The 72,089-nt window shown below is 38.2% G+C and overlaps 1 protein-coding gene across 1 annotated transcript; it reads left to right on the forward strand.

Annotated features, from left to right (window-relative positions):
• The first annotated feature begins 8,903 nt into the window (after positions 1 to 8,903).
• CRISPLD1 (cysteine rich secretory protein LCCL domain containing 1) lies at positions 8,904 to 59,608 on the forward strand. The gene is made up of 15 exons (XM_070802730.1): positions 8,904 to 9,350; positions 10,284 to 10,603; positions 37,477 to 37,595; positions 37,940 to 38,072; positions 39,209 to 39,324; positions 40,105 to 40,205; positions 41,933 to 42,073; positions 42,246 to 42,306; positions 42,415 to 42,481; positions 42,665 to 42,795; positions 45,673 to 45,716; positions 45,812 to 45,884; positions 49,639 to 49,714; positions 55,080 to 55,210; positions 58,501 to 59,608. The coding sequence occupies exons 2-15, from the start codon at positions 10,346 to 10,348 to the stop codon at positions 58,550 to 58,552; spliced, it is 1,503 nt and encodes a 500-aa protein (XP_070658831.1). The 5' UTR covers positions 8,904 to 9,350; positions 10,284 to 10,345; the 3' UTR covers positions 58,553 to 59,608.
• Positions 59,609 to 72,089: the final 12,481 nt, after the last annotated feature.

The following is a 72,089-nucleotide window of genomic DNA, read 5'->3' on the forward strand; positions in this document are numbered from 1 at the left end:
GTCCACAAGTTTGTACATCTGGGCACACGGGTGCACTTTTCTGGGCAATATGGAATATTCCAGAAGTCCAAATTCAGTTGTTCATTTAACATATATTATCATATGTCATATGTATATATATATATATATGTATATGTTAGTATAAGTAACACAAAAGTCACATAAACATGATCTCTTTTCTCAAGGAGCTTTTAGCATTGTTGGAGAGATAAGGAAATATATGAATAGTTATAATTTATATAACTGAAATTGATAAGATTCAGAGGAAAATAGAAGAGAGAAAATGATTGACTGCATCAGTGAGAAAGTCTTTGTGGAGAAGAATGGTTAGAGTACGAATATGCAGAAAAGACTTTAACCAGTAAGAACTATGCCAAGAAAGGTACGAAAGCATATACAGAAGTTACGAACATTTTTTTTTTCAAATGCATAGAGGTAGTATTGGTGGTAGTAGATAACTTAAAAATGAATCACTGCATTTGGTGATTGCAGAGCAAACTTTAAATGGATGACAAAAAAATAGATCCTCTGCAAATCTAAAAAGAAGCTTAAAATAATTACTTTCCTGACATCAGGAGACAGATTAAGGACTTTTCAGGTTATGGCATCAACATGGATCTCAGCATTTACATTTCTAAATAATCTGATTAAAGCATCATAACTCTGGATTAAAGAACAAAGACATTTATCTATCTCTTAATTCTGAAATTTATATTCTTTCCAGAACAAATTCATAGAGTTTTACAGTGATGCTTATAAGATATGCAGGCTTTTAATTTAATCACTCAAATATTTCTTTAAAATTCAATTACTTCCTGGTCATAACATAAAAGTCCATTCCAGATGGATCAAAGACCTGATTGTAAAATGTGAAATAATAAAGCTAGAAGATAACATAGAAGATTTTTCTTTATCACTTTGAGATAAGCAAATATTTATCCTATAGGTCACACATATCACTAACCATAAAGGAAAAGATTGAAAATTTGGACTTCATTAAAATTCGGACATTCTACTCATCAAGTTCTACTCTGAGCTATACAGCCAAAAAAAAAAGTGTGAATATGTGTTCAAAAGGCATGTACAGGAATGTCTTTAGCAGAATTATTTTAAAAGCCTAAACTGGACTATTAACATTCAGCAACAGAATGGGTTTTAAAAAATGTAGAATCAAAATGCTTATCAAAAAAAAAAAAAAAAGAACAAAGTGTTGCTACATACAACAAAATGGATAAATCTTGCAGACATACTGAATAAAAGAAAAAGGACACAAAAGAAGCCAGACAATAAAATTGTCTACTACATGATTCCATGCATGTAAAGATGCAAAAAACAGGCAAAACTAATTTTGAATGAGAGATTAGACTATTACTTACCTTTGGGGAGAATGCACCAGGAAAAGGCACCAAGAAAGCTTTTGGGAGATGGCTATATTCTTCATCTAGATCTGAGTGGTTTTCATGTTGTGTGTTCAGTTCAGTTCAGTCGCTCAGTTGTGTCCGACTCTTTGCGACCCCATGAAATGCAGTGCGCCAGGCCTCCCTGTCCATCACCAACTCCCGGAGTCCACCCAAACCCAAGTACATTGAGTCGGTGAGGCCGTCATACCATCTCATCCTCTGTCATCCCCTTCTCCTCCTGCCCTCAATCTTTCCCAGTATCAGGGTCTTTTCAAATGAGTCTCTGTAAAATTTCCTTGAGCTGTACACTTAAGATTTTTTACACTTCAATGCATGTATGTTACATTTAAAAAATAAGGTTTAAATAATTAATTTCACATTTGTAGTTAGAGTAGAAAGACATATATGTAACTATCTTGAGATGGAGACAAGTTGCTACTTTGGATAAAAATGGGAACTGTGTCCTACCATAAACAGAACAGGATCCTTTATAACTTGTGAGAGGAAAATCCATGAGCATTGCCAGAGACACTACAGATAGTTTTCATCATGTTTATGACCAGTTATTTCAATCTTCTACTTAAAAATTAATCTCCTACATGGCACAGTACTTTGATTAAAGCCCAATGAGTTTATAAAATAGCAACTATAAATCCTCTACTTTAGTTCTTATAATAACAATAATATTTATCTTTTATTGAGCACTCTCTATGCATCTGTTTCAAGTGCTTCCATGTATTAATTCATTTTAATACACAAAGTGACAAAGTGAGATAGCTACCGTTATTTCTTCTCTTAAAGGGAAAAGGATCCAAGGCTGGTAGAGGCCAAGTAGCATAAACAAGTTCCAAGGACCCAGTGACACTTCATGAAACTAACTCAGGTATCTTAATTTAAAATTGTGTGTGTGTGTATGCGTGTGTTCGGGGAAGGCAATGGCACCCCACCCCAGTACTCTTGCCTGGAAAATCCCACGGACAGAGGAGCCTGGGAGGCTCCAGTCCATGGGGTCGCTAAGAGTCGGACACGGCTAAGCGACTTCACTTTGACTTTTCACTTTCATGCATTGGAGAAGGAAATGGCAACCCACTCCAGTATTCTTGCCTGGAGAATCCCAGGGACAGAGGAGCCTAGTGGGCTGCTGTCTATGAGATCGCACAGAGTTGGACACGACTGAAGCGACTTAGCAGCAGCATGTGTGTGTTACTCGCTCAGTCGTGTCTAACTCTTTGCGACCCCATGGACGTTAGCCTGCCAGGCTCTTCGGTCCATGGAATTCTCCAGGCAAGAATACTGGAGTAGGTAGCCATTTCCTTCTCCAGGGGATCTTCCCGACCCAGGGATTAAACCTGAGTCTCCTGCACTGCAGGCAGATTCTTTACCATCTGAGCCACTAGGGAAGCCAAATTTAAAACTACATGTTTTAAAACATTGACTACATTGATTCCATCTCCCAAAACACACCACAAATTCTATTCCATCTCCTCAGAGGAGGATGGACTTACTAACAATATGGTGATGAAACAGCCAGTGTGCCTGTTTGAGGTTGAGGTTTGGGGCCATGAAACTATGCAGTGGGTTAAATACCTAGAGATGAACATATACCCAATTTTGAAACATGGGGATAGAAAAGCCATATAAGAATACACTTAAGATAATTCCTAAGTATGCAGGTGAGCAGAACATAGCAGCAGCACAGAGAAAATACAACATTGTCAAAGGAAGGATCCTCTTTGTAGAAATATATTTGCTAGAATGCTCTGAGCTGCAAGTAACTGAATTCCTAAATCGGTGTGGCTTAAACAATACATTTCCTGTCTTGCAGGGTTAGTAAAACAGAGGCTAGGTATTCAGTGACTTCTCAGTGGCAGGGAGACTCAAGCACTGTCTGTCTTTCTGCTCAGCCAAGATGATAAGCCTGTCTTTAGGCTTGTCCCTCTTTGTATGATCAGATCAGATCAGATCAGATCAGTTGCTCAGTCGTGTCCAACTCTTTGCGACCCCATGAGTTGCAGCACGCCAGGCCTCCCTGTCCATCACCAACTCCCGGAGTTCACTCAGACTCACGTCCATCGAGTCAGTGATGCCATCCAGCCGTCTCATCCTCTGTCATCCCCTTCTCCTCCTGCCCCCAATCCCTCCCAGCATCAGAGTCTTTTCCAATGAGTCAACTCTTTGCATGAGGTGGCCAAAGTACTGGAGTTTCAGCTTTAGCATCATTCCTTCCAAAGAAATCCCAGGGATGATCTCCTTCAGAATGGACTGTTTGGATCTCCTTGCAGTCCAAGGGACTCTCAAGAGCCTTCTCCAACACCACAGTTCAAAAGCATCAATTCTTCGGCGCTCAGCCTTCTTCACAGTCCAACTCTCACATCTATACATGACCACAGGAAAAACCATAGCCTTGACTAGACAGACCTTTGTTGTCAAAGTAATGTCTCTGCTTTTGAATATGCTATCTAGGTTGGTCATAACTTTCCTTCCAAGGAGTAAGCGTCTTTTAATTTCATGGCTGCAGTCACCATCTGTAGTGATTTTGGAGCCCAGAAAAATAAAGTCTGACACTGTTTCCACTGTTTCCCCATCTATTTCCCATAAAGTGGTGGGACCAGATGCCATGATCTTCATTTTCTCAATGTTGAGCTTTAAGCCAACTTTTTCACTCTCCTTTTTCACTTTCATCAAGAGGCTTTTTAGTTCCTCTTCACTTTCTGCCCTATGGGTGGTGTCATCTGCATATCTGAGGTTATTGATATTTCTCCTGGCAATCCTGATTCCAGCTTGTGTTTCTTCCAGTCCAGCATTTCTCATGATGTACTCTGCATAGAAGTTAAATAAACAGGGTGACAATATACAGCCTTGACGTACTCCTTTTCCTATTTGGAACCAGTCTGTTGTTCCATGTCCAGTTCTAACTGTTGCTTCCTGACCTGCATACAAATTTCTCAAGAGGCAGATCAGGTGGTCTGGTATTCCCATCTCTTTCAGAATTTTCCACAGTTTATTGTGATCCACACAGTCAAAGGCTTTGGCATAGTCAATAAAGCTGAAATAGATGCTTTCTGGAACTCTCTTGCTTTTTCCATGATCCAGCAGATGTTGGCAATTTGATACCTGGTTCCTCTGCTTTTTCTAAAACCAGCTTGAACATCAGGAAGTTCACGGTTCATGTATTGCTGAAGCCTGGCTTGGAGAATTTTGAGCATTACTTTACTAGCGTGTGAGATGAGTGCAATTGTGCAGTAGTTTGAGCATTCTTTGGCATTGCCTTTCTTTGGGATTGGAATGAAAACTGACCTTTTCCAGTCCTGTGGCCACTGCTGAGTTTCCCAAATTTTCTGGCATATTGAGTGCAACACTTTCACAGTATCATCTTTCAGGATTTGGAATAGCTCAACTGGAATTCCATCACCTCCACTAGCTTTGTTCCTAGTGATGCTTTCTAAGGCCTGCTGGACTTCACATTCCAGGATGTCTGGCTCTAGGTCAGTGATCACACCATCGTGATTATCTGGGTCGTGAAGATCTTTTTTGTACAGTTCTTCTGTGTATTCTTGCCATCTCTTCTTAGTATCTCTGCTTCTGTTAGGTCCATACCATTTCTGTCCTTTATTGAGCCCATCTTTGCATGAAATGTTCCTTTGGTATCTGATTTTCTTGAAGAGATCCCTAGTCTTTCCCATTCTGTTGTTTTCCTCTATTTCTTTGCATTGATTGCTGAGGAAGGCTTTCTTATCTCTTCTTGCTATTTTTGGAACTCTGAATTCAGATGTTTATATCTTTTCTTTTCTCCTTTGCTTTTCGCTTCTCTTCTTTTCACAGCTATTTGTAAGGCCTCCCCAGACAGCTATTTTGCTTTTTTGCATTTCTTTTCTATGGGAATGGTCTTGATCCCTGTCTCCTGTACAATGTCACGAACCTCATTCCATAGTTCATCAGGCACTCTATCTATCAGATCTAGGCCCTTAAATCTACTTCTCACTTCCACTGTATAATCATAAGGGATTTGATTTAGGTCATACCTGAATGGTCTAGTGGTTTTCCCTACTTTCTTCAATTTAAGTCTGAATTTGGCAATAAGGAGTTCATGGTCTGAGCCACAGTCAGCTCCTGGTCTTGTTTTTGCTGACTATATAGAGCTTCTCCATCTTTGGCTGCAAAGAATATAATCAATCTGATTTCAGTGTTGACCATCTGGTGATGTCCATGTATAGCTTCTCTTGTGTTGTTGGAAGAGGGTGTTTGTTATGACCAGGGCATTTTCTTGGCAAAACTCTATTAGTCTTTGCCCTGCTTCATTCCGTATTCCAAGGCCAAATTTGCCTGTTACTCTAGGTGTTTCTTGACTTCCTACTTTTGCATTCCAGTCCCCTATAATGAAAAGGACACCTTTTTTGGGTATTACTTCTAAAAGGTCTTGTAGGTCTTCATAGAACCATTCAACTTCAGCTTCTTCAGTGTTACTGGTTGGGGCATAGACTTGGATTACTGTGATATTGAATGGTTTGCCTTGGAAACGAACAGAGATCATTCTGTTGTTTTTGAGATTGCATCCAAGTACTGCATTTCGGACTCTTTTGTTGACCATGATGGCCACTCCATTTCTTCTCAGGGATTCCTGCCCGCAGTAGTAGATATAATGGTCATCTGAGTTAAATTTACCCATTCCAGTCCATTTCAGTTCGCTGATTCCTAGAATGTCGATTTCACTCTTGCCATCTCTTGTTTGACCACTTTGTATGATAACAGGTGCATATTTAAATTTCACAAACTTATATATTAGCACCTGAGGGACATTTTCTCTTTTTGCATCTCCTTTTATTACAAAATAAAACCCTTGCCCACCTTTGTCTTCACCCAAGCAGATATCTTCCTTCCTTTTAGGATCCAGGGTTCCAAGTCATATACAGGCTAAGTCAATTACTGGTAGTTAAATCAAGTACTGATAGAGTGTGAAGATTGCCTTTCACTAGTCAACATTCATCTCCTGAGGATAGTTTGACAGAATGTGAGCTAGTGAACACCCCCAGTAAATTGGCAGCTATGGGCTTGGAAGAAAAGGGGTGGAAGGCTGGTTTTAGGTTAGGCGACCAAAGTGTCTGCTACAAGAAAGTAGCAATGCTAAAAACAACCGTGGCTTTACAAGTATCAGTCTCAGCCACAAACCAAAGTGCACCTTATACATGAATTCTGGGACATTTTCTTTAGTCTCCACATAGATTTCCCAACAAAAAATTAGAAAGTGAACAGTATCATTTTAGAGTATTCCAGAACATTGTGTTTGATTATTCTTTAAAATGACATTCCCAGCATATATATTAAATCAGATATGACATATTATCAAAGTGTTAATGCTTAATATTGCTAATGTTTAAATCATTGCCTTTATATAAAAATATGACCTGCAGAAGCAGATTGGAAGCCAATAGAAACACTAAGACAAGGAATACAAACTTTTATTTTTTTTTGCCTGGAGAAAGTTTGGGAATTAAAATCTTAAAACCAAAATTAATTTTCTTTAATGTAAGCCTTTAGGTGTGTGATCTGTGTATTTTGTGGAAAGTTTTATGATGGAAACATTCAAGAGTCAATGCATTTAACTTCATTTTTAGCATCTTAATTTGGTTTTTCCCAACTTAAATTCTCTTTGAAAATGTTTCAAGTAATGTTATTACTCTTAACTGTTTTTTATTTGATAGTATATTTTTCAACAGGGCTTCCCAGGTGGCTCAAGTGGTAAAGAATCTGTCTGCCAATGCAGGAGACACAGGAGACACAGGTTTGATCCCTGTGTAGGGAAGATCCCCTGGAGGAGGAAATGGCAACCTGCTTCAGTGTTCTTGTCTGGAAAATTCAATGGAGAGAGGAGCCTGGTGGGCTGCAATCCATGGGGTCGCAAGACTCAAACACTACTGAGCGACTGGGGCACACATACATATAATTTCCAGTACACTAAAATTGCAGTATATAAAAGTGTTCTTCATTTAATATGACAAATGAAAATTCTTGTATCACAGACTTTGGGGTTTTTCATCAGTTTCCAAGAGGGAAAACCAATGCAAAAAGTTATAAATATTTGAAAAGTGCAAGTGTTATAAGTTGCTAAATATGACACCTTCTATGAAACTGGTTATGTGCATCAAGCTTTTCACCTTCTGTGTTCCTCTGCTAGGCCATGTTTCCCTTTTGTTTCTTTTCTATATTTGAGAGGAAGCAAGGTCTCATGTTCACCAGAGGCATAGATTTGAATTTTTTTGGTTTGATAAAGTAATTGGGTGGTGGAATTTGGGAATTACTTTCCGAGTTTTACTTTATTTGATCATATGCTATAGACTGTAGCTTCCCTGGTGGCTCAGGTGGTAAAGAATCTGCCCACAACGCAGGAGTGAAGTTGCTCAGTCGTCGGAATCTTTGCGACCCCATAGGCTGTAGCCCACCAGGTTCCTCTGGCCATGGCATTCTCCACGCAAGAATAATGGAATAGGTTGCCATTTCATTCTTTAGAGGATCTTCCCAATCCAGGGATTTAACCTGAGTCTCTGGACTTACAGGAAGATTCTTTACCATCTGAGCCACAAGGAAAGCCCACAGAGGGAAAGTAAAGGTAAATAAATAAATGCTTAATAAAATAATGTACCTGTAGCACCATATTAATTATGGTGAGCCTTTATGAACTTAAAATTAGTAATTTTCCTACTTGGAATTTTAGCATGAACATCTAGGAGACTGACTCTCATTTCACTATCACTTCTAGGTTTGGGTATTGAATTCCTGTCAAGGTAGCTCTGATAAATTGAGGCTACTCTTTGTATCAACTCCATAAATGTCTACATCATTAGAAAGAAAAAACGTGCTGCTGTCACTTTAGGAAGCGAATGCAACATATTTTAAGGATGAAGTGGGGCTCTCAACTGTCAGGCAACCCTGAGTCACAGATCATCCATCACTCTATGAAATCCTTGTCCCGTTTGTTCATCATCATCATCAATGTTCTAACGCAGCAAAAAAGAACAACTTTCTAATTCTAGACAGCCGGTCTTGGTAATGGAAGTGATTCCCTGGAGAAAATAAAAGGACGACTTCCGTTCCCCTACCCTACGCTCCCCTGCCCCAGTTACCTTTCCCAGTTTCCAAAGTGTTAACCCCACTCCACCGGCTACGCGCGCTCTCTGGGACAGCTCCTTGTTTAGCATCGAATCAGGAAGGAACTAGGAGACGGCTCTCGGAAAGTTGGCGGAACTGCGAGGGGGCGTTGGGAGTTTGATCCTCCTTGCACACGGCCTCTCACGAGGTCCAGACCTTCCACTTTCTGGTCCCTGAAGCCCACGCTACCGCCACAAAGGCCAGGCGTCCTGACGGCGCTGGGCCGGAGGGCGGGGTGCGGGGATGGTGAAGCGGGTGGTGAGAAGCCGGGCGGCCTCTCCTCGCTCCCGCCGCGGGCACGCGTCCAGGGCTGGGCAGAGGTGGGGGTGGGCGAGCAGGGGCGCTCACGTCACGTGCGCGCGCGCGGGGACCGCAATAAATGCCCGGGCGCTCAGGGGAGCGGCGGAAGCGCTCTGCGCCTGGCTCTGCGCGCGGCGACTGCACCGAGCGGGAGCGCGGGGTCGCCTGCAGCCTTCACCGCCCAGACTGACCCGAGTCCCCGCCCCTCTCGCTCCTGCAGCTTCTGCTCCGAGACGCTCGGGCGCCCACCCTGCAGAGCTAAGCAGGCCGCTGCCGTTCCACCCCAGCCTCGGGCTCCCAACTTCGCCGCGCTTTGCCCAGCTCTGGCTTTCAGGTCCGAGGGGAGCGGCCGAGGCCGAGGATAGCAATCCCACTGCAGGTAGCGCCGGAGGACGTGCGAGGCCCGGGTCCTCCTGAACCGGGCCGTCTGTGTGCAGGCTGCAGGCGGCTGGGGAGGCCGGCCGTCTGGTTCGGCTGATCCATCTTAGGGAACTTCACACTGGAGAGGTAAGTCGTCAAGCTCCCACCCTCTTCTACTTTTTTCTTCTTAAACTCAACTTAAAAAAAAAAAAAATCCACTTGCAGAGAACGGTCGATCACGGAGGGGTGGGTGTGTACTCGGAAAGCAGCCACGATGGAGAACTCTGGGCGCTCCTGCTTCTCAGTGAGTTTGTGAGTTTCACCTCCTTTGGTTTGGGTGAACCGTGTGCGCCTGCGGCGTGTGGCCGGAGAGGCTCCGAAACCGCCCGTGGGCTGTTGTCTTCATCGGGTGCGGGCTACAGGTTAGGCACACGCTTTCTAGGAAATAATGAATTTTTCTTCTTGACCTGTGCCTGTATGCGAAGATACTTACCCCAGTGACCTTAACTGTTCACTTGCATTAATTCACTGGTCCCTTTAGAAATCTCCATGGACATATGTATGCGTAAAATGTTGTACTTCTTTAAAGCATTCGCCCTCGATTTCATAATTTTGTTGACATTCTGAATGTTTGAACCAGAGATGGGGCACTGAGATAAAATAATACCTTGAAACAGAGAGAGAAACCTGGACCTCTGGATTGCCTGATAAAACATTCTAGGATAAAACATTCTAAAACCCTTTGCAGGCTGTGTGCCATAAATAGCCATTTAAAGATTTGTAATTCAGACATCGCTTTCAAGCTTTAACTCTTCTGGGTTGCTTTTGCCATGTTTTTGGCATCATGTACATTATCTTGGAAAATACAGTTTTCTGTTTTGTGGGAAAGGTGCACTGTGAAAAGTCCTCTGGAGTAAAAATGGATTGGAGAAAATTTATTTCAAAATTTATTCCGTTTGCTGGAATTAAGTACACAAATCAAACTGGCTCCATCCCTTTGTGACTGTTGTATTATTTTTGTTGTTAGAAAATTTATGTGTGCCGGGATTTTCACCCTAATTGCACTACATGTCCTTATAGCCAAAAGGAGTGGAAGAGCCGGTGTTGGAGATTTTCCCGGGGAAATCCTGAGAGCATTCATTATGAAGTGTACCGTGCGGGAGTGGTTCAGGGTAACCACAGTGCTCCTCATGGCCCCAGCGATTCCAGCCATGGTGGTTCCTAATGCCACTTTATTGGAAAAACTTTTGGAAAAGTACATGGATGAGGATGGTGTGTGGTGGATAGCCAAGCAAAGAGGGAAAAGGGCCATCACAGACAATGACATGCAGAGTATCTTGGACCTTCATAATAAGTTGCGAAGTCAGGTATATCCTACAGCTTCTAATATGGAGTATATGGTAAGAACATTTTTCAAATGGTATGTACATAGAAATGTTTAATGATGCTTTTAGCTTCTGTGGTTAAAATCCATCCTGCTGGTATTTAATCTTTTACCATTTGTCTTGTATAAAACTTTTAAAAAAGATTTTCTTCAAGAGTATTTTCTTCTGCATATTCTTTTTTTTTTTCATTTTTTAAAGTTTTATTGGAGTGTAGTTGCATTACAATGTTGTTAGTTTGTGCTGAATAGCAAAGTGAATCAGTTATATATGTAGCTGTTCTTTTTTAGATTCCTTTCCCATATAGATCATTACAGAGTATTGAGTCAAGTTCTCTGGTACCACCACTTTTTTTTTATCCATCTTTGATTAAAATCCGTCTTTGCAATTTTCCAATCTTGTTATTACACACAAGCAGTGGTCTAGTCCTGTATATTCTTTTTTTTTTGACTATGCCACAGGGATTGTAGGATCTTGGCTCCCTGACCAGGGATTAAACCTAGGCCCTGGACAGGAAAAGCATGGACTTCTAACCACTGGACCACCAGGGAATTCCCAGGTCCTATGTATTCTTCTACATATTCTTTATTAGTGTTCATTTCAATAGCTCTTTAAATTTCAGAGTAAAATAAATACCTTCAGATTTAATGTTCCAACTAAGTGCTTTAAATTCTGCTCTTAGGAGAAAGATTCCTGTCCCAAAAATGCTGAACAGTTGATGTATTTGCTTTTAAATGACTTAGTAGAAGAATTGTTTCCTAATTCCTAACTGGTGGAATCTTATGAATGGTGGACCTGAAAAAAATCAAGGATGAATAATTTGAAGACACTTTCCAGATGACTGATGTGTGTGTACACACACACACACACACACACGTATGTGTGTATAGACAGATGACAGATAGATAGGGTATAGGGTCTCCCAGGTGGTGCAGTGGTAAAGAATCCACCTGCTAATGTAGGAAACACAGAGTCGCAGGTTTGATCCCTGGGTCGGGAAGATCCCCTGGCTGAGGAAATGGTAACCCACCCCAGTATTCTTGCCTGGAAAATCCCATGGACAGAGGAGCCTGGTGGAGCTACAGCCTATGGGGTCACAAAGAGTCAGATGTGACTGGGCATGCACGCATGTTCATAAAGTATATATATATGTAGTTTCTAATGGGCCATTGTTTCTTAGAAGTGTGTAAATGACATGTTGTAAAGTATACATTTCTGTGGTTGCTTTATGTTAAGGAATACTTTGGCAATAACTTTTACCCTCTGAATTTATTTGTGAACTTCGAAGTGTGAAAATACGTTTGGGTAAAGGATTCAATAAAAATACGTGATATCCTTAACCTTATATGAATTCTGAGAGTAAATTAGCAAGTTTGAGAAACAAAATTACTTTTTAAAGACTTAAATATTACTTTTTCAAGACTGTAACTCATTAATATTAGGATACTTCATACCCTAAATATATAGAAAAGTTTTCAAAAATCTTACTCCTTGCATGAATTAGGAATGCACTAGCAAAGACCGATGATCTTCATTGATGACAGCAAACTTAATGAACATTGATGCTAACATTTCTCCTTTGGACACATTACAGGGTCCCATTAATTTTAATATATTCTAGTTTTTCCTTTTTTTTTTTTCCACTTACATTAGTTTGGATAGGTATTCTCTATTTAGGTAACTTTGATGAAACATGGAAATTCTAAGTTCACATTATATATTACAAAATATTTCCTTATATTATTTTAACTTTTACTAGAAAAATATTTTAACCTAAAGAAAGTAGGTAGCATGCAAGAGAAGTCATCAGAGATAAGGAATCAGTCCCAGCCATCAGGCTGTAGTGGTTTAAATTCTGGAACTGATACCCACTTCTGGCTTCCCAAGTGGCTCTAGGAGAAAAGGACCCTCCCCCAAATGTAGAAGATATAAGAGATACGGGTTCAATCCCTGGGTCGGGAAGATCCCCTGGAGAAGGACATGACAACCCACTCCAATATTCTTGCCTGGAGAATCCCATGAACAGAGGAGCCTGGCGGGCTATGGTCCATAGGGTTACACAGAGTCAGACGTTGACTGAAGCGACTGAGCATGTACGCATGCACCCACTAGCTGTGTGACTTTGGGCAAATCATAAGTTGCCCTCTGCTTTAGTTTCCTCATGTCTAACACGTGTGCTCACTTCAGAGGGGTGTTGTGAGGATTATGTAAGAAATGAGATGACCTGTGTAAAGTTTAGCTTATTATCAACCATACTGCAATTACAGGGTCCCTGTAAGTATTACTAAGACATAAAACCAATATTATATTTCCTTAATACCATTTAAATAGCTCATCTGAAATTTGTTTGCTCTTTTCAAAATTCTGTGCCATGCATGATATGACATCAGTAATGTCTCCCATTTTCTGACTATTTGAAAATGTTTGTTCAAAGTACAGGATTCTCTGACTTCTTCATCTGTGAGCTTTCAAACAGAAAGAGCCAGTTAATTATGGAGTTTTTCCAAGTAGGCCACCCTGTGCTTATTCCATGTTGATAGGTACTCATTGCATTTTATTCAAAATAAGGAAGAACTTGGGAGTTCAAATGTGCAAAAAGAAATCTGAGAATATTTGTGCGTGTGTTTTAAGTAATATGGAAATAATGAAAGAACAGTTCTGTGATTCGTTTTCTATGTCTGACTTCCAAAGAAAATAAGTGCCTATTGTATGATGTCTGGTCTAGAATGTTTATATGCGTTTCTTTTCAGTCACTGCTTTCGTTCTATCCTTGAAATGTAGATTCAGAAACCAGCCAAGGTTTATGTTGTGTTGCCCTTAGATACTATGAACACTAGAACTATGTCTTGGCTAATAACTGGGCTGCAGAGTTTATTTCCTGACGGTAACACAGGAACACATTTTCTAGAATACACATGGAAGGGGAAGTCTAAAAGAACGATACTGCTTTATTTGAAACACTGTTGAAACACTATATAAAATATAGTTGTTGAAACACTATATTTTATATAGTTATTACTATATATAAATATATAGTAATATATATAGTAAATATATAGTAATAACTATATATTTATGTATATGTAAGTACAGATGTTGATCGACCCATGGAAAGAAAATTGGTTCAAATAGTTGACTGAAGTGTATTTTTGAGGGAGAATGGATACATGTACATTATATGAATGAGTCCCTTCGCTGTTCACCTGAGGCTATCACAGCATTGTTAATTGGCTATGAAGTGAAGTGAAGTGAAAGTCGCTCAGTCGTGTCCGGTTCTTTGCAACCCCATGGACTATGCAGTCCTTCGAATTCTCCAGGCCAGAATACTCTGGCCTTTCCCTTCTCCAGGGGATCTTCCCAACCCAGGAGTGGAACCCAGGTCTCCCACATTGCTGGTGGATTCTTTACCAACTGAGCTATCAGGGATATCCCAATAAAAAATAAAAAGATTAAAAAAAATTCTTTCAGGGGACTTCCCTGATGGTCCAGTGGCTAGGGCTTCATGCTTCCAATGCAGGAGGCCTGGGTTCAATCTCTGGTCAAGGAACTAGATCCCACATACCTCAATTAAAGATTCTACATGCTGCAACCAAATAAATATTTTTTTTTCTTTTTTTTTAAATTTTATTTTATTTTTAAACTTTACATAATTGTATTAGTTTTGCCAAATATCAAAATGAATCCACCAAAGGGTCTTTTGATAAAATGAAAAGCTAAAGAGCCACTTCCTAGAGAATCTGCAGTGCCATGTGATAAGTGCCACCGCTTTTGGCCACTTACACTCCCCTTCTCCAGGGTTCCATCCTGATGCAGGGATGGAACCCGGGTCTCCTGCATGGCAGGCAGAATCTTTACCATCTGAGCTATCACAGAAGTCCTATACTCTGTTATACTGCATTAAAAGTTTGAATAGCCAGTTACTTTATGTACATTTGGTGCTTATTTTAGTCTGTTTTTTGTGTTTGAATACCGCAGCCAAGCCACATTCATGTTTATTAACATCATAACCCTGCCCCCACTCTAAGGCTCATTAATTAATAGGGTTAAAAATGACCTCCGGAAGGTCACATCTTCACTGGAAGAGCTTATAGGCTGATTGAGAAGAAAGAATAGACACATTTGAAAATTTTGAAGTACGCAGGGACACAAAATTCTTCGTTCACATGTATGATTGATGCCAGGGGATCACAGAATACTGGAATATTCCTACAGGAGAGTTAATCAATGGGGAAGATGACGTTTATGCTGTTTCTGGCAGATGGTCAGGACCACAAGCTGAGGCCAAGAGTGAAGGGCATGTCTCAGCTGGAAGAGGAACCAACATGCGGAATCTAAAAAGCAACGATACAGAGTAACTTATTTACAAAACAGAAACACACTCAGAGACTTAGAGAATGAACTTACTGGTTGCCAGTGGGGAAGGATGGTGGGGAGGGATACCTGGGGAGTTTGGGATCACATGTACACACTGCTATATTTAAAATGGATAACACACAAGGACCTACTGTACAGCACAAGGAACTCTGCTCAGTGTTATGTGGCAGCCTGGATGGGGGGGGAATTTGGGGGAGAATGGATACATGTATATGTCTGGCTGAGTCCCTCTGCTGTCCACTGAAACTATAACAACATTGTTAATTGGCTGTATTCTAATGAAGTTAAAAAAAAAGGAATCAACAAAGTGGAGTGGCTGACTGTTTTTGTAGGAAACCAGAAGCAGAGTAGGTTGATGAAATCAAAGCCCTGTGGTAGAATCAGGGAGAGGAGAAATGCATTATTAATTCTAGAAACCAGTAACCTAAGCAGAGGGATTACCAGTGTTTAATTCAGGATACATTGAAAAACTGAAGCTTTTAGGTCATCAAATGAAGCTGTAACTGAAGAGGCAGTGGATATTTGAGGAGGAAACATTGCCTTTAGACCTGTGTTGTCTCCGCTGCTTGCTGGTATATGAAGTCTGACAACAACGATTTGGGGCATTGTTTTTGTCATTGGTAGACTTGGTATAGGGATACCAATTCTATACCAGCCCATGGGCTATATATTCCTATGTATGTAGATTTAGGAATATATAGCCCACGGGCTGCAGTGAGATAAGAGATTTGATCCTGTTGAGCATACTGCTATTTTTTTTCAAGCCTTTCCTTTTTGTGGGTATTAGCCCCATCACTTGGTTCTTTTATTTTTATTTTTTTGGTTATTTCTTCATCATGTTGTTGTTGTTCAGTCGCTAAGTCGTGTCTTACTTTTGTGACCCTATGGACTGCAGCACGAGAGGCTTCCCTATCCCTCTCTATTTCCTGGAGTTTGCTGAAGTTCATGTCCATTAAGTCGGTGATGCTATCTAAGCATCTCATCCTCTGCCACCCTCCTCTCCTTTTGCTTTCAATCTTTTCCAGCATCAGGGTCTTTTCCAAGAGTCTTGCTCATCTCTTCAAACTTTCCTTTTGGCCCCCATGGTTTTACTTTTGGTCTTCTCCCTTCCTGGGGAATTTTATCTACTCATTTGACTTTAAATACCTTCTGTCTGTTGATGGCTCCGTGCTGACACTCCATCTGACAGTCTTCTTTGAGCATTGTTTTCATGTTTCCCACTGCCCACTGGGTCATCTCTTGAATCCTCAAGTAATATTGTAATATTGCTTCAAGTTTAAGATGTCTAAAAAGAAAATGAGCTGCTTTTGTTCCACTCTTGCCCATGGTCCTCCTTCCCTCCCTGGATTCTTTCTCAGGGAATGTCATCGACATCTGCTAAGTCCTGTCCAAACAAAAACAGATCATCAGGGACATCAGCTCTTGCCTTGCTTTCATTCCCTCTGTCTACTTCCATGTAATGTGTACACACAAATACAAATACACAGTTACTCGCCAGAGTCTTAGATTCTGTCTTAGAAATGTTTGAATCCATCTATTCTATTTCATCCAAACCTGTGTTCTTTGTCTCCCCGAGACAGGCATCACAGCTTCCCCTGCAGAAGATTATACTATCTAGTCTTACTTTATTTTTACTTTAATCTACCTTCATCACTGCTACACACTCTGTCTTTTCCCTCAAACAAATCTCTGACGCTTACTCAACTGTCCAAAGCTCCTGTTAACTTCTGGCTGCTCACAAGTTAAAGCCCATCTTGAAGAACTTACAAAAGGAGGCAGATCTAGTCCAATAAGCCCCATAGCCCTTATTGTTGTTGTTCAAATTCATGTCCATTGAGTTGGTGATGCCATCCAACCATCACATCCTCCGTCTTCCCCTTCTCCTCCTGCCCTCAGTCTTTCCCGGCATCAGGGTCTTTTCCAATGATTTGGCTCTTTGTGTCAGGTGGCCAAAGTATTGGAGCTTCAGCTTCAGCATCAGTCCTTCCAGTGAACATTCAGGGTTGATTTTCTTTAGGATTGACTAGTTTAATCTCCTTGCTGTCCAAGGGATCCTCAAGAGTCTTCTCCAGCACCACAGTTTGAAAGCTCAACTCCCTTGTATATAGTTGAATCTGTGTTCATATTAAACTATACACTGTTCTTTCTTTTTTTTTTTTAATTTAAAATTCATTTGGCTGTGCTGGGTCTTTCTTGCTGTGCGTGTGCTGTGCTTAATTGCTCAGTTGTGTCTGACTCTGTGACCCCATGGCCTGTAGCCCACCAGGCTCCTCTGTCCATGGGATTCTCCAGGCAAGAATACTGGAGTGGGTTGCCATGCCCTCCTCCAGGGGATCTTTCCAACCCAGGGATCGAACCCGCATCTCTTACGTCTCCTGCATCAGCAGGTGGGTTCTTTACCACTAGCGCAACATGAGAAGCCAAAGTATTTTATTTAAGCCTGTTTATAGTATTGAAGTTTTGTTGCAATTAAATATATACATGTTCATTTTCCTTTCAAGACTGAATTTCCTGGAAGGATAAGGATGTACTTACTTTTATAACTGTGTGCCTGATGCATAGATGTACTCAGTAAATATTAATATTTGTTGATTGAATACTGTTGAATGTTCAGTAAATATGTGTTGAATAAAGGCATGGATGGAAAATAGATAAAATTATATGAGATAAATATAAAGGACAAGAAGGAGGAATTAAAATAAAAAAAGTTCTATAAGTAGGATATCATCAACACCAGAGATAAGTTGGAAATATCAGAGATGAAGAATAAATCAAATAATTCAGAATTATTTTTTCTGTTTTTAAAAATATTCATGGTGTACTAAAAATTGTCCTATATTATAGAGCTGCTGATGAGTGGTAAAGATGTTCAGATGCTCTGGAATTTAAATAATAAATTAATGCATATTTATCTCTTGTAACAACTCTTTAACAAGTGTCTTAAATTATAGATTGTCTAAAATCCAAAACAGCTCACTGTGATAGAAAGTGTATCTAAGTCTAGAATGTCCTTTAGCAACTTTAAGACATATTCCCTAAAAATTTTATATGTGTCATTTGCCTTTGTAAATGCTCAGTCATGTCCGACTCTGTGACCCCCACGGACTGTAGCCTGCCAAGCTCCTCTGTCCATGAGTATTTTCCAGGCAAGGATACTGGACTGGGTTGCTGTTTCCTTCTCCAGGGAATCTTCCTAACCCAAAGATCGTGTCTCACAATGACAATTATACAAGCTATTCCCACTATTATAACTATTTCCGTGCCAGTCACAGAACAGTTGACAGATACTCTGCTGGGAGGGTTGATGGCTGTACCTGCTTGCTGTTACTTCACATATGATGAGACTAGGGACAGAAGTTTTGCACAGCATTTTTCCAAATGTAGAACAAAATACATCTAGCTACCTGTCCTTCCACTGGGCAACCAGAGGGTCCAAGCCAACAGCCAGTCATACTCCCGGTCCATGGTACATGTTTTGATACAAACAATGGCTTAGTACCAGATTGTCACTTAAATTCTTTATATGGCCATGCTTAACACTGGAAATGAAGTGATTTTTCTTCTGTGCAGATCTTTCTTCTGTACAGCAGATAACTGCAGCAACTGGTCAAGGGGCAATGTAGCCCCCAACCCAGGGTGATGTTAGTCTGGGCTCTGCCCTATTTCTGACTAGCTGTAGCCCTGAGTCCAAGCCTGAAAAAAGTTAATTTTAGCTTGTGAGTTGCTCTCACAAAGCAACTCTTATAAATGTACATTTTCTGACATTATCTGCCACCCAGTGACATATATCATTGTCACTGAATAAAATAATATATGGATATTGTATTATCCATATAATACCCTGATGCTGGGAAAGATTGAAGGCAGGAGGAGAAGGGGAGGACAGAGGATAAGATGGTTGGATGGCATCACCGACTCGATGGACGTGAGTTTGAGTAAACTCTGGGAGTTAGTGATGGACAGGGAGGCCTGGCAGCTGCAGTCCATGGGGTCACAAAGAGTCAGACACAATCGAGAGAATGAAATGAACTGATACAATATACAGAATAAATTGATGGCCTCATAACTCATTTACCCAGAGCTTAATGTTGACAAATTTCTTACCTTGCTAAAAGTGGCAGGAATTCACTGCAAGTAAGGTTTTATTTCAACTTTTGATTCCTAAAATGATTATTTTTTCTGTGTACTGGCACTTGCCTGGTAGTTTTCAAAGTTAAATATTTGCATCTTTTAAGGGTATGCAGTGTAATCTATATGCACTTAAAGGTTTATGAAATATCTTGACTCAAAGAATGTTAGTCTTATTTAAAGTTTTTAAAGTTTCTTTCTTCTTGATTTACAATAACATTTAATTTTCTTAAACAGTTTTTATTTTACTTCACTAATATTATTTAGATATAATAAAGCTTTTTTTTTGTTTTAGTTAATTTGTCTACAGAATTGAAAAGTTTTTAAAACCTTAATTTGGATACATAGCGTTTTGTTTGTTTTTTTTTTTTAGCATTGACATTTCAAATTAATGTAATTTTCTTTTTGAATGTTGCACTTGTAGATGGCAATACCTGTAGGAAGAGAGTGACATTACAGCTCAGTTCTGTTGAATTTGTTAGCTACCCTATAATTCTGGAAGATTAAAGATTCCTCATTAAATGAAAGCAGCAGATCTAGGATCTTAGAAAGGCAAGACATGAGAAGCAGTTTCATCAGGAGCATGCAATACCCAGAGCCAGAAAAGTGTCACAAAATTTTGAAATTGTTTATTGTTGTTTATTTCTTCATTTGACAAGTATTAGTTTACCAAATACCGGGCACTGTTGAGGGCCCAGCTGTTAATACAACAAACTTTCTAACTTGCCTAGAATAGGTGTAAAAAGCCTAACTCTCCCAACTCAGCAAGTGGCCCGTGTGGCTGACATGAGTGTGAAAGTCATGTAGAAAATGAGGTCCCAGCTTTCACTGAGGAGAACAGATACAAGTTGTGTCTGACTCTTTGCAAGAATACTGGAGTGTGTTGCCATACCCTCCTCCAGGGCATCTTCCCAACCCAGGGATCGAACCCAGGTCTCCCGCCCTGCAGGCTGATTCTTTACCGTCTGAGCCACCGTAGAAGGAAGAGATAGTCACAGAGTGAGCCCACGACATACTTAACAGTGTAGAGTTAGGGAAGGAGAGGAGGAACATCAAATGGAGTTGAGAATTAGGGGAAAAAACAGGGAAGTAAGATGTCCTGAAGTCAAATGAAGAGAGGCAGAAAGGATGATCAACTCAGTTAAATGTTGCTTATAAAGATCAAGTGAAATGAGGACCCTTGAATTCTGAGATATGAAGGCTAGGTCTTAAAACCGTTTGGGTATCATCATAGTAGTCCAAGGATGGTTCAGGGAAGAATGAATGGGAAAAATGATCAAGCTTGTTTACCCACTCATTCATCAAACATGAATTATCTCCTCTGGGCCAGGTGATATCTGCAGCCTTAACTCTTTTCTAATCCAAAGTTTTCAGCTTAGTTTTAGAAGAGGTAAGTCAGTTTGGGAACATATCCCAAATTTATAATTATAGTCTGTAGGGAAATGCAGTTTCTTTGCTTAATTGTTTCTTAGTTACCTTTACCGGCTGCCTTCATTAAAAGCAACGTGGTCATTTATAATCACAATTAAGAATGACATTTAGTTCAAGAACATTCTTTGCTATTGTTTAGCTGTGTTATCTCACATACTTATCTTGGGAATTTATACAACCAAGTAATTACACAGGATTTAAAACTTAAATTTTCATCTTTTTAATGATTTTTACTAATTGAATTTAAGTTTATAAAACTAGCATTTTATAGTTTTATATGTTGTCATGTATAATATATACATTGTTGTTGTTAAGTTGCTAAGTTGTGTCTGACTCTTTTCGAGAACCCTGTGAACATAATATATGCACATGTTACATAGAATATTTAGTTCATTGGAAGAAAATGTGAAAATTCAAGTGGTAATAAATTGTCTGGTGAAGGTGTAACAGTAAGTATGTTTAAGTAACCCTTTCTTTATTTTCCTAAGTATCTGTTGCTGTCATAATTTTAAGAAGGTACAGAAAGGCATTTGTAATTGATTAAAACAATTTTTTATTCTAATTGATAAATTTGTGATTTACAAAGAATTTAATTCAACAAATACTGATTGAGCATTTTTGTACCAGGCACTGTTTTTGAAAAAAGTTCAACAAGTTAATGAAAATAAACAATGTGAGATGATGGAGCATGACAGACGTGGGGGCTTCCAAGGTGGCGCTAGCGGTAAAGAACCCACCTGCCAATGCAGGAGACATAAGAAGACATAGGTTCGATCCCTAGGTTGGGAAACTCCCCTAGAGGAGGCCATGGCAACACACTCTAGTATTCTTGCCTGGAGAATCACATGGATAGAGGAGCCTGGCAGGCTACAGTCTGTAGGGTTGCATAGAATTGGACACGACTGAAGTGACTTAGCATGCATGCATGATAGAGGTGGAGCTAAAATACTGAGTAGCTGGGGAAGACCTCTCTAAAATAATGACTTTTGAGCTGAGAGCTGAATTAGAATAATGAGTCAACTAAACAAAGCTATAGAAATCTAGGCAGCAGGAATATCAGGTAAAAGGTCTTTAAGTCAAAAATGAGGTGGGAGTCTTCAGGGACCACAAAGAAGGCTAGGACTGACCTTTGGTCTTACTTCCAGTTTTATATAATTACTCTGTGCCTTGGGGAATGGGTTGCAGGAAGATTCACAGTGAAAGCACAGAGAGATAGGTAGGAAGCCGTTGGTATATTCTAATGAGAGATAATGATAGCTGGGGCCAGGGTGACAGTGGTAAAGATGGAAGAGGTGGGTGGTTTCAGGTCTGTTTAAATAGCATTGCTGATGGGTTTTTGATAAATTTAATATGAAGGGTGAAAGATAAGGAGGACGACTTTTTTAAGATTTTTACTTAAGCATAAAACTGAAAGTGAAAGTTGCTCAGTCGTGTCCCACTCTTTGTGACCCCATGGACTATATAGTCTCTAGGCCAGAATTCTGGAGTGAGTATCCTTTCCCTTCCTCCAGGGGATCTTCCCAACCCAGGGATGGAACCCAGGTCTCCTGCATTGCAGGCAGATTCTTTACCAGCTGAGCCACAAGGGAAGCCCAAGAATGCTGGAGTGGGCAGCCTATCCCTTCTCCCCGGATCTTCCCAACCTGGAATCGAACCGGGGTCTCCTGCATTGCAGGTGGATTCTTTACCAACTGAGCTATCAGGGAAGCCCAATATGCTTATTTAAGCATATTGATAGATAATTGAAGCATTTACTGAGACAGGAAGAGAAACAAGAGAAGGTAAGGATGAAATCAGGGGTTTCCTTTAGACAAAGCTTATTTTGCATTGCCTTGTTGTCCTCAGCTGAGTTTAATGGTCAGTGGAGAAGTGGGACTTGAGATAAAAGTGTGGAAATGATGTATGGATGCTGTTAAGAACCATCTTAACTGACTGAATAAAACCATCCAAGATTTTTATGGATGAAGGTTGAATGCTTTAAATTGAGCCATGGCCCAGCAATATGTAGAGGTGGAGCAGAAAGGAGAAATAAGCAAAGAAAGCTGAGAACAATTTGAGAAATGGAATTAGCTAGCACTACATGGGTATATGGCAATGTTTTTGGTTTTGTTTTTTAAAGAGTGTGCTTGGAAGTTGATGGAAATGCACAACTTGTAAAAGCACTTGACATGGGAGGGAAAAAATATAACTGCAGAGTCAGTTTTTTTCTTCTGACAGGAAGGGCTGAGGCTGTAGGTATTTTTGGTGTATTTAGTGGAAAAAGAGAAGTTTCATATGAATAATTCTGTTTTTCCCAATGAAGTATGGAGCAAGATTGTCAGCTGAGATTGAGAGGGCAGGAATGGAGTGGTGTGAGGATGGGATATTATGAAAAGGTATTTTGGGGGTTATTACATAAAGATCTCTGTGGAGTCAAATGCATGAGATGTTTTGAGGTACTTTGTATTCATTTATTTCACTATGCTTTAAGTTACAAAATCTGATAGGGAAGTTTACTACAGTATGTATTCCTATCATATGTAGTGGTCAAGTATTTCCAAAAAGCAGGAAGATTTAAAGTAATAATTTCTCTAGTTTGCCGTAGGTCACACCACTCTTTACAGCCATTTCATGTGGTATCACCTGCTCTTGGAGATGTGAATGAGATTCAAGTCATGTTAGCCAGGGTGGGAGAAGGGGGTTGATTTTAAAAGTGTTCAGGTATTCTGTAATACAAATCAAGTACAGATACAGACCACGTAATGTGTTTGAGGTTCAAATTGCAGACTGGAGGTTAAATACAACTAATTGTATGGGAACTCCAAAAAATAAATTATGGGAATGACCCAGATATGTGACTTGGATTAGTGGGTTATTAAACTGGTGAGTTTAATATAAGAACCTAGAACTATAAGCCAATGAATCTTACTTTTTCTTTTCTCTTTTGCTTTTAACTGATTAACAGAATCAATAAAATGCAATTAAGTTAACTAAGTCAACTTTTTCTTGATAGCTTATTACGAAAAAGGCAACAGATTTTCTTTATTAGAAGCTCATCAACCACAAAGGCAAAATATGAACATGGACATTATTTAATAGGCTAAACAGGTTTTAAGTTTTAAGTGTTTAATCAAAGAAAATTTTCAATCACCAGAAAATTAAGGGTAGAAAAAATGTTTTTCATGAAAAAGCAGCTAGGTATGATTTGGGGAATAGAAATCAGGGTGCTTTAGTCCAGGGTCACTCAGGCTTTACTGTGCATATGAATTCCCTGGGAATCTTGTTAACATGCAGATTATGACTCAGGAGGTCTGGGTGGCCCCCAATATTCTGCATTCCTACCAAGCTCCCAGGTGATGTGGCAGTCACTGTGGCAGTCCCGCAGCCACTGGGAATGGAACTCGGAGTAGAAAGCTTGAGGCTGTCCAGAGGAAGTGAAGTCTAAAAAGAGACATTAAAAATTGACTCTAGGATCCAGATCCTTTTTCACCTCAATTCTCACATTCACTTTCTCCTTTTTCTAAGGGAGCACCTCTTAATTATTAGTGCAGGAAAATAGAAATCACTCCCTTTCATGAAGTGCTTAGAAACCAAAAAGAGAAGCTTAAACAATAAGATTTCCCAAGACCCACTGTTTAAATCTATCTACTTGGAGGAGTGGTGGAAAATGGAATCTCAAAATTAGTTAATGGCACAGTTCTGTGGGATAGTGAAAACAGAGGTTCAGTGAATGACAGGATAAACTGAAAAAGCCACATGAATGAGAAGGAAGGAAGTAGAATTCAGAAGTGAGCAAGAACAGAGGTGAGGGCTGGAGGAAGGGGTGGGGGTGTAGAAAAGGTCAGCTAGATCAGATAATGAGCTATTAGATAAGACCCAAGAATGAGCATGGGAGTTACTTTTTATAACTCTCCCCTTTGTGTTGCTGTTGCAACTCAAATAGTTCAGGTAACCTTATCTAAACAGGAGACAATCCAATAAATGTGCTAGGAATAAAATATGAAACTGTATCTTGTGTTTGTTCAAGACGTGGCAAATCCAAATCTGAAATATTGAATGATTGACTGATGGGCTCAAAAAAACCTATAGTGAGATCAGGTGTCCAGAGACAGGAAACTAAAGCCAAGAAAGAAAGAGGTTGGGGAGGGGAGGCTTTTGACTGAAGATGAAGAAAGAACCTCAGAACTCCTGTCTAGAAAGAAAAGGCTGAGAGAAGAGTTTTTGTTGCTTGAGTTCGGTGAATGCAGTGAATACATCTAAACAAATGAAAAGCAGTGCTCTTTCATAAAATCACCTGCATCGTTATTCCATATACCTTGGGCTTTTTAGGCTGTAGGCATCTTGCCAAGCTGCTGCTTTTGCAGATGCTGGAATGATTTATGTGCATCTTGTTTTCTCTCCAGTGAATTTCTCCTCTTCCTTCAAGACTCACCTAAAGACTAATCTGCTTTTTTGTCTAAACCCCCTTGTCCAAAGTTCAGTTCAGTTCAGTTGTTCAGTTGTGTCCGACTCTTTGCGACCCCATGAATCGCAGCACTCCAGGCCTCCCTACCCATCACCAACTACCGGAGTTCACTCAGACTCACATCCATTGAGTCAGTGATGCCATCCAGCCATCTCATCCTCTGTCATCCCCTTCTCCTCCTGCCCCCAATCCCTCCCAGCATCAGAGTCTTTTCCAATGAGTCAACTCTTTGCATGAGGTGGCCAAAGTACTGGAGTTTCAGCTTCAGCATTATTCCCTCTAAAGAAATCCCAGGGCTGATGTCCTTCAGAATGGACTGGTTGGATCTCTTTGCAGTCCATGGTACTCTCAAGAGTCTTCTCCAACACCACAGTTCAAAAGCATCAATTTTTCAGTGCTCAGCCTTCTTCACAGTCCAACTCTCACGCCCATACATGACCACTGGAAAAACCATAGCCTTGACTAGATGGACCTTTGTTGGCAAAGTAATGTCTCTGCTTTTGAATATGCTATCTAGGTTGGTCATAACTTTCCTTCCAAGGAGTAAGCGTCTTTTAATTTCATGGCTGCAGTCACCATCTGCAGTGATTTTAGGTACACTCTAACCCCAGTTCCTTGGCTTCTACAGCATTTCATACCTGTCTCTGCCTCTGTTATTTACATCCTTGTCTCTTTCTCTTGCCTTACCTTCCTTTGTGGGAAGGAACTGTGCTTTAGTAGTTTCTGCATTTCCTCAGCTGAGAGGCTGACACATACTCTAAGCTCCATTTATGTTAATTGGAAGGGGAAAAAATGGAATAAAAAAAGTAAAAAGATGACAAGATTTTCAGCAGTGATTCTAAAATGGAAGGAATGAAAAAGGATTTGATTAATTCTGTTTCAACAAGGAAATGCTCTTAGTTTTAATAGGCTTTCTAGGTTGGTCATAACTTTTCTTCCAAGGAGCAAGCATCTTTTAATTTCATGGCTACAGTCATCATCTGCAGTGATTTTGGAATATTAATAGGTCAAGACTGAGAGAACTGATAGATGGTATTGTACTTTGTCAATACTAAAGAATTTCCTTAAATACTGAGGTCTCTTAAAATAGTCTTAAAGATTAACAACTTCTCTCCTAAATGGCAACAAAAACAATGAAAGCATTGTAGCCTTGAATTTATCACAAAGTCAGTAAAAAGATATGGCCTTTACAAAAATAATCCATGTTCAACTATTCAAAAATTTATCTTTAGCCTAGCCTAGGTATGTCATGAGTTGGGCTTCCCTGGTGGCTCAGTGATAAAGAATCCACCTGCCAATGCAGAAGAGACAAGTTTGCTCACTGGATGGGAAGATCCCCTGGAGAAAGAAACGGCAGTCCACTCCAATTCTTGCCTGGGAAATCCCATGACAGAGGAGCCTAGAGGGCTACAGTACAGGGGATTGCAAAATTAGCTAATAGCTAAGACAAGACTTAGCTAATAAACAACAGCAACACCATGAATACCCTTTCACCTGATTTTATAGCACACTAGTATGTTTGATGCAGGGTATTTAGGTTCCATATTTGTGATCCAAGTTATTGCCCAGGCCAGGCCAGCTGAGGCTAGAGAAAATCGATGAGTACATATTGGTAATATATTGTATGTCAAGTTTTATATTAGGCGACATGGAAAACACAGAAAAGGTATGAGACAGTTTTTGATTTAAAATTCTGCTTTGAGAATTAAAATCCAAAGTAGAAGCAGAGGTTGGAGAACACATAGTGATTGCTGGGTTTAATAAGACGATTCAGAGAAGGGCGAGATAAATAGAATACGTAGTGTGGTTGAAATGACTTCTGAGAGGAGAGAGACTGTTAACAGGACTTTGGTGAAAGGATAAAGTTTAAGTAACCAAGGAGGGGAGGAAAGAAAGAACAGTCTCGTAGGGGAAAATTTCTGATGGCTTCCGTGGCCGAGAAATGTGAACGGACAGGTACTAGAACCTTGCTTCTTGAAGTATGGTTATTCAGTGTATGCTTCTGTTAGAAATGTCATAACTTGGATTTCTCTCCTGACCTACTGAGTCAGAATCTGAGTTTTAACAAGATCTGATGATGTTCAGGCATTTTAATGTTCCAGTAGAGTCAGCAGTAGAGTCAGCTCAGGTTGAGAAGGGGTAGATGGTAAGTGAGGTAGATAAGTAAGTTATAGCCAGATTTGGGAGGGCCTAGGCAAGGAGATGAGATGCGAATGAGCAGACATTCTGGAGAAAGGTAAGGATTTTGTTGATTTCACGGCTCTGAGGCGTCACAAGGACAGTTTGCCTTATATCATGCGTTCAGTCTGTCTGTATAATATCAAAACAGTGGGTATAACTAAAATGATCTTGTGAGTTCACCCACACATGAAGTTTTCATTCCAAAAATTATTTTAATTTTAGTAAACTGAAGAGGCAGTTTCCTCAATCATTAAGTCGCTCCTTTGCTAAGACTTCCAAGGCTTTGTTTTGAAGTAGATTTTAGGTAAAACACTGCCACATCTGCCTCACATCTCTGTCATTTCCAGGAGACCCTCATATGTGCCTTGCCCTGGGGTGATGCTGCTATTTTCTCAGTACCTGGCAAAGCCTCTCTGTCCAGAAACCCAGGTGTTCCCTTTGAAATCTGAGCCTCGTGCATTTTCCCTGTGACTACAAAGTCTTTTCAAAGCAGGTGAAGCACAGGAATTAAAACACCTGAGGTAATTTCTGAGTTGTAAGGAATGTACTGTTTTCCAGTGCTTTTTGTACCAGATGACTTGGTCACAAAAACCTCATAGGCTCTTTTAGCATAGATTGATTGATTGATCTCCTTGATGTCTGGCTCTTCATTGTAGTTCTGATAATACCACCATCAGGGTGAAAAGAAGGTGGCTAAGATTTTATAACGAGGCATTATTTTTGGAATTTGAAGCTGAAGCATTGTGAACTGTCACCTGTGTTACTTCCATTGAGAAACAGGTTCTTTCCTAGAGCTCCAGTTAATTGCTATTGAGCAGATCACATTGACAGCTTATTCCATCAGATTTGGGGATCGCACTTTCTGATGTAAATAGAAAACACAACAGTGGTTTGAGAAGGATTTATGTTTTGACATATGATGGATATTTATAAACCTGTTGTTCCAGAAGGGCTGGCAGGATAAGAATTATCTTTTACAGGTGGCGTTTAGAAAGAGATAGCTCTATGTGTTTTTGATTTTCTTCAACTGCTTGTACATTCATGAGCTGCCTAGAAAATCCTGATCATCCTTTTAGCTGTGTATAAAAATTACATGTGAAAGTCTGTGCCTTACTTTGAAGATTTATCATTGGGTTTTCAGGACTAAGCTTGAAGAGATACCTCGTGTTAACTATTTATTGAGAATAACTTCTTGTCTTAGTTACGCTGAAGTTTTACTGGGAAGTTTTATTGAAGGTTTTCAGTTGTATTTCTCTGTTTGGCACAGTATTAAAACTTTATCCAATAGGGATGATTCAGAAACAGTTCTCTAGAATCATCATTAGGCTTCCCTGGAGGCTCACATGGTAGAGAATCTGCCTACAGTGCAGGAGACCCATGTTTGATCCCTGGGTTGGGCAGATCCCCTGGAAAAGGGCATGGCACCCCACTATAGTATTCTTGCCTGTAGAATCCCAGGGAGAGAGGAGCCTAGTGAGCTATAGTCTATGGGATCACAAAGAGTCAGATCTCACAGAGCAACTAACACTTTGGCTTTGCAGTCTTGAAAGTCACAAATCAACTTTTGCTTCTTAGTTAAGAAATAGCTTCTGTTGTCATCAGAACACTGGAGTGGGCTGCCATTTCCTTCCCCAGTGCATGAAAAGTGAAAGTGAAGCTGCTCAATCGTGTCCGACTCTTCGCGACCCCATGGACTGCAGCCCTACCAGGCTTCCCCGTCCATGGGATTTTCCAGGCAAGAGTACTGGAGTGGGGTGCCATCGCCTTCTCCGTCTGTATGCAGATATATACATTTAAAAAAGACAGATGTTCATGGAATTCATTTTCAAATTTTATAGTTTCATTGTAATTTATAGTTTTCGGTAGGAATATAAGACCAGAGGTTTCAGCCAAGATCTAGATGTCCAGCGTAATTGCATTTTCAAACACTATTGTGCTTTGATATTGTTACTTTGCCAGACAACAATGCATATTTTAAAAGTCCAGTAAGATAGTCAAGGACCATTTCTTTTTGCATTTATCTTGAAAACCCAGTAAAGCTGTTTCAATTTTGCCAAAAGTTATAATGAACTTAAACATTATTTCTAGATTATTTAGATACTCTTTTGAATAGAAAATTACAACATTGCTTGCTATTTTAAAATATTTTTGAGTAAAAGTTTATGTTAACTATTTAAAGCTATTTTTCAAAGCATGTGTGCTCAGTTGTGTCCGACTTTTCAGGCCCAGTGGACTATAGCTCACCAGGCTCCTCTGTCCATGGACTTTCCAGGCAAGAATGTCTTCGAAAAGACTTACATCTTTTCACGTCTCAGCATATCTTCAAAAAGACTTATCATAGCTTAAGCCACTTAGATGGGGTTTTGTAGAATGGTAGAAAATCTTGCAGTCATATTTCTCCCTCTTTAGAATGACATTAAACAGTTACTAAATTATGTGAGAGTTTCCAGTCAGTAGATTATTTCTGTGTGCATTTAAATGTGTCAGATCATGCTGGTCAATTTCCTATTAAAATTTATTTGTTTACTCATAATGTTTTTTTAATTGGTGAATCTAAACTATTGAGTTGCCAAAAAGTTTGTTTGGATTTTTTTCTGCAGCATCTTATGGAAAAACCTGAACAAACTTTTTGGCCAACCCAATATATGAAATAAACTATTTACATCTTCAGTGTCATTTAGAATATTTCCTTCAGTAGACTAATTATCATGGTACCTTCACCAGGAAGTGCTCATCAGTATCTTTGTGGATAAAGAGACATTTGTCATTTCCATCCCTACCACTCATCCTTTTTTTAAAAAATTTATTTATATATTTTAATTGGAGGCTAATTACAGTATTGTGGTAGTTTGTGCCGTACATTGACATGAATCAGCCACAGGTGTGTCTCCCATCCTGAACCCCATGGGCTTTGTCTCCCATCCTGAACCCCTCCTCCCACCTCCCTCCCCACCTCATCCCTCAGGGTCATCCTGGTGCACCTGCTTTGAGTGCCCTGTTTCACGCATCAAACTTGGACTGGTGATCTATTTCACATATGGTAAGGTATGTTTCAATGCTCTACTCTGAAATCATCCCACCCTCACCTTCTCCCACAGAGTCCAAAAGTCTGTTCTTTGTATCTCTTTTGCTGTCTCACATATAGGGTCATCATTACCATCTTTCTAAATTCTATATATATGTTAATATCCTGTATTGGTGTTTTTCTTTCTGACTTACTTCACTCTGTATAATAGGCTCCAGTTTCATCCACCTCATTAGGACTGATTCAAATGTGTTCTTTTTAATAGCTGAGTGATATTCCACTATGTATGTGCACCACAGCTTTCTTATCCATTTGTCTGCTGATGGACATCTAGCTTGCTTCCATGTCCTGGCTATTGTAAACAGTGCTGCGATGAGCAGTGGGGTACATGTGTCTCTTTCAATTCTGATTTCCTTGGCCTACCATTCATCTTTGAGGGTTTATGTGTGAAGAGTCTAAGTACAGAAATCAAGCAGATAATATCACAAAACTTTACTCCATATGCTTTAATACAATCTTTAGTACTAATACTTAATTAAAAAGTTCAAATTAATGTTTGACTTTTATTTGAAGAATAGTCTACTATTCTCTTTAGTTTTTGTACTAATAATTTTGAAGCCTCAATTATAAGAAAACGCTCTTCAGGCAGATTCCTAGTGAGTAATTAACATTGAGTTCAACTCTGGTTTAATGTACTGCAACAATAATTTTGACACTGCAAAATGACAGTGATTTCCAGGACAAGAATTTTAAGGTTATGTAAATGGACTTCCCAGGTGGCTCAGTGGTAAAGAATCTGCATGTCAATCATGGAGATGCTGGTTTGATACCTGGGTTGGGAAGATCCGCTAAAAAAAAGGAAATGGCTACTCACTTCAGTATTCTTGCCTGGAGAATCCCATGGACAGAGAACCCTGGTGGTCTATAGCCCATGGGGTTGTAAAAGTTGGACACAACTTAGTGACTATGAATGTACAATAGTATAGAAAATATATTTGAAAATCTTTATTGGAATAAAAACTGTGACCAGCCTAGACAGCATGTATTAAAAAGCAGAGACATTACTTTGCTGACAAAGGTCCATCTAGTCAATGCTGTGGTTTTTCCAGTAGTCATATATGGATGTGAGAGTTGGACTATATAAAGAAAGCTGAGCGATGGAGATTTGATGCTTTTGAACTGTGGTGTTGGAGAAGACTCTTGAGAGTCCCTTGGACTGCAAGGAGATCAAACCAGTCAATCCTAAAGGAAATCAGACCTGAGAATTCATTGGAAGGACTGATGCTGAAGCTGAAACTTCAGTACTTTGGCCACTTGATGCAAAGAATTGACTCATTGGAAAAGACCCTGATGCTGGGAAAGATTGAAGGCAGGAGGAGAAGGGGACGACAGAGGATGAGATGGTTGGATGGCATTACCAACTTGATGAACATGAGTTTGAGCAAGCTCTGGGAGTTAGTGATGGACAGGGAAGCCTGGCGTGCTGCAGTCCATGGGGTTGCAAAGAGTCCAACGCAGCTGAGGAACTGAACTGAATCTTTTTTAAGAGAGGAACTATTCTCAGTATCAGAGAGAAAGAGTTATGTTACTAATGACTGTCTTTGCCTCATGTATAGGGATACAACCTCTGGTAAGCCAGCAATATTAACTCTATTAAAAACTCCACTCCTCAATGATTTGCAGCTGTCATTGAGTGTTATTATAACAGCGTAACAGGTATTCTGGTAGGAGTATGAATTGTGTATGCTCACCACATTTCACAAAGAAGAGCAGTCAATGGAATTTTCTGTATATGTCTAGATAGCTACATAATTTTCAAATTTTACAACACATTGTTTTAGTACTAAAGTGAAGTGAAGTGAAAGTTGCTCGGTTGTATCTGACTTATCCTACTCTTTGCAGCCCCATGGACTGGAGCCTGCCAGGCTCCTCTGTCCATGGAATTTTCCAGGCAAGAATCATGGAGTGGGTAGTCATTTCCTTCTCCAGGGGCTCTTCGCAACCCAGGGATTGAACTCAGGTCTCCTGCATTGCAGGCAAATTCTTTACTGTCTGAGCCACCAAGGAAGCCCTTTTAGTGCTAAAACTACTATAAATGTCAAGGTTTACTTTTAAAAGTCCTTTGTCAAGGTTTAAGGTTTCTCATATACACACACACAGGAAATGATAGAGCCACTATGTTCAACTGGTTGAAAAATGACCCAGGAGACAAAGTATGTTAATAATATTCTAAATGTTTCTTTTAGTAATAAAACTTAAATTGAAGACTTTACTATGTTCTCAGAAGGAACAGCTTATTCGTGTAGCTGGAAAATAGAGTGGTTTTTATTTCTGCACACCTCAAGTACCCGTTCTATAAAGAAATGGTAATTTTAAGTGTGGTTTGGCTTTAAATTAGTCCTGGGTGAATAGTTCAGAGAGAAAAAATGAAGCTGGTTAGGCCATCTTGATTTAATTTACAATCCTGAATTTAAATAGAAATGTATGGAGAGTAACCTGCATTTAAATGGGATGGGTATGAATTATTGCCTGTCTTCAAACCTGAAATATTATGTTGTAGCATAAAAATATATATTGCGTGCTGTTGTCATGTTATATGATAGTATTCCTTCCAGGACAGCTATATTTTCAGTGATTTTTTTTTTAAAGAATGTTCTTGATTCCTATTATTGAACTTATCCTAAATAGCCGTGCTTGATTAGATTCTTCAACTGATTACTTTCAAAATTGTCACTAATATTTATTAAATATTGATAGCAAATTTTAGCTGCATGCTTTTTGCCTCAGTTCTGGGATTAAAAGAATGTTTGTCCCTGTTTTAGCATTATCATAGTTAATTTGATATGCTCCACTCCCTGTTTTATTATTTTTAATGAGTGTTATTTATTTTTATTTTTGGCCACATCCTGCAGCATGTGGGGTCTTAGTTTCCCAACCAGGGATCAAACCCACACCCCCTGCATTGGAAGGTGGTATCTGACTACTGGACCACCAGGGGTGTCCCCCACCCCCATTTTTAATGGATTAAATAGAAGAGAAGTCATGCTGTAAAAACAACTTCTCCATAATATATAGTCAACAATTGAATTTTAGTCCTTAAAGGAGCCTGAATTGTCTTCTCTCTCAACTGACATATTTTACAAATAAGAAAACATAGCCTGAATCATTCAAATGATATGTTGTAGATTTTATTCCAGTTTCTACACAACAGATATATAAACAAACTTTGGATATACAACATATTTGTGAACTTGGAAATATGGGTGTATCTTCTCTAGAAAGAATCCATCAATTTTGTAGGAAAAACTGATGTCTAAGGTTGTAGAATTGTGTGTAACACAAGAGTAAATTGACCTTGAATAAGGGCCTTAAGAACTCCCTTAGCTGGGTGGTTCTTCTTTGGGGTCTCTGACTTGTTTGTAGTGACCTGGACAGGCAAACTTACAAGTCTGATGTCTGGGCCAGGAAAACACAAACAGAAGGGACTCTTCTTGCATCTGTCTGTCTGTTTCTGTGTGGTCTCTCCATCTTATTTTTTTAGCTACCTCTTCTGGGTAGCTGAAATCCTAATTTGTTGATTCAGGTCTTTTAAGATATGTGCCTCAAAAGAGAAAGAATCAGATAGAGGCTTTATTTCCTAACCTAGCTGGGGAAATCTCACAAGGCTATTCTGTTTGTTAGAAGGGAGCCACTATCTAACTCAACTTGAAGGAAAGGGGAGGGAATTCAACTCCACCCTTCGTGGGAAGAGTGTTTTAAAACCATTCCAATGGTTTCAAGGCCTTTTTTTTTTTCCTTCCCCATCTAGGAATGTTTGTGTTTTTCTTCTGGTGCCTGGCTGCTCTTTGTGAGGTTGCTTTGTTGCTAGATTAGAAACCTATGGATAAATATATTTTCACTGTGGTGGTGTTTAGGCGCTAAGTCGTGTCCGATTCTTTTGCGACCACGTGGACTGTAGCCCGCCAGGCTTCTCTGTCCAAGGGATTTTCCAGGCAAGAATACCTGAGTGGGTTGCCATTTCCTCTTCCAGGGGCTCTTCCTGACCCAGGGGTTGAACCCGAGTCTCTGCATTGGCAGGTGGATTCTTTATCACTGAGCCATGAGTATGACTAAAATATTATGCAAGAACCTGATTTTCAAGATTGAAGGCAAAAATTTGTTTGTCTCTTAAGGACAACCTACTTACCAGGGAACTCTACCTAGAAATAAGCTTGCTTTTGAGCAATGACTGTCTCTGACCATCTGGATACAAAAGGAAATCAGCATCTTGCTCATTTTTTGGGACTTCAGCCAAATTCTTTGTTTCTTACCTAATTTGTTTGGGTAAATAATGACAGTAATTTGAATTATGCCTTTGCATCTTACATAAAATATAATTATAAAATTAGGTCTAATATAAGTAATGAATTTAATTAATAGTATGTTCACATTTGGCAAAGTGTTTACCCAATACTTACTGATAGCATACGTTTCTGATGTCTACACCACAAAACCAGTCGTCTTGAACATTAGATATTAATTCAAAGTGAAATTCAAGTTTTTATGAAATCCAGATACTTTTATGCTGTTAATTTTTTAGTGGCATGTAAATATTCTTTTTTTGTGTATTTTTGGTAGATAATAAAGATGTAGTATTATCCTAATTTTGTATACTGTTTTTTTCTGGCTTTGAAAGCATGATTTTATGTATTTCAGATCCACAGTTGAATTAGCAAGAATGTTTGTTGCAAGATTATATGGAGACTATACATAGAATGAAGAAACTTCCCTTCTTCACACATACTTTTTTTTCCTTTTGTTTTGTTTTCTAGTATCTTGTCCTTTTGAACCTCTAATCATGGTTAGGTTTCTTCCATCCTTTAAAAGGACTTCCCTGGTGGCTCAGGTGGTAAAGAATCTGCCTGCAATGCAGGAGACCCAGGTTCAATCACTGGGCGGGGAAGATTGCCTGGAAAAGGGAATAGCAACCTACTCCAGTATTCTTGCCAGGAGAATTCCAAGCACAGAGGAACCTGGCAGGCTACAGTCCATGGGGTTGCAAAGAGTGGGACACGACTGTGTGACTGACTGAGTGACTAACACTTTGATGTGAATTCTCAGCTCTCTGGCCAAGGATCAGACCCATCTCCTCTGCATTGCAAGGTGGATTCTTAAACACTGAACCGGCAGGGAAATCCCTTAAATTGCTCTTAGTAATGAATTAATACTGAGCGGACCTCATCTTCTTTGACTTCTCTGTAACATTTGAGCTTAATTGCCCACTCTCTACTCCTGGAATCTCTTGTCCTGTGCCTTTTAAAATTTAATCCTCTTTCAGTTTTCCCTTAGCCTTTCTGATTCTGCTTTTCCTTGTTCATTTTACTTAAACATTTTTTTTCTCCTCTTCAATTATAATAACCCCAGAGTTTGCTTTACATATTTTCTCATTCTGTATCATCTTCCTGAAGTAATTCATCTCTGAGTGAATAACTTGAAAATTCATGTCTTTGGAGTATATTTCTTTTCCCAGAACCCCAATCATCTATCTCCACTCTCCACTTGACGTATATACTGTGTGTATCACAGACACGTCACCCATCAGCCTTGAAATATGCATTGAAGTGCAGAGACATACACTTCTATTACAACAATCTATTTCTCTTTCTGTTTTTCTTTCTCACAGTTTGGTAATCTCATCAGTCTTCACCTTTTTTTTTTCTTTCCATCACTGCCTGCCTTTAGTCATCCATCAACTTCTAGGAATTTAAATTCCCAAAGATTATTTCAGTCTGTCTGCTTTTCTCCAGTTTCACTGCTTTCACCTTAGGTTGTGTCCTCATTTTCTAGTTCCAGGCCTATTTTTCTATCCTCCTAACATGCCCAGAATCCTGTAATTGTGCCAGTATTGAACCCAGTATTGGAAAATTCTTTGTTTTTACCACCCCATTCACTATGCTGCCTGATTTTCAAATTAACAAACTGAATATTAAACTCTGGACATACGAAATTATTTTGGTAATGATTTTGTAATTGTAAATGTTTCTTTATCAAGTATTTTTAAAGTGTGAGTTAGTCACTCTTGTTGGATTTTTTGCGTACAAAAATACATTTCTATTTTATGGAATTCAGATTCATTAACCATTCATTTATTCAGCAGACATTTACTGACCACCTTGTCCATATGACAGACATAGATAACAAGCTGCGGTTACAAACATGAGTTAAACAACTGTCCCCAAGCCACTCACAGGCCTGTGACAGAGACATACGGATGAACACTAGCATCTCAGTGCCGTGCTGAGTCTCTTCAGTTGTGTCCAGCTCTTTGCGACCCCATGGACTATAGCCCACCAGGCCCTACTGTCCGTGAGACTCTCCAGGCAGGAATACTGGAGTGGGTTGCCATTCCCTTCTCCGGGGGCTCTTCCCAACCCTGGGATTGAACCCATGTCTCTTAAGTCTCCTGCGTCGGCGGGCGGGTTGTTTACCACAAGCGCCACATGGCAAAGAGCATAACAAAGCTTCAGAGTCCAAAGGAGGAAATGGCTTACGTTTCAGAGAAATGAAAATGTGTCAAGAATGTATTATATAAAGTTGGATCATGATACGAGTAAGGATCTGTCTGACAAATAATTGGGACAAGGATGTGTTCTGCAGAGGAAACAGTGCTAGCAAAAGCAAGGAATAACGGTTTTATGACAGGGAATATTGCGAGCGAGGATTTGGACTTTATGTGTACAGGGATTTGTTCAATGTGATTAGACAGAGGAATCACTTAAGTGTATTTGTGTCCACTTAGGCAATTCTTATGGAGAAGGCACTGGCACCCCACTCCAGTACTCTTGCCTGGAAAATCCCACGGACGGAGGAGCCTGGTAGGCTGCAGTCCATGGGGTCGCTGGGAGTCGGACACGACTGAGCGACTTCACTTTCACTTTTCACTTTCATGCATTGGAGAAGGAAATGGCAACCCACTCCAGTGTTCTTGCCTGGAGAATCCCAGTGATGGGGGAGCCTGGCGGGCTGTAGTCTATGGGGTCGCACAGAGTCGGACACGACTGAAGCGACTTAGCAGCAGTAGCAGCAGCAGGCAATTCTTAACACTAATAGAGCAGATTGGAGAGATGTGGGATGGATGAAAGGAGATTCATTAGGAGGCTAGTGCAAAAATCTAGGTGAGAGATGATGAGAACCCAGATTAAGATGCTGACTTTGCAAAGAAGTCAGAAAGAAGAAAACGTAACTAACTGTATATTCTAAAGAAATGTCCAAACTCTCTATATACATTATCCTTTCATGTCTGTATTTTGTTTTTGTTTTGAATCGTAGACATGGGATGTAGAACTGGAACGGTCTGCAGAATCCTGGGCTGAAACTTGTTTGTGGGAACATGGACCTGCGAACTTGCTTCCGTCAATTGGACAGAATTTGGGAGCCCACTGGGGAAGGTAGCTTAAAATATAACTTTTTGTTTCTGAAAACAGAAGAGTTTGAAATGAAATACTTACTAATTCATCATTGTAAGTTTTCAAAGGCTTAGTGCCTAAAAGGAAAACAAGCAGTCACACCAAGACAAATAAGAAAAAAATAAATATTATAGCAGAATGATCAGCAGTACCCTAGACATGTTTTTGTTTCAAGTAATTGATATATTAGTGACGTAATAGGCAAAAGTGTTTAATATGAGTAAATTCCACAGAACTGCCTCTCTACCACATTTTATCAGTGCTTTCAGCAATGTTTAGTTTTCTCCAGCCTTACTTGATCTTTGTGGTTATTTTCTTTCAAAAAGATACAGGCCCCCAACATTTCATGTGCAAGCATGGTATGATGAAGTAAGAGACTTTAGCTACCCGTATGAACATGAATGTAACCCATATTGTCCATTCAGATGCTCTGGTCCTGTATGTACTCATTATACACAGGTATGTCTGGGGTATATTATACTTTATTCCTCTGAATTTGTGAAACTAACAAAGTTTTCTTTGTTTGTTTTTTGTAGGAGAACTTATAAAGTACTGAACATTTGTCTTCCTTATATCATTTAATATGGCTGTTACAAATCTATAGATGCATGTAGAACAGGCTTATAAATTTTTATAAACAATAGTGGAGAAATGTATAGACATTTCCTTAAACATATTATTTCAGTGATTTTATGTTTAAAATACTTTAATATAGCCCCAATAAATGCAGATGGGAGGAAATTTACCATCTTTATATTCAGATGTCTTTATTTTTTATTTTCCAAAAATAAAAATATGGTTTTATTTACCATGACATTCAGTATATTTGATGCATGCAGCATTTATCTTTTTAGAAAAATTCTCAGTGTTCCCATTGGATATGTCCTAAACTACTAAATCAGCCAATTAATGGCAGAGTTGAATAGATAAAACTCACCACAGATCTGAGTTTCTAGACTTTTTATGACTGATTATTACTGAATATAAAGCATACTTCTGTATACCTTAGCATGTCCAAGATTAAGATCAGCAGGAGGTTCCCTAATAGGCAGTGACACATTAAAATGTGAGAAATTTGAACACCTAAACTTTTGCTCCAGTACTTTCTGTTTTAAGATGAGAATTTCTCTTCCTTTGTTAGGTAGGTTTCTTCATTAAAAAAATTAATATGCCATTTAGGCTTGTGAAGGTGTGTAACATTTGAATTATTTAGTAACAAATAAGATTTTTATGTTTTATATATGAAAATTGGATAAGGGAATGGCTACCCACTCCAAAATTCTTGTGGAGAATCCCCATGGACAGAGGAGCCTGGTGGGCTACAGTCCATGGGGTCACAAAGAGTCAGACTCGACTAAGCACCTAACACTTTCACTTTCAGAGTTATTATGTATCTCTCTCTCTCTCTCTTTTTAAGTTAAGTTAAGGACTTCCTAAAATCTCTAGAAAAATATCCTTTTGGACATTGCCTCATTTCATTTTGAATGGTAACAGCTGGTTCTTGAGTTCACTTCTATACATTTTCTCTCAGATACGTTGTTGTCTTATTTCATCTCAACCTGCTTTCTCTGAGGCTTTTTTCCCCTCTGATGTAGGTGGTGTGGGCAACAAGTAGCAGAATAGGCTGTGCCATTAATTTGTGCCACAACATGAACATCTGGGGGCAAATATGGCCCAAAGCTGTTTACCTGGTGTGCAATTATTCCCCAAAGTGAGTAGACGAAACACTGCTTTTATGTGTAAATATTTCTTAACAATGTAGATATAACTTTATATTCTTGACTTTTTTTTCTCATTTTCAGTGTGTGTTATGAAGTAAAGTGCACTGGTTTTACTCACTTTACTTAATATGGCAACAGTTATGGTTGCCCGATGCATAATATTGGTGCTTAAAAGGAATGTGAAAATTTAAACTATGATCTTTGTAAAGATAAGAATCATATTTTTAGGCCTTCAGTTTTACTTATTGTACTATTATATTGTTTAAATATTTAATAATTTGGGTTTATTAGAGATGAGAAACTATAGACTGAGAAATGTATTTTCATCTGTTGTAAAGACCCTTCAAATAATTACATTGAAAATATTACACAACTAAACTTCAGTCAAATGTAAGTCAAAAGTCTATTTTTATTAAGACAAATGGAATATAGATGAATATCCCATAGCAAAAGTTAGTGTTTTGAAGAAGTTTGGTTTTGTAATTCTTAACAATACATATAGCACATTATTTAGAATATTTTCAAAAGAATGGGATAGCAATGTATGTCTAAACTTAGTAACAATGAGATGTCACTTCACATTTGTCAGAAATACTATTATTAAAAAGAATACAAATAACAAATGTTGGTGAGGATGTAGAGAAAAGAGGACCCTTGTACATTGGTGCTGGGAATGTAAATTAGTGCAGCCACTGTGGAAAACAGTATAAAGATTTCTCAAAAATAGGAAAAATAAACTACCACTTAATGGAGTGAATTATTTTTTTAAGGGGAAACTGGTGGGGCCATGCCCCCTACAAACATGGCCGGCCCTGTTCTGCTTGCCCACCGAGTTTTGGAGGAGGCTGTAGAGAAAATCTGTGCTACAAAGGTATGTGCTATTGTAACATTCAGTTTGATTTATATTTTAATCCAACTTCCACATTAATTTGTGTTTAAAAAGCCAGAAGGCACATTTAATTATTACATGAAAAGTTTTCAGAACTCTATTTCAAATATTCTGAAAAATCATTTAAAATATTTTAAGAATATTTATAACATTAATAAGTCTATTACACTAATTTGTATTTAAAGGAAAGTTGCATGATTGCTTCAGATGACCACTTAATTCTACTTTGAAATTATCCTAGAGTGATGAGTATATTTACAGTCTTAAAAACCATCTTGATATAGTGTTGGCTAGAATTATTTCCATGAATGTCAATTTTTTTGAAGAATTTAGTAATTTAACACAATTTATTTTAAGTGCTTTAAAAATTTTTGCCTAAATACCTATCCGTGACTCTTATTGAACCATGCCCAATGAATTATACTAATTCTCTGCTTCTTACTGCAAAAGTATATAATTTCTCATGCCAAAATAACAATATATGTGCATATATATACACACATAAAATATATTATAAAACTGTTGCAAAAAGTGCTGTCTCGCATACATTGGATGTCCTCAAAAGTAAATGTAAAGTAAATGAAATGCATGGTGTCTTATTTGTAGCACATGAAGATAAAACTTACCTGATAAAACTATGTGAAGGTCATCCCCTTATTGGGTATCCAAGTGAACATTTTACTCTCTTGTACTACTTTATTCTTAATGATGACTAAATGAAGATTAATGCAGACCAAGTGTATCAGAAAATATGTGTAAATGAAGCCACTTTTCAGTACTCAGAGATCTTTTTTCCCTTAATGATTGAGTGCTCATTAGGTATAATAAGTAGACAAGAAGTAACCATATATTTCACTCTGTTATATGAGCCATTTTTAATTCCTAAAAATATTCTTCTTTGTGTGCGAGTCTGTTTTCCATCCGTTCTACCCCCAAACCTCCAACCTGCCTGCTCCATTGTCAGTGACCACAATGTTTTTTAAAGCTGACTTTCCTCTGAATTCATACTTCCTTTTTTTAGGTTCTGAATTCTTGGACATACATGAAAATAACTACATTTTCAAAATGTGCCCATCAAGCCCTTGATATAAGCCAGCCTGGAAAAAAATATTAAATTCAATGTTTGCATATTTTCCGTTGTTAAATTTAAATTTCTGCACATTGAATTTATTTATGCACATTGAATTTCCTTCTACAATAGAAACTTTTCCATGGGAACTGATATTGTGATAAATAACAAGGAAATGTCAATTCTTCTTAGGCTGAATTTCCTTTCAGGAGAATTTTAAATGTGATTCTTTTGAAAATTTTGAGTGTTATCCTCCTGAAAAGATGGTTTCATTTGAGAAAAGAAATGAAAAGTCATAAGCCTCAACTTCATTTAGATCACTGTATAGATTTCATGGTGTCATTATGAAATGAATCATTGATTTCACTTTAAAATATAAGGAAAGCTTAGAAATGATTCCATTTGATATTAGCCAAATGGTAGCATAAATGAATCAAGGGCTCAAAAGTTTATGCACCTGCTTTATTTATTCCAATGCAGTATGTAAGATCACTACTGTAAGCCAAAACGTGTGCCAATATACAGTATGGATTTTTCTAGTAGTATCAGATGTTAGACAGGCATATAAAGATGTGTCATTCTTGATAATTTGTGCACATTTAAGAAGAACTCGTATTTCTTAAATCCTTTTCTCTGACAGAAGGATCAGATAGTTACTATCCCGCTCAAGAAGAAGAAACAAATGAAATTGAACGGCAGCAGTCACAAGTCCATGACACCCACATCCGGACAGTAGCCGATGATAGTAACAGAAACGAAGTCATAAGCACGCAGCAAATGTGTAAGACCTCTGCATTATTTACAGAAATTGTAAAGTCTACATTGCTGACATAGTCAACTATATTTTATTAATCTTGAACATTTTTAGAATGGCAAAAACTTGGCATTAGACTGTATGGATGAATCAGAGCAGCTGTACATCAACTAAATTATTATTATCTTTTAAATTTTAGCTCAAATTGTTTCTTGTGAAGTAAGATTAAGAGATCAGTGCAAAGGAACAACCTGTAATAGGTAATATTTATGATTGCACTCAAAATTAATTGACAAGATACAAAAATACTTTCATTTTATACAGACATTCAGAGAGGCTAAATTTTGTTTCCCGTTTCTTTCATTTAGATATGAATGCCCTGCTGGCTGTTTGGATAGTAAAGCTAAAGTTATTGGCAGTGTACATTATGAAATGGTAAGTATTATAAGTTTGAGGATAGACTCCTTTCAAATAATATTTGATTTTTAATGGAAAAAATAGTTTATGTATTTATAGATATTTTGCTAAGAAATGTTTAAAGCCATAAATAGTAATGAGTGGTATCCCATGCAGAATTCTTATTTTCACCATCTTTTCTCTCTCTTTCTTTTCTCCCAGCAATCCAGTATCTGTAGGGCTGCAATTCATTACGGGATAATAGACAATGATGGTGGTTGGGTGGATATCACTAGACAAGGAAGGAAACATTATTTTATCAAATCCAATAGAAATGGTGTTCAAACAATTGGGTAAGTACCTGAATAATCTTGTGACCAGAGATTTTAAGTTGCAACAATGAGTTACTTTCTTTTAGAACAAAGCACAGAAGAATTTAATTTATAAAGAGAGAGGATAGAAAGGCTTATTTCAGCTACATAATATCCATGGGCAAAAAGAAGGAAAAGTCTCTGAATTCAGTTGAACCCTTTTGCTTATACATGCTAAGTAAGTTGCTTCAGTCGTGTCTGGCTCTTTGCAGACTCTGTGGACTGTAACCCACCAGGCTTCTCTGTCCATGGAATTCTCCAGGCAGTATTGGAGTGGGTTACCATTGCCTTTTCGAGGGGCTCTTCCTGACCCAGGGATCAAATCTGTGTCTCCTGCATTGCAAGCGGATTCTTAACATTGAGCCAACTTATGCAGATAATGCTAAAACTCTAAATTTTAAATTTTGTGTCATTCAGTTCAGTCGCTCAGTCGTGTCCGACTCTTTGCCACCCCATGAATTGCAGCACGCTAGGCCTCCCTGTCCATCACCAACTCCCAGAGTTCACTCAGACTCACCTCCATTGAGTCAGTGATGCCATCCCGCCATCTCATCCTCTGTCATCCCCTTCTCCTCCTGCCCCCAATCCCTCCCAGCATCAGAGTCTTTTCCAGTGAGTCAACTTTTCGCATGAGGTGGCCAAAGTACTGGAGTTTCAGCTTTAGCATCATTCCTTCCAAAGAAATCCCAGGGCTGATCTCCTTCAGAATGGACTGGTTGGATCTCCTTGCAGTCCAAGGGACTCTCAAGAGTCTTCTCCAAAACCACAGTTCAAAAGCATCAATTCTTTGGCGCTCAGCTTTCTTCACAGTCCAACTCTCATATCCATACATGACCACAGGAAAAACCATAGCCTTGACTAGATGGACCTTTGTTGGCCAAGTATTGTCTCTGCTTTTCAATATGCTATCTAGGTTGGTCATAACTTTCCTTCCAAGGAGTAAGCGTCTTTTAATTTCATGGCTGCACTCACCATATGTAGTGATTTTGGAGCCCAAAATCTGACACCGTTTGCACTGTTTCCCCATCTATTTCCCATAAAGTGGTGGGACTGGATGCCATGATCTTCGTTTTTTGAATGTTGAGCTTTAAGCCAACTTTTTCACTCTCCACTTTCACTTTCATCAAGAGGCTTTGTAGTTCCTCTTCACTTTCTGCCATAAGTGTGGTGTCATCTGCATATCGTGTCATTAAGAATGTATAAATTTATAGTTTTTCCTATTGTGAAACAATACATATTTCACCTGTGACAGAAAATGCCCAAGAAGACTAATTGATTCGCATATTCTTCCTTTCTTGTTTAAAGACAATTATTTATTTTATGCAACACTGACTTTGCCAATAAGATAAATTAAGTACTAGATAAAAGAGCATTTTGAAAAGTCTCTAAATATGTAATGTATCATGTCACCTTTCTTCTCCTTAAAATGTAATTTGACTCAGCATAAAATAATTCCCTGGTGACTTCCCTGGTGACTCAATGGTAAAGAATCTGCCTGCCAGTGCTGGAGACATGGGTTCTATCCTTGGGTCAGGAAGGTCCCCTGGAGAAGGACAATGACAACCCACTCCAGTATTCTTGCCTAGGAAATCCCATGGACAGAGGAACCTGGTGGGCACTATAAGCCATGGAGTCACAAAGAGTTGAACACGATTTAATGACTGAACAACAACAAAAGCATTGATTAACTTTTGAAATGTTTGTCACATTAAACATAGTAAATATATTATTCTAAAACAAAATATTTTCATATGGTCTCTGTAGAAAATAGAAAAATGTAGACTTTTGAAATGTAGGCTTTGTAGTTTCTCCTGTGTAAAATGATAAACAATATTGAATCTCATTTTGGGATGCCTTTTCTTAGGAAATATGACATAGTCGCCCTTTTTTTGTAACTCTACAATTGCAAAAAACTCCACAGTAGGGAATTCACAATGATTAGAAAGAATTTTTTTATATTAAAGATCCTTAAAAACTGGTGGGATGATGTGGTATATATACAGTTTTGTTCAAAGGCTTGATGTGTGTTTTTCAGACATTAGCAATTATTCTCTTAAGTAACAGTTTTATAGAAACACTTATTTATTAACTTATTCACTCAACAGATATTTATTAATTACCATCAATAAGTAATCAGTGTTAAGTATTCACTTTAGGAAGGCAAACACTGGGTGTTGCATTAAAGAACATTTATCCTATTATTTACTTTTTTTCTTTTAAGTTGTTTTTTATTATTTATTTTAGAAACTCTCTTGAAATTTGTAGAGTGTGTCAAATTAAAGTACCATCGCAAATAAGCATTACCTTTTGCAATAGATGTTTTTCTGAAAATCTGGTATAGATAAACCAATTAAAAATTTCATATATAATGGTATGCGTTTTCTTTTATTCATGCTTTAATAATGCATATAAGGAGTACTAGAGGGAACAAAAAATGAATAATGCACAGTCCTTTAAGGTACTTATTATTTAGTAGTCTTTTTACAGTGCCTAGTATTGACTTTTTCAAAAGAATAAATTGGTTCTGTGATGACAGAGCATGAGTATATTGAAAATTTTAATTTTAATAAGAAACAAATATATAGATACAAATGTGTATTGTTTCATGCTGTTACCTATAAGTTTTTGAGATTGATAATGAAAAGAAGTCATTCTCTGATATCAAGAATGGTATCGACAAGGTCATATGGGTTTGGCATAAAATAGACGATTAATTCTAATACTACTTCTTGTCTAGATATTTAAATAAAATGTTTAAGATGAAATCAAATTTCACAGACTTAAAAAATGTAAGAATTTATGTTGATGTCAATGCATGTAAGATGTTGATGATTGAAATTTTTATATTTTTATCTTTAGCAAATATCAGTCTGCCAATTCCTTCACAGTCTCTAAAGTAACAGGTTAGCACTGTTTTTTCATCTTATTTTCTTATCACTCTGTTGCATATTATTGTTTCTAAAGGATTCACTTATTTTTTTGTGTTTGAATACTTCAGTTCAGGCTGTCACTTGTGAAACAACTGTGGAACAGCTCTGTCCTTTCCATAAGCCTGCTTCGCATTGCCCGAGGTATTGTGTTTTAGATTTTCTTCATTTTTAACCAGTGAATGGGGGACTTTTACCCTGGACAGCTGCTTTTGCCTGAGATCCTGGTGTCTCTAGGACTCAAGGGTGTTTGGTCTTGAACTGCTAGCAGTAGGAGCAATGGACACCACACACTGCATGCACTCCAAGCATTCTTAGTGTCCTCTCTCCAAAAAATGTAGGTTTTTGAAATTTTTTTTGTCTTTGTCTCTATGAAAAATATTTTGTTTTCACATTGGAAAAAAAAGACCCATATATTCATTCCAACAGCTTTACGGAGGCTTGGCCACCCAGTGAGTGACAAGTTACACACATCAGTCACTTGTCAGGTCATTGCATGACTCTCACAGATCCAGATCACATCAGGGCCAAACATCTTTCCTTAAGATTAGATGTAAAAGGAGGTACTGTTGAAATGTGTCAGCATTTTTATTCAAGCTTAATGGAAGTTGTAGTCAAAGGAAAGAAATACTAGATCACTGTCTACATTCTCACAAGTGTATATAATAACAAGGTGTTAAAACCGGAGATTGGAACACGAACAAGCAAAAAGCTCCTACATTCTTTCTTTGAACTGAACTTACCTAAGTAGAAACTAACTCAGTTTGAACTGTGTTTGACCTCGGTCTTCCACAAACCAAGTGCTAAGTATGGTCAAGGCGGAGCCTGCACAGCCTGGTCCTAAGGGCAGAGCAGGTGGTTTTGCCCCTGTAGGGTGGGCAGGGAATGCCCAACAGGTCTCAAATACAAAACAATTTTGTTGTCAGTGGGGATACCCTTCCTCCAAAAGAAGGCATCTTTTATTAAAATCAACCCTTTAATTCAGTTATAAAAACTCAGATTCACATATTACTTATATTTAAATGGCTCTGGTTTAGATGCTACAGGAAGTATATACACTCTGGAGTCATACAGACTTTAGGAACATGAAATTTAAATAAGAATTGTAGCCATTTATTAAAAACTGCCTTGCAGAAGACCTGCTTTAATTGGTAAAGATAGTTGCAATTGAAATATTTTTTACAATACTTTTAGGAAAATAATTGATACTTTCATCAAATAATGATTTTCATAGGGTCATTTTGCTGAGCCTTGGAGGAGGGCATGGCAACCCACGATAGTATTCTTGCCTGGAGAATCCTATGGACAGAGGAGCATAGCGGGCTTCAGTCCATGAGGTTGCAAAGAGTTGGGCATGACTGAGCACATGTGCATGCATTGTGTTGAGACTCTGATTTACTATGTAGAATGAATTATGTTTTTTTTTTCCAGTCTTAGCTCTGATTTTCTTTTAGTTTATGTGTGTGTGTGTGAATGAATTCTGAAGAGCCAATCAGTTTTAAAAAGTGCCACTTGAAAGTTTCTTAATTTCTGGGAGTGGATTTTTTTTAATGTCATGTGACTGATTGAACACTGATAATTGAACTCTATGTTTAAATCAAAAACCTTTTGGAAACTTTGAAAAAATGAGCTAAGGTATTAGTAAGTGAGTAGGATATCTGGAGAAAGAACATTCCATATAGAGGGAAAGATAAGCACAATGACCCAGAAGATAAGATTATTCCATATGTTTGAAGAATAACCATTAGGCCAGTGTGACTGGAGCTGGGTGAGAAAGTGGAAGGAGAGGTAGGATATAAAGTCAGAGAGGTAATGAGAAGACAATATTCAGGGCTTATTGGTCATTGTAAGGATCTTGTCCTTTATTCTGAATCAGATGGAAAGCCACTAGAATATTTGAAGCAGAGAAATGATATGATTGGACTTGTATTCTTCAGTATAAGTGTGTGGGGAAAGTAGATTGGAAGGGGCAAGATTGGAAGCAGAGAGAGCATAGGAGAGCTTATTGTAGTGAGCTGGGTGTCAGATGATAGAGTCCAGAGTCACAGTGATCATGGTACTTCAGGATGCTCAGAGTTTATTTCAATGTACACCCAGTAGAAATTGCTGGTGGGTTGAATATAAGGTTGAGGTAAGGAGGGAGATTAAGCCTAGAATAAAGGTTTTGGCTTGTGCAACCAAATAATGGAGTTGACATTTATTGTAGGAAGCCTAAAGAAGGAAGATTTGGGGGACCGGAGGAGGAGATTAGGAATTTGGTTTCAAACATGCTGAATTTGAGATGTTTATTAGGCCTAAGTGGAGATAAAATCAACGTGGATGGTGACTGCAGCCACTAAATTAAAAGATGCTTGCTCCTTGGAAGAATAGTTATGTCAAGCCTAGACAGTATTTTAAAAAGCAGAGACATTACTTTGCCGGCAAAGGTCCATATTGTCAAAGCTATGGTTTTTCCAGTAGTCATGTATGGATGTGAGAGTTGGACCGTAAGGAAGGTTGAGCACTGAAGAATGGATGCTTTCAAACTGTGGGGCTGGAGAAGACTCTTGACAGTCCCTTGGACAGCAAGGAGATTAAACCAGTCAATCCTAAAGGAAATCAACCCTGAATATTCTTTGGAAGAACCGATGCTGAAGCTGAAGCTCCATATTTGGGCCACCTGATGTGAAGAGCTAACTCATTGGAAAAGGCCCTGGTGCTGGGAAAAATTGAAAGCAGGAGGAAAAGGGGGCAACAAAGGATGAGATGGTTGGATCACATCACCGACTCAATGGACATGAGTTTGAGGAAACTCAGAGAGATAGTGATGGACAGAGAAGCCTGGCATGTTGCAGTTCATGGGGTTGCAAAGAACTGGACATGACTTAGCAACTGAACAACAACAAAAACAAGTGGAGATATTGAATAAACAACAGGATATATAAATACAGATTTAGAATTAAGAGATAAGATCCCAACTAGAGATGTAAATTTGGAAATCAGCAGTTTATAGATGACAGTGAAATTGTCATGAAAAGCATGAAACTGGATGAGATACCAAAGATAGGATCATAGAGAAAAGAAACTATGAGATATATGTGGCAGACAGTGGTTCAGTTTTTCCAAGTTATATATTTGTTAATTTCTGCACCCACATTAGTTACCAAATTTCTAGATACTAAGAGAACAGTACTTCCTGATGTATCTTTCTGCTTTGAAGTCACAAATTAGAAAGCTTTCTGGCTAAATTTCTTTTGAAAGAAAGTGAGGGAAAAAAAGAAACACATTTGTGCCAAAAGCTGGGGTGGATAAGTAAGTAGAAGCAGTTGTGTCTGCTGCCTGGCTTCTACAATTGACCTATTTCAGAAGAAAAAAACTATTCAGCTATAAAAAAGAATAAAAATTTGCCATTTGCAACTACATGGATGGACTCTGAGGGCATTATGCTAAGTTTAATAAGTCATACAGAGAAGGACAAATACAGTATGATATCACTTATATGTGAAATCTAAAAAATACAGTAAAGTAGTGAATATAGCAAAAAAAGAAAACGACTCATAGATACAGAGAAGAAACTAGTGGCTACCAATGGGGAGAGGGAAGTGGGTGAGTAATACAGAGGCAGGGCATTAAAAGGCCCAAACTATTATGTATGAAATGAACTACAAGGATGTATTGTATAACACAGTGAATATAACCAATATTTTGTAGTAACTATAAATGGATATAACCTATAAGAATTCTGTATCACCCTATTCTATACCCTATAACATACTTTATACACCATCGATACTTCAGTAAAAAGATGAGTAGGGTTTAGAATTCTGAGCTCTTGTGTATGCATATCTATGGTTTTACTACTAAGAAAGACTAAAATAACTAGCTACTTAGTATTTGTAAATATGTCTTTATTTTTCAGAGTATACTGTCCTCGTAACTGTATGCAGGCAAATCCACATTATGCTCGTGTAATTGGAACTCGAATTTATTCTGATGTAAGTATCCTAATTTATGTAGGTCTTGGTATTTATATATCTGGGCTTCCCAGGTGGCACAGTGGTGAAGAATCCACCTGCCAATGCAGGAGACACAGTTTTGATCCCTCGGTCGGGAAGATCCCCTAGAGTAGGAAATGGCAAGAATATTATTCTTGCCTAGAAAATTCCATGGACAGAGGAGCCTGGCAAGCTACAGTCCATGGGGTTGCAAAGAGTCAGACAGGAGTAAGCCTGCAAGCACTAATTTATCTATCCATCCAAATATACTCACATATATATTTAAATGTATATATTTTCATTTGTATACAAAAAAAAAGAACAGACTCTTGTGTTGATATACATATTCTCAAAAGAGTCAGTCATGAATAGCAGTGAAAATAAATATCCATATGCAAATATGCGTGCATAATTTATGTTGACTAAATTTTTTTTGCATATTGTATTCTATATCAGACACTAAAATAGCTTGGATGCATCCTTGAGAAGAATAAAGCATTTTGCTTTTCTTTAATCTTCCTTTGCCTTTTTGATTTTTGAAGTATAAACTGGATAGTTAAGAGTTTGTCAAATTTATAAACAGTTTCTCCACTGCCAAATGAGTATTTAAAAAGTAGCATAGTATCAAAAACAGGTAATCGTTAAAAGACACACAAAAGCAAACCAGTTGATGGTGTATTGTAATGGATGCCAGCACTGGGGCGGACCAGGAAGAGTAGCTGTCATGGCTTCAGTGTGGATAAATGGTGCTTTCCAATCCAGGTTTCAAGTGAGTTGGTAAAGAGGAGTAGTGCACATTCTAGGTGGGGCGGAAGACTTCTCCAGAGACATGGAGGTGAGAGCAAGAGAGCTGAAAGTGGGCATGGCACATTTACCTGGGAAATCCCATGGACAGAAGAACCTGGTAGACGGCAGTACGTGGGTTCCAAGAGAGTTGGATACGAATTAGCAACTGAACAACAGCAACAAAGCCTGTCTTATTTACAGCTTGGCACACATCAAATTGTGTGGGCATGGCAAAATCTCAAATGGTCATAGCAGGTTTGCTTATATCTGAGCTGGTGAGAATTAGAACTAAAAGTAGCTACAGCCAGTTTAGTGTGAGGGATGAAGGGAGAGAGCCAGCTTTTGAAGCATGTAATTGGAGAATCTGAATATTAATCCATGCTGATAAGTTTCGATTTTAGGTGGCAGATGGGTTGGGAAGATCCCCTGGAGAAGGGAAAGGCTACCCACTTCAGTATTCTGGCCTGGAGAATTCCATGGATGACAGTCCATAGGGTCGCAAAGAGTCGGACACGACTGAGTGACTTTCACTTTCACCAATATCTCATTCAAAGAGTTACAAAAACAAATTTAAGAAGTATATTCTTGATGCACTTATTCAATAGAATACTGTGGGAATATGATTGGAAAAAGAGGCCTGAAATGTGTGTATTACACCTGTATTTCCCTTGGTGAATTTATTTATGTTCAGGTTGGTTGGTTGGTTTTTCCCTAGTTCACCTTTATCCCTGAAATTATTCTCCAAATCTAAGTCTCTCTCCAGCTCCGAGTTTGCAGTCATCTTAGTAGTAGTAGTGAAAATCACTCAGTCATTTCCCACTCTTTGCAATCCCATGGAGTAACCCACTAGGCATCTCTGTCCATGGGGTTCTCTAGGCAAGAATACTGGAGTGGGTTGCCATTCCCTTCTCCAGGGGATCTTCCTGACCCAGGGATCGAATTCTGGTCTCTTGCATTGTGGGCAGATTCTTTACCATCTGAGCCACCAGGGAAGAATTGCAGTCTTCTTATCTGCAACTTAAATCCTGCTGGTGTCTTAATTCAGTGGTCCTCACTGTTTGTGCTTAGATTCTTGTTTCTGTTTGTAAACATCCTTTCTCTGATTTTTCTGTCAAAATCATGGTCATGGTCATTCTTTACATCCTAAATTACTGCCACTTTCTCTGTAAAGAAGCTAAGTATAATGTTGCATTTCTTTAACCCTATTAGTTTCGTTTTTTTCCTTTTTATTTAGCAATTAACAGGTTCTAATAGGTATTATAAAGTGGGTTGTCATTTCCTTCTCCAGGGATCTTCCCAACCCAGTGATCGAATCTGTGGCTCCTACTTCTTGCTTTAACAAAACTTAGAACATTCAGTGATTCAGCAAACACCTTGCACAGAAAAGTTTGTTAAAAAAATAATAGATATATGAACGGGCAAATATAAAACCATGAGACATTTCTAAAGAAATCATTGTTCCCAAATTATCCCTTTAAGTAAAAGAATTTAATTTTATTCATGTCTAGTGAAAATCTTTCAAAATATCCTATATGGTTTTATTCCTATAAGCCATCTCTTTGATAGAGTTAAGGGTTTGTTAGCTTGAGATTATTTTTATCTTATTTCAGTGAAATGGGGTAAAATATTGTGTATTATTATGCAGAGTAAATTAGAAATATAAATATTTTATGTGCTAAGTACAGAATCAACCATTAATGAAATAATTTTCACACTCCCCCTGCAAAATACATTATCTCTTTAAATATACAAGATATGGACAAATGAGAAACGATCTCCCAACTTCTTTCCCTTCCCCATCTTTTTCTCTCTCTCTCTCTTTCCATTTATAGAGTTACAACTTGTACACCCTCTTTCTTTGAGCTTTTATTTCTCATTTGTTAGAGGTGAAGTGAATTTCTGCATTCATTAAAAACGTTCCACTGATTTCACAGAGAAATTTTTTTCTTTTTGTGATATATTAGTTTTTATAAAGTGTGACCAGGAAAAGAAAATCTCCTCTGACCTTTGAACTCAAATTGGAATGCCTGCTGACTGCAGAGTTATGGGCAAAACAATAGTTTCAAACCATATTAAGTGCTTGGATTTAGTGAATGTTATATCTAAGCACTTTTATTGCCTTGGGAAAAATGCTGATAATACCCTTTTAACAGAACAGGATAAGTACTGAAATGTGTACAGAGTTACTTTTAATTCCATCTGTTATGAACCCTATTGGACATAAATATTAATTCAGTTAGGGACTTTAAATGGTGAATAAAATGATTCTTGAGAGTAAGGATTCAAGGTTTTAGATGTATGGTATTTTGTGATATAGCGAAAACACGAAAAGGATTAAACAGCTTGGCATTCGGTCTCTCTGATCTAATAAATACTGACTGATGCCGCAGAGTTCAGAGCACAGTAATAAAGCAAGGTCACGTAAGATGCACATGCCTATGTGAACTTAAAAAAGCACATTAAGTCACTCATATGTGCATAGAGATAAGAAAAGAGCACACCAGTGGGTTCAGAAAAGACCCTTGGGGCTATGGCATAGATTGCTTTATACTGAAACAGTTTAAGTGTTTCGTTTTTGTGGGATTTCCTCAGGATCTACTCAGCTATTGACAAATTTTGGTAGAACATTTGGATGAAAGCAGATATTAAAATCTACAGAAGACTTTATTTGGTCAAAAGAAAAACATTGACTTCTAGAATTAAGTTGTGTAAAAAATGGCAGTGTTTGTTGGGCCTGAAACAATTCTCTCCTTTATAGAAATTTAATTCAATTCTGATTATATAACTGGTAGAATGCGAATATAGAACTTTCCTGGTGCTTCATGTCAGAATGTTCAAAACAGTGATAGACCTTGCGCATCTACGTAGAAGCTATGATTGTTACTTCATATTTTTCTTCTTGGGGTTATTCTTTTGGGCAGGTTTTCTCTGCATAGATTTTATTGTCTAATAGGAAAAGCCACCCCATTTTTAATACATGCTTATATGTTGGAAAAGGGACTATAGAGATATCCATAACTATGTGTGAGTTGTTTAAAGTCAAAACTGAATATAAATGGGGTGCAGATAATCCAGCCTGGGAACATTTGGTCAGTGACTGGAATGGGGACTAGCAAAGACTCAATTTTTTAAAAATATTTATTGATTGATTTGGCAGTGTCAGTTCCTAGTTGTGGCACGTGGGACCCCTCTCTGCAGTACACAGATTCTCTAGTTGTGACGTGGAGTCTAGTTGTGGGGCATAGGTTTAGTTGCTCTGTGACATGTAGGATCTTAGCTCCTAGACTAGGGATAGAATCTGTGTCCCCCAACACTGCAAGGTGGATTCTTAAACACTGGACCACCAGAGAAGTCCCAAAGGCTAAAATTTAAGAATAATAAATAGGCCCTTGAAGAGATAAAAGGAGCTAATTTGTATTTTATTGCTTGGACAATAGTGTTAAAGTTTGCTGTTTGGATGGTTAGCTGGTGAAGGGATCTTATCCATGCAGTCACCCTAAAGATTGGCCTTCAGATCTCCACTTGCTCAGCATTGGCTTTTCTTTATTTTCTGCTTTAACCTGAAATAATTTTGTTGATATCTGAATTGCTTTCAATAGGACATTTGCTTTAAACCACAAGATATCTCCAAGTGGATTTGTTGTTGTTCAGTCACTAAGTTGTGTCCGACTCTTTGTGACCCCATGGACTGTAGCACACCAGGCTCCCCTGTCCTTCATTACCTCCCGGAGTTTGCTTAGATTCATGTCCAGTGAGTTGGTGATGCCATCCAGCAATCTCGTCCTCTGTCACCCCCTTCTCTTGCCTTCAATCTTTCCCAGCATCAGGGTCTTTTCCAGTGAGTCGGCTTTTCAAATTCAGGTGTGTGAAGTATTGGAGCTTCAGCTTCAGCATCAGCCCTTCCAATGAATCTTCAGGGTTGATTTCCAAATCTACCTGGATTGTCAGAGTACAAAATACCTTCCCTTTGCCCACCCGCAACCAAAACAAACAAACAAAACCCAAAACCCACAACTTAGCTTCAAATAAGTTTTAAAGAAATGCGGATTCATTTCGATATATGGCAGAACCAATACAATATTGTAAAGTTTAAAAATAAAATAAAAAAAAGAAATGAGACTCTAAATATTTATATATGGGTCAAGAAATAAATCACACTGTTTACAAAAATACACAAACCAAGTCTTAGATCAAAATTGGCTTTAACTTTGTGAATTTGAATGAGCTTCCCCGGTGCCTCAAGATGTTAAAGGATCTGCCTGGTGTGCTGGAAAACCTGGGTTCAATTCCTGGGTCAGGAAGACCCCCTGGAGAAGGGAATGGCTACCCACTCCATGGGTAGGACAGAAGAGCCTGGTGGGCTACAGTTCACGGGGTCACAAAGAGTCGGACACGACTCATCGACTAACACTTTGTGACTTTTGAAAGATTCCTTTATGCACAAAACATCATCCTGTAGTTGCTTACTGGGAATCTGTAGAGAGATGGATGTCAGTGACCTTGTGTCCAATTGAAGAGAAGACTGGACAAATTCAGCAAGCATTTGCTAATGATGGTGGGTTTTTCCTTGCTTCCTCAGCTGTCCAGTATCTGCAGAGCCGCTGTACACGCTGGCGTGGTTCAGAATCAGGGGGGTTATGTTGATGTGATGCCTGTGGACAAAAGAAAGACTTACACTGCTTCTTTTCAGAATGGAATCTTCTCAGAGAGGTAAATTAACATATGTGTACATATATATTTATAAACATACATATATAATATGTATTTTTTTATATATCAGCTCTCCCTTCATGCTGGCTTTACAGCCAACCTGCATGGCTTTGAGGTTTCGTGACTAAGCCAGTGTGCTTCCTTTGCAGGCTGTAGAATAGTGGGTCTTCCAGGGATGGGAGGAGCCGTAGTACCAGAGGTGCCTGTCTCCTGCAGGCTTATAAAAATCAACATGAAAATCGGATTACGAGTCAGAACCATTCTTTTGTTAACTGATCTTATAAAAAGGAAATTTCTTTCATCCTCTTTCGGATTTTCTAGATTAGTATTTATATGTAATTCTTTCTAGGTGAGCAAGGCACTGAATATTTCTCTAATCCAGTTATCTGACAAAGTATTTGACAAAAACAATGAGTCCAATTTTCTCTGGAACCAAATTCTCTGTTTGCTTGGAAGTCGGATGCCTAGCATGGTATAAATGAACCCTTTCAGGTTATCTTATATTTGGCTCGTTAGTATTACATATTTCAGTGGTTTGAGAAAAATGCATGTAACTTACTTTATCAAGTAATAATAAAAGTTAAGAGAAAAAAACAAAAACCCTGTAGTAATTTTTCAAATCATTGGTACTTATGGAAGTAGAATTAAGTCTGTGCGTTTTGTGTAGATACAGGAAAATTCCTGACTTTTAAACATTTACTGAGTTCTTCAAGGGTTTGTTTGCACATATGGTAAAGTTTTTCTAAAGAACACCAAAGGATGCGCCATGCAGGTTATCTGGATTGCCTTCACATAAGCATCTGGGTGCCATTCTTCATCAAATGACAACTTTGTATTTAGCATCTAGTTTCCAATGAGACTGTATCATCAAGAGGCTGTTGTTAAGAAGTTGACTTCTCAACAACCTGGCTTATCTGGCTGGCCCTAGAGTACTAACTTACTGTTTCTTAAATCTGAACAAAATTGAAATTGTATTGCCATCGTACTTACTAATATATTTAACATTTATGGTTTCAAGAGGAGAAGGCAATGGCATCCCACTCCAGTATTCTTGCCTGGAGAATCCCATGGATGGAGGAGCCTGGAAGGCTGCAGTCCCTGGGGTCGCTGAGGGTCGGACACGACTGAGCAATTTCACTTTCACTTTTCACTTTCATGCATTGGAGAAGGAAATGGCAACCCACTCCAGTGTTATTGCCTGGAGAATCCCAGGGATGGGGTAGCCTGGTGGGCTGCCATCTATGGGGTCACACAGAGTCGGACACAACTGAAGTGACTTAGCAGCAGTAGCATGGTTTCAAGAAAAAATTTCATGAGGAAATTTAATGGTCAAACATGGAATATCCTAAGAATTTCTTCAATAAAAGGTCAACAGGCTCATTCCCTACACCCTTCCCCCATCTGTCACCCTCTCTCTTTACTTTATATATCATATCATATAATACACACACACACACACACACATATATATATTTATTTATGTATATATATATATATATATGTTATATAAAGTACATTAGGGCTTCCCTGGTGGCTTAGATGGTAAAGCATATGCCTGCAATATGGGTGACCCAGGTTTGGGAAGATCCCCTGGAGAAGGGAATGGCCACCCACTCCAGTATTCTTGCCTGGAGAGTCTCATGGATAGAGGATCCTGGTGGGCTATAGTCCTTGAGGTCACAAAGAGTTGGACATGACTGAGTGACTTTCACTTCACTTCAAAGGAGATTGAGTTAAAGAGAATGATAATGCAGTTTTATATGCTAAATTGAGTAATGTGGTCTCATTTACCTATCATATTTTAAAATAAGATAGATGATATCCTAAGAAAACTGAGACTATTTTTGAACACCTACCATGAATTTTCAGATGCTGTTGGCCCTTTAAGTATATGAACTTGGCTCCACCAGTACCCTTATAAAGTTGGTTTTATAAACTCTGATTTACAGATATGTTAATTGAGGCTCAGAGAGGTTAAATGATATGCCCAAGGTCATATAACTAATCAGTCTCAGAAATCAGATTCAGCACTAGTTCTGTAAGTTCAGAAATAACACATTTTTCCAGTGTATCAGTGTGTACAAAGACACTTTCTAGGGCATTTTGTCAATTTGTTTCCTACAAATAAAAATGCCTTCCAATTAGCCATATGCTTGTATGCAAAACCTGCTGTGTGTGTGTGTTACTGTGTAATGTGGTATGTGCACACTTCTAACATTCTTTTCTTCATTTTAAAATTCTCCCCTTTTGTAGTACATGAATACATACATAAATTGCATTTTGTATCCCCATAGCATTTATTGTATTTATCTCTAAAAGCTTTTTTGTATTGTTTAGAAAATAAACTTTTGTGCAGAAGTATAGACTTCAAAAGTTTAAATTTGATTAGATTAAATGATAATTAATGGTTTAAATTTGAGGCATTTAAGCAAAACATACCCTGATTAATATTTTCAAAGAGCGTATAAATAATTTATTAAAGAGTAAAAGGAATGATTCTGCATTGCTTTGAAGTTCTGTTTTAGAATATTTCTGAAAAGAGATTGAGTGATTTGTTTTTGTGTTCATGTTTCCATTTTGGTGAAGAAATACTTAGAACCTTCCAGACTTGACCATTAAATTTCCTAAGATTTGTTTTAAACCACATACATTAAAAATATTAATAAGTATGCCAGCTACATAGGGCTTCCCAGGTGGCTCAGTGGTAAAGAATCTGCCTGCCTAATTCAGGAGACACAGGAAATGCAGGTTTGATCCCTGGGTCGGGAAGAACCCCAGGAGACCCACTCCAGTATTCTTGCCTGGGAAATCCCATGACAGAGGAGCCTGGCGGGCTATAGTCCATGGGGTCCCAAAGAGTCAAACACAACTGAGTGGCTGAACACCAACACCACAAACTTATAACCATGCCAGTCAGTTGTAAACCTGGATCTTTGTATTTCCCTAGTAGAATGGCATAAGAACTGCTTAACTCTACTTTATTGGAACTAAAGGTGGTAATGTATGAAAACATGACCTGGAATCTTTGAAGTTTAATATAAAGTACCAATATTACTTCTGTGCACCTTAAATTTCTTTAGTAAACTTGTAGCCAGCATATGATTTAAAGAATTATGTCATCCCCACTCAAGCTTTCCAAGAACTATAAACTATAGTAGTCTTGAGAAAGATGACCATCTGGATTCACAGAGCTGTTTTATTGACTGTCATAAGAAAGCATGATTTGTTTGAAGGATTATGCATGGAGATGACATCAATGTACTTTGTGTATTTTTTTTTTTTTTTTGCAGCTTACAGAATCCTCCAGGAGGAAAGGCTTTCAGAGTATTTGCTGTTATGTGAAATGGAACAGTTGGAAGAGGATTATAAAGACTGTTCCAAATACCACGTTTCTTAAGTTTGTATAAAACTGTAACATTACTGTACAGAAGATATCAGCTATTTTCAGTCCCCCAAAAGGGTCAAATGCATATAAATCTTGATAGACTACATCTGTAAAATAAAACATGGGACATTATTAGCTTTGGGAAAAATAATGAATATGTAATGGTTTTAGAAATCCTGTGTTAAATATTGCTATATTTTCTTAGCAGTTATTTCTACAGTATTACATAGTCATAATTATTCTACATTTCATATATTATGTTATATGGTGCTTTGTATATGCCACTAGTAACATGAAAATAAACATTGAATGTGAATGGTCCTCAGAAGATCACCTGGTGCATTTAAAAACAGTAATAAAAACAGTAACTCTAAGGATGAAAAAGATTTTATTTTCCCAGGTTCAGTGCTATGATTACCTACTTCACATAATATCAGATAATTTTCAATGAAATACCTGTATAGTTTTTCTCTTCTATTAAGTTTAGGTATATAGAATATTAAATCCTGATGTTGCACTTATTTTGTATAAAATAATTTCTTAATATCCAAGTGAATCTGTTAAACTGTTTGATTCCTTGGGAATGACCTTAATAGTAAATGGAATTATGTCAGAGTAGTGGTACGAAATCATTTCTAGTGATCCTATAATAGATTAGGATTAAGCATGGGCAACCAGAGCCTTCTATGTATTGTTCAAACTGAGGTCACACATTTATAGTGTTATCCTGGCAAATACTCCTGCAGGCCAGGAAGTATAATAGCAAAAAATTTAACAAAGATGAACTAATGTATTGTATCACCATTGCCACTGATTTTCTTACTGGCAAATGGCCTTGTGTATAAATGTTGCCATATTATTGTATCTGTAATGGTGATATATTTGTTTGTATGGAAAATGTATTGTGCTTTAAGACTAAAAAACTGTAAAATGTTAATTTTGGTAATTGTTTTTCTGCTGGTGAATCTACTCTTTCCCTGTAAACATATTAAAATTAATCATGTTTCAAAGTATTTTCTTTAGTCCATTTTGTATCCTTATTTTGATTTAGAAATTATCTTCAGTTGGCAAAATTATGTGAATCTTTTAAATTTGGGTTATCAACATTAATCTAAGCAACACCCCTCATACCAGCTGTCCTCAAAGTCACTGTGATTATTTAGGTATTTGTGAAAGAGAAGATAGACAATCGTATATCATATATTTAGAAGCATTATATCATGGGAAAATTTTGGAAAAAAAAAATATAAGGGTTATAAGTCAAAAGGAAAGACTTCAAAAGATACAAAGTGTTTACAAAAAATTGACAACAAATACTTCAAATATTTTTAGAAAGGAAATGAGTAGGCATTTAGGAACAGATAAAAGAGAGATAAATTACATGCTGGGATCAGAGAAAGCAAGAGAGCTGGACAATACCAAAAATGGAAAGAAAAGAAGGGCTCATATAAATAGCTGCTGAAGAGCGAATGATGAAGAAACTAACATCATGATCAGTTTTCAAATATTGGCTGTGAATTGGTTCAAAATATAGGGAATCAAGAAGTATCCATTTATTAAGATTTTTAAAGCAAATTGTATAGGATCATCTTTTATCTGAAAGACACATACACCTTCTTAAATACTGTGATTAAAATGTAAACTTCAGTCAGATTCAGCTTCTGTTCCTCACTCCTTCCCCCAAGCAGGGACACTGCATCAAATCTGTCAGTGTAAAAATTGTTATATTTGACTCTGGTTTAGCTACTCATCATCAGTTTTCTGTACCATTGCAGTATTTCCACGAGGAGCCTTTTCATTTGGTTCCTCTCCATTCTTTTTCAGTACATCATTAATTTTTTACTGTAACTTCTCTCTTCCATAGACTCCATTATTTAAGAAAACCAAATCATCTTATTGAAGCATTTAATCCCCTTCATAGTCTTGCTGCCTATCTGTGCTCTTCTACACAGGGTGTGGCCTGGAGTAAGTTATACCCCTTTTTATGCTTCAATATCAGCTTCCCTGATAGCTCAGTTGGTAAAGAATCCACCTGCAATGCAGGAGGTCCCAGTTCAATTCCTGGGTCAGGAAGATATGCTGGAGAAGGGACAGGCTACCCACTCCTGGATTCTTGTGTAGAGAATTACATGGACTGTATAGTCCATGGGGTCGCAAAGAATAACACATGACTGAGTGACTTTCACTTCACTTTCATGCTTCAATTACCTCACTTGAAAAATGGGACAAATAATACCTCATAAGGATTGCTCTAAGAATTAATTGAGATATCATGTACAACCTACTTAAAAACATTAAACAATATGTGGTCAATATGTTAGTTGACTAACATATGTTAACAATAAATTAGTTTTTATCACTAGTATTTTTATAATAGTATTTGTTGTTATTTAGCTTGGGGAAACTATGCATCTGTCATAATATAGTACTGATCCTTCAGCACTTAACTAAATGTGAAATACTCCAGGAATTTTTCTGGAGTCTTGGTAAGGATAAAATGATGCTCTCTAATAGGCCTTTTTAATTTGACCATATTAATTTTAAAATTTTGCCTTATATTTAGTTCTTTAAATTTTAGGATAATTTCCTTGAAAATGGTGATACTCTTAACCTGTCTCTCTACTCCAGAAACAGTATATATCCTCTATAAACAGTCAGTATTGTTGAATAAATATTTTAACAATTCCAAATTTAATTCTTGATGATGTAAGTAGACATTGTGCATGTTAGCTGAGCAGCAGATAAAATATTAAAGCTAATTAAAATAGTTTATTGATAAAACATTCTAAATGTGGACTTAAAACAGAGGTAATGCTTATAAGGTAGTATTAACATCTTTATTTTAGCTTTCAAAATTTACCAGACCACATGTTAACTATTACTTTAATATTCTTCATCTGATAAAAAACGTTCGTGCATTTCAAGTGGAATAAAGTAGTCAAATTTTTTTTTCTCTCCTAAATATGTTGACAAATTATATGTTTTATGTTTTTCTATTTCACTATTGTAATTTGAAGTCTTGACTTTAGCATTTCTACAATGTTCTTAGAAGAAATATAAACTCTTTTGAAGAACATGGTGAACTAAGCAAAAAAACACATCTATAATTTTTACAAATATACCAACTTATTTGGGGTTTCAGCTAATTTATTGAGCACAGAATTACACTGTTTATGTTGATTTAAAACCCTTATCTGATGAGGTATTTCATCCCTGGCACCATAATATTTAGGAGCTGAAGAAATAGTTTAGTGAAATTATCTGAACCTCCTTCACATTTCACTGGAATTAAAGGCTAAATTATATGCTTGAGATTTTTAAAAGACAAACTTTTTAGAAATCTATTTTGCTTAGCAGTTAGATATTCTCTTTTCTTCTTATTCTCCAATCCCTGCCATAGTCTGCAAAATACTCAGAGTGTAAAACAATGCTGATAAGCAAATATCTTTGTACTAGATCATTTGTGAAAACTAATTTTTCAACAATTGCTGAAAATATATTCTAATTGAAACTCTAATTGTCAACTGTATTTATGACTACACTGATGAAGATGAAAACAGAGGGCCTACCCAAGACAGCATCTAATAAGCTCACTTTTAGAAAGAGAAATGCATGTAAGATGAAATAGAAATCAGAAATAAATATTTAAAACTGTATGGGTTGATGTAAAATAACTTTAAAAATGTTAAGTCCCAGCCTGTCTGAGGTCTTTTGTGGTTGTTCAGTTGCTGAGTTGTGTCTGACTCTGCAACTCAATGGACTGCAGCATGCCAGGCTCCTCTGACTTCCACTATCTCCCAGAGCTTGCTCAAATTCATGTCCACTGATGCTATCTAATCATCTCACTCTCTGCCACCCCCTTCTCCAGCCTTCAATCTTTCCCAGCATCAGAATCTTTTCCAATGAGTTAATTCTTCGCATCAGGTGGCCAAAGTATTGGAGATTCAGCTTCAGCATCAGTCCTTCCATTCAGGGTTAATTTCCTTTAGGATTGATTGGTTTGATCTTGCTGTCCAAGGGACTCTGAAGAGTCTTCTCCAGCACCACAGTTTGAAAGCATCAATTCTTCAGGGCTCAACCTTCTTTATGTCCAACGCTCACATCCATACATGACTACTGGAAAAACCATAGCTTTTACTATAAAGACCTTTGTCAGCAAAGTGATGTCTCTGCTTTTTAATATGCTGTCTAGGTTTGTCATAGCTTTTCTTCCAAGTAGCAAACATCTTGTAATTTCATGGCTAGGGTCACTTATGCTAAAACAATTTTTTTTTAAGTCATATGAAAACAACTTAATTAGTAACAATACAATGAAAAACAGAGATAAATAAACAGAACAAAAAATAGCACCCCTCCCTGCCTAGCTCCTGGGAAGCTTTCTGCTTTCATTCATTCCAGGGGAAGGAATAAAATGTATTGAGCTCCAGAGGAGCCTAGTGGGCTGCCGTCTATGGGGTCGCACAGAGTCGGACACAACTGAAGCGACTTAGCAGCAGCAGCAGCAGCAGCGTATTAGAAATACTGCTTTACATTTCATATACATTATTTGATTCTCACAACAAACTTGTGAGGCAAGATTACTTTCCCAAATTTGTGCATTAGAATGCAGATTCTAAAAGATTATATAACTTACCTCCATGTGAACTCTCCAGTTACAAGGACTTTATTTCAGATATTAATGAACTAGATTCAATCATTTTAAATCAAATTTATTGAGGTGTAATTTACATTTAAGAAAATGTTTGCACTTATTGACAGCTTCCCAGGTGGTGCTAGTGGTAAAGAACCTGCCTGCCATTGCAGGAGATGTAAGAGGCGTGGGTTCGATCCATGGGTCGAGAAGATCCCCCTGGAGGAGGAAATAGCAAAACACTTCAGTATTTTTTTTTCTTTTCTTTATCTTTTTTATTGAAGGATAATTGCTTTACAGAATTTTGTTGTTTTCTGTCAAACATCAGTATGAATCAACCATAGGTATACATATATCCCCTCCCTTTTGAACCTCCCTCCCATCTCCCTCCCCATCCCACCCATCTAGGTTGATACAGAACCCCTGTTTGAGTTTCCTGAGCCATACAGCAAATTCCCATTGGCTATTTATTGAACATATGGTAATGTAAGTTTCCATGTTACTCTTTCCATACATCTCACCCTTTCCTCCCCTCTCTCCATGTTCATATGTCCATTCTCTGTGTCTGTTTCTCCCTTGCCACCCTGTAAATAAATTCTTCAGTGCCATTTTTCTAGATTCCGTATATGTGCATTAGAATACAATATTTATCTTTCTCTTTCTGACTCACTTTACTCTGTATAATAAATTCTAGGTTCATCCACCTCATCAGAACTGACTCAAATGTGTTTCTTTTTATGGCTGAGTAATATTCCATTGTGTTTATGTACCACAACTTCTTTATCCATTCATCTGTTGATGGGCATCTAGGTTGCTTCCATCTTCTAGCTATTGTAAATAGTGCTGCAATCAACAATTGCATACATGTGTCTTTTTCAACCCTTGTTTCCTCAGGGTATATGCCTAGGAGTGAGATTGCTGGGTCATATGGTGGTTTTATTCCTAGCATTTTTCATAGAACTAGAACAAAAAATTTCACAATTCATGTGGAAACACAAAAGACCCCGAACAGCCACAGAAGTCTTGAGAAAGAAGAATGGAGCTGGAGGAATCAACCTTCCTGACTTCAGGTTATACTACAAAGCTACAGTCATCAAGACAGTATGGTACTGGCACAAAAACAGAAATATAGACCAAAGGAACAAGATAGACAGAGCAGAAATAAACCCATGCACTTATGGGTACCTTATTTTTTTACAAAAAAGGCAAAAATATACAATGAGGCAAAGACAGCCTCTTTAATAAATGGTGCTGGGAAAACTGGACAGCTACATGTAAAAGAATGAAATTAGAACACTTCCTAATACCAGACACAAAGATAAATTCAAAATGGCTTAAAGACCTAAATGTAAGACCAGAAACTGTAAAACTCTTAAAGGAAAACATAGGTAGAACACTCGATGACATAAATCAAATCAAGATCCTTTGTGACCCACCTTCTAGAGTAATGGAAATAAAAACAGAAGTAAACAAGTGGGACCTGATTAAACTTAAAAGCTTTTGCACAGCAAAGGAAACTATAAGCAAGGTGAAAAGACAACCCTCAGAATGGGAGAAAATAATAGCAAATGAAACAACTGATAAAGGATTAATTTCCAAAATATACAAGCAGCTCATACAACTCAATACCAGGAAAACAAATAACCCAATCAAAAAGTGGGGAAAAGAACTAAACAGACATTTCTCCAAAGAAGATATACAGATGGCCAACAAACACATGAAAAGATGCTCAACATCACTCATTAGAGAAATGCAAATCAAAACCACAATGAGATGTCACTTCACACTGGTCAGAATGGCCATCAACAAAATCTCTACAAACAATAAATGCTGGAAAGGGTGTGGAGTAAAAGGAATACTCTTGCACTGTTGGTGGGAATGTAAATTGATACAGCCACTATGGAAGACAGTTTGCAGATTCCTTAAAAAACTAGGAATAAAACCACTCTAGTATTCTTGCCTAGAGAATGCCATGGAGAGAAGAGCCTGGTGGGCTACAGTCCATGGATCCACAAAAAATCGGACACGACTGTTGCAACTTAACATGCATTTATTATATACTTTGATGAGTTGTATTAGTGTCCTAATCCTGCTGTAATGAAGTACCACAAAATGAGTGGTTTAAGCCAAAGAAATTTATTGCTGAAATTTAGTCACAGTTCTGGAGGCTAGAAGTCCCAGATCAAGGTTCTGGCAGGGCCATGCACCCTCTGAATGCTCCAGGGAATGACTTGTTCCATGTCTCGCTTCTATCTTCTGTTCGTTTGATGACACTCTTATGCATTTCCTTGGCATGTGGCATAAATCCAATATGCACATGACATCTCCTTTGTGTGTGCATGTGTCCAAATTTCCCTTTTTATAAGTACAGAAGTCATCAACAATGACCTCATTTTAACTGATGACATCAGCAATGACTCTATTTCCAAATAAGGTACCACATTCCTAGTACTGGGGATTAACATTTAAATGTGAATTTTGGAGGACACAATTAAACTACAAGAGTGTTGACAAATGTATACACTTGCATTTATTACCATCATAAGTAGATATAAAACATTTCCATATCCCCTCTGCCAATTTTGTGGTGCTTATTCCCAGTCAATCTGCCAAATGTCCCCAGATTCAGCAATCACTGTTGTGCTTTTTATCAAGAATAGATTTAACTTCTCTAAGGTTTCATATAACTATAATTATCTATGTAGTATATACTACTTCATGTCTGGCTCCTTTTGCTCTGCATAATGTTTTTAAGATTTATTCATGTTGTTACATTCATCAGTAGTTTTTCACTTTTAATCACTGAATAGTACTCTATTGTATGAATATCCATCAATTCATTCATCCATTCATCTACAGTAGATGAATGTTCCATGTTCTAGGTAACAAATAACACTCGGGTACAAGACTTTGCCTATACACATATTTTAATTTCTCTTAGATACACAGGTAGCAAAATTTCTGGGTTATATAACAAATATGTGTTTAAATGATTTCTGTCCCAATTTTTTCACAGTGGTTGTACCATTTTACAGTCCCACAAGTAATGTAGGAGAGCTCTTGGTTGCTCTGCTTGTTTGGCAAACTTGATTATATTTAATCTTTCTAATTTTATCTGTTCAACACACGTGTAATCCTCTCTCATTTATTGTGGTTTTTTTTTTTTTGTATTTACCTGATGAATGATGTTGAGATTTTTTTCATGTGCCATTTATATATCTACTCAGTGAAGTGTCTATTCAAAACTTTTGCCCATTTAAAATTAGATTGGTTATCTTTTTATGACTGAATTATAGCAAGTTTTTTTATATATCCTGGATACAAGGCTTTTTTCATATACGTACAAGGATATATATCTTAAAGTATATATATATGTGTGTGTGTATATATATAGACACACACATACATATATATTTTACTTTTTGAATGGTGTTTTGTGGAAAGTAGAAAATATAAATTTGATGGAGTCCAACTTACTCTTTTGGTTTCTGTGTTTTATTACAGATGTTCTCCAAAAGTCCTTATTTTGCTTTAATTTTTAAAACTATTTTCACTGGATATAAAATTCTGCATTCACGATTGTTTGCTTTTGTCATTTTAAAGATGTCATGTCATTGACTGCTTCTGGCTTAACATTTTCTGAGGAGATTTTTGTGGTCATTTCTCTGCATAATGGTTCTTTTTCCTTTGATACCTTTTAAGATTTTTCTGTTTATCACTATGCAGAGACTGTTTAGTCACTGAAGTCTAATCTTTCTGGGATCTCTGTGAAGTGCTCCCACTGATACACAAGGGATAGCCACTCTGGTTGATCAGAGCTTGTTTCCTGGGTCTGGGGGAGCTCTAGAAATGGTTTCATTTATTCTCTCATGGCTCTTTTTGAGTCAGGCTAGTATTAAGCAAACACTCCAGAGCGTTCCATGAAAATTTGTGAACCTGGGCCAACTCTTTCCATCCTGTTATCTTCCTGGGGTAGATAGCAGTTCCCTCAACTTCACTCTGGAAGAGGAAAGAGGAATGTCCTTGCAGCCGACTCAAGGCTCGGTGCTATGGAGGCACACACAGAGCCTGTTTGAATCAGGCTTCCCAGGTAGTTTCCATCAGTCAACGTCCTGGTGCTGCCTGGGATCCAAAGGAATTCCCCAGAGACCTGGCTAAAAGTCCCTGCCTATGGCCTGCTGCTGCTGACAAGTGCTCAGTCATGTCCGACTCTGCAACCTCATGGACTGTAGCCAGCCTAGTTTCCTCTGTCCACACTTCAGTTCAGTTCAGTCGCTCAGTTGTGTCAGACTCTTTGCGATCCCATGGACTGCAGTATGCCGGGCCTCACTGTCCATTACCAACTCCCGGAGTTTACCCAAAGTCATGTCCATTGAGTTAGTGATATCAATCCAATCATCTCATCCTCTGTCGCCCCCTTGTCCTCCCGCCTTCAATCTTTCCCAACATCAGGGCCTTTTCAAATGAGTCAGTTCTTCGCATCAGGTAGCCAAAGTATTGAAGTTTCAGCTTCAACATCAGTCCTTCCAATGAACACTCAGGACTGATCTCCTTTAGGATGGACTGGTTGGATCTCCATACTAACCCATACCCATGAGGTGTGGATTTGCGATGGAGGGGCTTCCCTGATGGTTCAGAGGATAAAGCATCTGCTTGCAATGCAGGAGACCCAGCTTTGATCCCTGGGTCAGAAAAATCCCCTGGAGAAGGAAATGGCAACCCACTCCAGTACTGTTACTTGGAAAATCCCATGGACAGAGGAGCCTGGTGGGCTACCGTTCATAGTGTCACAAAGAGTCGGACATGATGGAGCGACCCCTTTCCTTTCTGAAGGGCCAGGATGCTGAGTAAAAGGAGGCGCATGCGCAGTTCGGCATTTCTTGCCCACGCGCTCCCCTAAGTCCACGCGCGCCCTCAGCCTCCAGCACCTCGCACCTACTCTCAGGCATCCCGGAACTCTAGGACTGTGTGGAGAGGGCCGGCCTAGTCCCCAGTCCATCTTCCTAGCGGTTACCTTCTTTCACTCCTGACACGGAGAAGGGAACGTTCTTGGTGCGAGGAAGATAAACCCGGGCCTCTGGGAGTCAGGCCTCCCAGGCGTCTCTCAGCAACGGAGGACTCTTACTTACGCGTCCCTGGACAGCAAGACTGAGGAGCTCTCCTGAGGTAAGGTTTCGGGGAAACAGGCGTCTCTATTTTGAGGTGGGCTGGATCTTGGCAGCGTTTTTTCCCAGAAGCCCCAGCTTACAGGCCAGCCTCTCCCGCCACTGCCCAGATCCACCTGGGCAACGGGCTGAATCTTGGCCTGCTGGACCCTGCAGTCATCAAAATAGGCCAAATCCTGTATTTGCATTTAACCTCGAGGTGTGTAGTCCCCTTATAGCTATTAAATACAAATAACCTTTGTTGTTGTTTAGCCGCTAAGTCACATCCGACTCTTTGCGAGCCCCATGAACTGTAGCCTGCCTGGCTCCTCTTTTAACTTAAAGAATCCCGCCAGAAGTTTTTAATGGACTTCAGTTATCAAACATCAGAGAAGAAAAGAATTAGGGGACTGTTGTCCCTGCTTAATAGTAAGATTTTTTACTCCTACTTGTCTCCTTACTCTGGTGCAACTGAGATGTTCAATGGAAGGAAGTAATTATGATAATATTATCCAGAACAGATGAGCTGGAAATTGTTCTATAACTTTGATACCGTTTTAATCAGCAAAACAAAACAAATCTTAGGTTCTTTTGAGAATTATAGTTGGATAACCTCTGCCTATGTTGTGAATGAATTTGTGTGTATAAATTTACATTTTTACTAGATTGATGGTGTGTTGGATAAATGTCTTAGTATTCATCTAACTACCATTTGTCCTCTCAGTTTTCAGGTGGAAAAGTTGAATATGCACTGCTTTTGCCCAAGTCTTATAGAGCTTTGACTGATTTTAAATATCTTAAGATTTCTTATTACATTTTCTTTATTTCCCTGAGATAAAGCCAGGAATAAGCACACAGACCCAGTTTCAATCAATCAATTCAGTCTCTCAGACCTGTCTGACTCTTTGCGACCCCATGAACTGCAGCACGCCAGGCCTCCCTGTCCATCACCAACTCCTGGATTCCACCCAAACCCGTGTCCATTGAGTCAGTGATGCCATCCGACCCAATTAAGAGTCCCAATGCCTAAATACTTTGAATACATCCTTGCAAACTTCACAAAGTATCAAGTTAGTGATTATATTAATATTACAAGCACTCTGCCTGTAAGGATGATCACCATGCTAATAATGAATAAACCTAATTAGGTAGTTTAATATGTCAGTTTAGAAGCATATTCATTTGTTGCATCAGAACATACTTTTTAGAAAGTAAAAAAATTACAACATACACACTCAGACTCTAAGACATTAAAAACCTGCCAGACCACTGATACTGCTGTGTGAAATACTAAGAGGCCTAGCAAGTGCTTTTATGAATAGTACTAGTAATAGCCATTTTTATGGAATGCTTATTTTGTGCCATGCACACTCCTCAAAAGTTCGTATGTAAACTCACAGAATCCATATTACAATCCAGTGAGGAAAGGGCCATTATTATCATGGTCATTTTATAGATTGATAAAAGTTCAGTAACTTCCTCAAAATCACCCAGAAAATAAATATTGGAACCAGTATCTGAACTCCTAAAATATGGCTCTTTAGATTCTATGCTCTTATTAGTTATTTCTCTTCCTCAGTTAGCACCTTTTATTAAGTGTATAGACAGCCTAATCTTTTTGTGCACATATACTTTTCAGAGGACTTCCCTGGTGGCTCAGACGGTAAAGCATCTGCCTGCAATGCGGGAGACCTGGGTTTAATCCCTGGGTCGGGAAGATCTCCTGGAGAAGGAAATGACAACCCATTCCAGTATTCTTTCCTGGAACATCCCATGGACAGAGGAGCCTGGTAGGCTACAGTCCACTGGATTGCAGAGTTGGACATGACCCAGCGACTTCACTTTCACTTTTCAGAATGGGTACCAAGTGTGAAGATAACTTTTGTCATAAGCAAATGCCCCGGAAAGTCCTCTGCTGTAGAGGAAGCTTCAATAACCAGGCTAATGAGCTCCTCACCGTGCTATGAGGAACATCACCTAGACAAGTAAGTTTCCTGTTTTTTTTTTTTTCCACATATTTTAGCCACTCAAAAGCTTCTTGTTGTGAGGATCTCCCCCACCCCATGGAAAGCTACCCATGCTCTGCCCAGTAGAGTTTGTGTGTGCTTCTGCCTCCTTGTGGTTATTGTTCCTTGATTAGCTCTGAAATGCCCTACACTTGATACATATTTTCCATTTGATCATGTTTTTTATTCCTTATTCCTCCTTTCTTGTCTTCTTTTGGATAAGCTGAGCATATTTAATTTTTCCATTTTTCCTTTTCCATTACCTTTTTAGCTCTTTCTCATAGTGGTAACGTATAGGGACTCTAATATGCATTTTTTATTCTATTACTGTCTACCTTCAATGAGCGCATTTGTCACTTCTAAATGCAAGTGCCTTCAAAGAGTTTAACTTCCTTTAACACCTGTCCTGCCTTTTGTGCTCATGCTGTCATAAATTTTACTTCTGCATTTGTGATTTGTCTTACAGGACATTACTGTTATTCACTGAAGTAGAAAATGTTTATTTGTATTTACTTTGTCCAGTGTTTGTGTTCACTTCAGAAATTCTGTGTTTCCTTATATGGTTACATTTATTTAATATGAAAAATATAATTTCCTGTAGTATAGGCTGGCTGCTTGTGTATCTGCTCAACTTTTATTTATCTGACATGTCTACTTCATCTTCACTTTTGGAGGACATTTTTGCTAGAGAAAAATCTCTAGGTAACCTGTCTTTCTTCTTTTTGATCACTTTAAAATATTCCATTGTCTTCTACCTTCCATAGTGATGATGTCCATTAAGTTTTAAGTTTTATTTTTGTTCCTTTGAATGCAAAATGTGGCTGCTCTTAAAATTTTCTCTTTATATTTAGTTTTTTGGCAATCAGACTGATAACTAACTGGTAACTAAACTATCTAAATCACCTGTAGATTTCTCTTTTCCTATTTTTATTTGATCTGGGATCATTTGTTCCTTTTCTTTTTTGCATTCTTCATTCATTTGGATTGGAGAAATATAGTAGAAATTCTAAGTGATGTTCTCTTCCTCCAGGTGGGCTAAATTTTCTTTTGGAAAACAACCAGAGCACCCTTGGATCACCTTGGTCCTATTGAGGCTTGGTGTTTATCTTTGTTAGGGATAGTTATTTTATTTTTCATTTTATCCTCAGTTCAGTTCAGTTCACTCAGTCATGTCTGACTCTTTGTGACCCCATGAACCACAGCACACCAGGCCTCCCTGTCCATCACCAACTCCCGGAGTCCACCCAAACCCATGTCCATTGAGTCGGTGATGCCATCCAACTATCTCATCCTCTGTGGCCCTTACTATTAGAGCATAGCCTTCCTGGGGTCTCAGATTAAAGCACTGGGTAATAACTGGAGCCATCTCACCTTGGCAGGGTTTGAACTCCAACTCTTCTCTCTAAGTCATGTGGCTACTGCCATCTCTGCTTTAGCATTTTAACCTCCCAGATGCTACTTCTAAGTTAAAAAAATTTTTTTGAGTCTTACTCTGTTAATGCACAGTAGAAGTCAGCCACTGATTTAGGGGAGATTTGTATACCAATATTTGAGCCCTGTCTCTGAGGTTTTCTTCTCCTCTGGTGATTGCCCACTAAATCCAAGCCAGTATGGTAGCACCAGCTTCTGGCTTCAGTCTTCTCGGATAGTAAGACTTGCACTTGGGGCTTCTGCTATCTCCCTGGTCTGCTATTTCATTACACACTTCCCTTTT

The sequence above is a fragment of the Bos indicus genome, chromosome 14 (assembly GCF_029378745.1).
Source record: "Bos indicus isolate NIAB-ARS_2022 breed Sahiwal x Tharparkar chromosome 14, NIAB-ARS_B.indTharparkar_mat_pri_1.0, whole genome shotgun sequence".
NCBI lineage: Eukaryota > Metazoa > Chordata > Mammalia > Artiodactyla > Bovidae > Bos > Bos indicus.

What these genes read in the sequence shown, in the direction of transcription:
- CRISPLD1 (XM_070802730.1), top strand. Translation starts at nt 10,346, where the DNA reads ATGAAGTGTACCGTGCGGGAGTGGTTCAGGGTAACCACAGTGCTCCTC. An exon ending in CACAGTCTCTAAAGTAACAG is followed by an intron (nt 45,717 to 45,811) that starts GTTAGCACTGTT and finishes TGAATACTTCAG; the next exon opens with TTCAGGCTGTCACTTGTGAA. An exon ending in CCTGCTTCGCATTGCCCGAG is followed by an intron (nt 45,885 to 49,638) that starts GTATTGTGTTTT and finishes TTTATTTTTCAG; the next exon opens with AGTATACTGTCCTCGTAACT.